This window comes from Sinohyriopsis cumingii, chromosome 2, assembly GCF_028554795.1.
Source record: "Sinohyriopsis cumingii isolate HCF-2022 chromosome 2, ASM2855479v2, whole genome shotgun sequence".
Taxonomy (NCBI): Eukaryota; Metazoa; Mollusca; class Bivalvia; order Unionida; family Unionidae; genus Sinohyriopsis; species Sinohyriopsis cumingii.
In genome coordinates, this window is record NC_142962.1 from 14,566,372 (window position 1) to 14,638,460 (window position 72,089).

Below are 72,089 nucleotides of genomic sequence, written 5' to 3' on the forward strand. Positions count from 1 at the left end.
GAAAATCAGCTGGCAAGACCGTGTTCCACACAGCGAGATCCTGCAGCGTGCAAGTACCCCCAGCATGTACTCCCTGCTAATTAAACGCCGCCTTCGATGGCTGGGTCACGTCCGACGCATGGAGGATGGAAGGCTGCCAAAGGACATCTTATATGGACAGCTGGCCACTGGCATGAGAAGAGTCGGACGCCCCTCACTCCGTTTCAAAGATGTGTGCAAGAGGGACATGAAGGCATGCAACATTTCACCCGATGGCTGGGAAGAGCTGGCTGAGGACCGAGGCACCTGGAGACTGATGGTAAACAATGGCATATCAGTCGCTGATGCGAGGAGAGGCCAGTTGGCGGCAGAGAAACGTAAGAGAAAGAAGAACGCAACAACAACCACAGTAACGCAGACTTCCCAGTATGTCTGCACCAACTGCAGTAGGGACTGTCACTCACGTATAGGCCTGCACAGCCACAGCAGACGTTGCTAACAGAGACAGACAACACCCCAAGGGCGCTATTCGCATGGTCTTTCGAGACTGAGTCGCCAATGATGATGATTTATGACCCAGAGGCCTTACCAAATTTTTCAAATTCCTTCTCTAGGTCTTTAAAGGAATTTTGGTCTTTAATAAAGTTCGTACAATCTTCTGCATGCTGTAGCATTTTTATTTCGTCTTTTACATTTGGAACTGTAATATTAAGTCTTATTCTTATACTTAGAATTTCAATTGCTGTTACGTATAATAGCATAGATAGCATTCCACATAGTCTGGAGTTATGTTTTCAACAATCTCGTGATTTAAAAGTGATATTTTAAAAATAACATACGAAAGTGATTAAATATGTTGAATTGGAAATAACACCGTAATATTTAGCATTTCTCACAATTATTCACTCGTTGGTCCAGGAAAAACGCTTTATCCACATGTAATAGCTTCACTACTTGCGATGAATGTGTGATTTTATAACTATTGAAACATTTATCACTTCCAGTTCATTGCCTCTTCAAATCAACACAATTCCATTGCCTGAAATGACAAATGAACGAAATCGACTCTAAAGAAAGTTTTGCCATTCTTGATAATGGGGTACTTTTGAATTCCATTTCACTCTGATGATATGTTACCACAGAAATGTATTCTGACTCAACAGGATTGGTGTCGTTAGTAAACTTTATCATGGAAGAATTGAGAAAGTGTAAAGAACGCATGTCAAATAGGATGCAAGCAGAGAACATTATAAGCAGCAGAGGGGGCGAATCGGACATTTTGTCCAATCGTTATTTGGCTTAATTAATACTTTCTGCACTCAACGATCTAGTGTCGTCAGCGCCTGGTAAAAAAAAAACGACGACGTCGTTGGGGGATCGTCCAATCGTCATTTGGTTTAATTAACACCTTCTGCGCGCCGATCCCCAGCGTCGTCAGCGTCCGGTAAGCACATCGACGACCGCGTCGATGTCATCGCCCCCCCTGCTGCTAAGTGGTTATTTACAATGAGGGTCTTTATGATCTTACAAACAGAGTGATCACTAACTCCTCCTCCTTTAGATCAATTAGGTTATTTGACTGATCGGTGAGTTTAAAATTAATTCTCGTTAAAAACCGATCATGGCATCGCATATAGACCGGATTAATCGGATTCTCAACGATTAAATATCCCGGAGGGGCTGTTGGTGAAAATGAATAAAGGATATATCCCTGTTGAGCTTGATTTGATTGATTGGTATCCACCTGGTAACTCCCTTCGATAGCATCACACACTAGATTAATTGCTATCACCGATGCGATATTTACGTTGTATGGAGCAATATGCCTACCATCATCTCCGTTATCGTGTCTGAGGATATGAGTTGATGAACTGATAAAATCATTAAGAGACTTTCTTAGTTCTGGCGCGTTGTATCCTGGAAACTTGAAATCAGGTAAATCGGCTTCTGTGATATTATACTCGGTTAGGAATTTTTGTTTATTATCATCGCTGCTATCGGATATTACTTTAACGATTCGTTCATTGATATATTCCATGTCTGATATAAGTTGATTTAACACCTCAACGTGTTTTTGTGCTTTTGTCTCTCGTAGCTGTTCTAGTTGTAATTGGTAATAATGATTAATTTCGGCAAACATATCAGTGATATTCTTTAAACTAATTACGAATGTGGTGTGCAATTTAGGAGTTTCCCCATGCTGAAAATACCATTGCATGTTATTCCTGTCTTGAAATGCAAATATACTGGGTAATAACGCGTTTTTCATATTATACAATTTATTTTGATAATTGGGATTAATCTCATGATACGATTGCTTGTCCGCGGGGGTTTTATGAGGTGGATTCTCAGGCCATCCTAGTATGGTTCTTATTGAACTGTTATAAATATCAACCATATACCCCGGTGTGCTTATTTCAATCGTCGACGATAACGTCGGTTCATGCACCGTAATAGCGATTTTTGATTCCTTTCCTGTGATCGATTTTATCCTGCGTTGAAATTCTTTATTGATTTGTTCTATTTGGTATGACCCAGTTGGTATTGTAACCTCCTCCCAGTCTGGGGTCCCATCGGGTTTATTTGTCCGTGCAAAAACTAGCGAGTTATTAGGTTGTTGTCCGTTAAATGCGTCCGCTCGAATATTAGGCCAACTGTGATATACTCGCAATTTTGCCAGCGCTATTTCCTTCACTGGAACCGGCGATGGGAAGTTCACACTAAATTCGGGTTTCGTTGACGTTATCGATATCATATTTGTTTGTACCGGAGTGGTATTCTCCGCGATCCGCTGAAGTAATTGAAACCCTTCGGGGTTCAGCGACATTATTATTATTCGTTGTCTTTAGTGTCTAATTTCAACAACCAGAGCCCATTGAAGTGGTTCCGGCTTCCAGTTGAAAATCCTCGATTTTTGACATCGCGGAGCTATACAACTGGACCATCGTGGAGAATTCAACATCGGATACGAACAAATTATCAATTGACAACGAGATCAACCCGGATAATTTCGAGTACGCGTCGGATACTATTTGATGTTTTACTGTATACTCGTTGAGTTTTTTCTGAAAACACGATGATATCTTCCTAGTGATTGCGTTGGCGACTCCAGCAATTGTTGTCATCGCGGAGACGGCGATTGGAACAACGATCGGGGCTATCGTGGTCACCGTGGATAAAACGACGCCGGTACCGCCACTATACCCGACACCGAGTACACGACCGCGTCGATGGCGGTTATTTTTCGGCGGTATTTTTTTATTTTTGCACGGTATTGTTCGGAAAGCGTTTCCAAGTTCGCGGAAAATTCTTTTGCGGTATCGAATCGATATTGATGTGACGTCGGTGATACCTCTGATTCAATTTCCTTGGTGGTCATTTTTATTTTAAAAGAGCTAGTGTTTTTAATTACTTAGATTCGCTACAAATTCCACATACCATGTAATGTTTGCCCCGGTTAGATTTCTATCAACGGCATAAATTGTAAACAGTTCAGTTGCGTTCTTGTCTATAATTGTTGATATTGTATTGTTAAACCCGGATGAACTCGACGATAATATATTAAACTGCATCATTGAAACCAGTGTCAGTCGATAAATGCCCTTAACAGTTGCGGTGATATTTACTGTATTCTGTGTAGGAGTCCAATCGAATGATCCATGCCGAATTGTGTATACTGTGTTGATGATGTTCTCATGAGGGGTTTTTATTTTTTCGAGTTGCTCTGCTACTCTCGGTAGCCCGTCTTTAATCGCTTCAACATCAGTTCTGATTATTCCTACTTCCCGCCAATGCGCGTCTATATTATTCTTGTTCGCTGCAACATTAGTTTTGATTGTTTCTATTTCCCGTGTATTCTCGGTTATACTTTTTTTGTTCGCTGCAACATCAAGTTTGATTGTTCCTATTTCATATGTATGTACGTCTATACCCTTTTTGTTCGCTGCAACATCAGTTTTAATTAATCCTATTCCCCGCCAATACGCGTCTACATTTTTTTTGTTCGCTTCAATATCGGTTTTGATTGTTTCTATTTCCTGTGTATGCGCGTCCGCACCCTTTTTGTTCGCTTCAATATCAGTTTTGATTGTTCCTATTTCCTGTGTATGCGCGTCCATATTATTTATGATCGTTGTAACATCAGTTTTGATTGTTTCTATTTTCCGTCCATGCGAGTCTACATTATTTATGATCGTTGCAACATTAGCGCCAATTATTTCTATTTCCCGTTCATGCGCGTCTACACTCCTTTTGTTTGTTGCAACATCAGTTTTGATTGTTTTTATTTCCTGTCCATACGCAGTGATATCATTTATAGTTATTGTAATCTCATCCGGCTTGGTATTTTTTTTACCAAAGAATTTATCAAAGTTGTCATCGATCCTGTTAACATTTTTTCGCAACGGGGGTAAATTGGCCGACAGCGCCATAAGTTCCGAAATAGCATTTTTTATTATTACAAGATTTGGTTCGTCTGCCGTCGGGGGTCCCCGAAAAAAACTATCGACAATGTGTTGCACATCGGCGAAATGCGTTAGCGTCGACCTGAACAGTTCTTCATGCAAGTTAAATTCACCACGTAAACCTTTTAACGAATTCGACATGGTTATATAATTGTCGCCAAGTGTACTTATTTTTCCATTTATCGTCAAGATGGATTCACCCGGTTTGAGTCGTCCGTCGCTGGTATACAACGCGATAGTGTCTTCGGCGGCATCACGCTGTCGTATTAAAACGTCATCCAGCGACACATTACTGGATTTCAATTTACCCTGGCGGTCTTGAAATACAACTATTTCACCTGGGTCAACACTGGTTAAGTTCAACGTATCAGCGATTTCATCCTCAATTAGTTTTTTTATGTCATCGGTGGCGGGCGTTTCCGTGGGCTTTTTCAGCGCCGAAACCGGTCGCCCCCAGATATCAATCATCGTTATTGTAAATGTTATTCTCTAAAATCCGTTGAGCTTCTACGACCCCACTAGTGTATTCGTTTACAACCACATGAGGTGGTTTTCGCGATGATGAAATCGCCGCAAGTACGTTTAATACCTCACGGCCACATATCGGTGGGTCGCTTAATCGCTGTGTTGGCAGCGTGGAATAAAAAACCCGGGCTGAACACGCCCGGGCTGAACACGCCCGGATATACCGCATGAACTCTTTCGGCGGGGCTAACCCGTATGAATCAAAATAGACGATCGCACGCGGATCAATCGCGTACGCAACCCAATGAGTTCCCGCTCCGGAGGACCCATCGAGGTTAATTATACCGGTTTCAATATTTCTTGGTGCCGCCGGTAATTGATCCCTCATAAAAACACCTCTGAAGTTTTTTATCGCTAGCGCGTTTGCGGCGTCTATTAAATCAAAATTAGACATGGGAGTCATTAAACGGTTCCCGGTAGTCTCAGACCCTTTCCCGAATACCATGAATACGGGGTTCCCGGTAGTCTTAGACCCTTTCCGGCTACGGGTCGTTTTTTTTTGTAGCCTTTCCCGGTTGCCTTCTTCAATGCCATTCCCGCCGCGGTACCAACGGCTCCTAACGCAGCCGCCTTAGCCACTGCTGGGGCCGCCGCGGCAATCAATGCCGGAATCGCAGCTAACAGCGGAAATATCCCACCGGTCTTTTCCATGTTTTTAATTGCTGCGGCTGAAAAATCTATTTGAACACCCTTTTTATTCTTCATCGCATCATTGAAATGTTTTATTTGACGCGCCGTCAACGATATCTTATGATTACCACCCGCCATCTGCGACGGCTTCAGCGTTATTGTGGTTCCGCATTGTTTAGCCGACTTTGATCGTAATTTCCTGACTTGACCATCAGTCAACTCTACACTGACGACACTATACGACATTTTATTGTAAACGCGTTTTGTGCTTTCAATTACATGTTTTCCACTGGCGCATCAACGATTCTCATTCGTCCACCAACACCTTCTAGCAGCATTGATTTATCGCTGAGAATGACAGCAACCGCTCTATAATTGGCACCAGCCGGGGCTATACGAGCTCGGAAGTGTATATCAACGACGGATTGTCTCGTTAAATCAAGATGTTCCAGCGAAAAGTAATAAATCGGATACAGGTTTTTAAAATCAAGTTGTGATATTTGCAAACCAGTGTCGACGTTTTGATCACGACCCATGTATGACAGCAATCGATGATACACACGTGCGACATGGTTGTCACCGTAATTAAGCTGTATATCCTCGGATGGTTCCTGTTGTCCGTTTATTCTCAGCGAAACCTCCATGACTCCTAATCGATCAAATATCATATGGCTGCGTTCTTGACTGCCCAATCGTTCCCTATTCTGTAGCGCTATGAATATATGACGCGGGGCTGAAACACCCTGTTTTGATGCCAAGTGCCATGTAAACGTATCGGCGACGTTATCCTCTTTAGCATCAGTTGTTACCGCTAGCCAACTCAACAACGATTTCCCTCCCTGTTCCATAAATGATAACAATCGTGCTTCCGTGGTAACTGATGGAGTCAACACCGGCATCCACAATGCCATTTTAGTTAAAACGACTTTACCGGCAGCGACGCCAGCAGCACGCCATATTGCATTGTTATCATCGCCCCTTCGCGTCAGCGCGATTGTATGCTTGGCCCCATAGATGACTTTTCTAACATTTCTGCAGAATCCAAATATGTGATGGAGTGGAATCGCGCATGAAAACTGTCGGCGTGGTCTTTGCAACATCCCTACTCGTGTTGCGAATCCCATATTGTAATTATCGTTAAGACTTTTTATAATATTGAAATTAGCGCCTGGTCTTGCTCTGCGGTCTGGATTGGCTGCTTCAGCCTGTGGGTCAGTTGCGGTATCTCTTTCCACCAGCACGTTAACGTACTGAAGATGGTCAGCGTTATCGGTGGAGTCCTTCGCAAACATCATAGATGGGCCCGCCGATCTTGTATAATCATCCGAGTATCTCGCTAACCCAATTATCGTTGTTGCAACATCAGCCTCGCGTTCTATTGATTCAATTTCTCGCACGTCAATAAGATATCTGGCGCTCTCAAATAACGCCATGATACCGTTGTTGACGAAGCCAACTCGAACACGATGGTCATCTGCGTATGGTGCATTATCGGCGGCATTTGTCACGAGTTCTCCCTCAATTTCGATAAACGCTTCACACGGCAAAAAATATTTACTGGTATCTTGGACTTGAAGTTCAATTCGCGATCGTAGGTCAGGTTGCGCTGCATAATAAGAATAATATTGATAATCACGGACAGAATCATCCCTGCGCACTGGGGCGTCCATATCAAACGCGGGATCAGCGGTACGCGCAAACATTTTATTATTTATCATGTTGATGTTTTCAATTGCGATTTTTTCGTCGTAGACCACTTCCCGCTATCGCGTTCATGAGCGCGTTGGTTGCCGCATCGGCGGATGGCGAAGTCGCCAACGACTCTAGTTTTTCTTCCACGGCGTTATTTATTACTTTACTGACATTTGCAGGCATCACTGTCGTTGATGGCATTACCGGTGGTTTTTGTTTTTTTCTCCTCACCAACGACATTAGTTTGTCCCGCGCGGCTGAAAGCGCCTTTCCGGCAACATCTCCAATAGCACTAATTCCCTTATCACGAATAACATCAATAGCCTTCATTCCTAATTGTTTGGCTAACGGCGCTACTTTTGGAGCCATTCTTGTAAATAACCCCGCAATGGTGCTACCGAGACCGTCTCCGTACCACGCGCGGTAAACAGGCAATCGCGAGTTTACCACGTAGACGAGTACTGGTTTATCGTGGTTGTAGTGTATGATCATCCTTATTATAAAAACACCAGTTTTCCAATTAGTGATTGTGATCACCAGTGATTGTGATCACCAGTGATTGATCACCCCCCCCCCACCGAATCAAAAACCGGAATAAATTTTATCAAAATTTCCTTGGGTTTTTGCCCTCGATAAAAATCTGGTTTTTTTCTGGTTTTTTCTTGATTTTTAGTCATTTTTGGTCGTTTTTTGTTGCCTATAGTCGTTTTTTTCTCGATTTTTCAGAAAAACATCGATTTTCTCTAAATGATTTCCTTGGGTTTTTGCCCTCAAAAAATGGCCAAAAACAGTCAAAAAATGGCCAAAAACAGTCAAAAAATGGCCAAAAACAGTCAAAAAACGGTCAAAAATTAACAAAAACGATAATTTTATAATTTTATAATTTTATAATTTTTTTAATCATCCACGAGTTCATCTATGAGCGTTCGATATGCATTAATGTCCATGATACCGCCTGCAAATAACCGCTTGCAAATATCAGCGGCCTCATTGATTATTTCCGGAGAGTTATTTCCGGCTCGTTTTCCTCCGATTAGTACCTCTAGCCGTGATATATCACTGAGAACACTGCCAGGACAGGTAACGCCGTAGGATTCTTTACCAACAGGGTATCCTTTTCCCTTTTTTGGTGTTCTACTCTTAACTTTCTCGAGGAATTCATCGTAATCGGGATCACCACGATGTGGTAATGCATCTTTATGTTTACTCGCTAAATACACTATTCTTGCCCAGTTCTCCGTCGAGGTTATTTTTTTCTTGTAACCTTCATTGATATACTCATCTCGAATGCTCTTAGTTGATGTTGTAGCAACAAAATTAATTAATTCTTCATCGTCGTCGATGTCTCTAATTTGATCTATTGCGGACTTTTTAAGAACATTACGGGGTATATTCCCCTCTTTCTTTTTTCTTCCGGTGTTTCTTTTTCTGGTGTTTCTTCCGGTATTTCTTCTTCTGGTTCTTTCGCAGTAGCACCTAATTCTTCCTCGTCGGCCATTGTAACATAAGGTTCTTGTGGTTCGGTTATAGCGAGTGGTGGTGGCCTCCGTGTTGTAGCAGCCGCTATTTTCGCAGGAAGTGTTTCTAAAGACCTTTTTGTTTGTTTTGTCTCTGCCGCTATCTTTTCAAGCGCATCGAGGACGGGCACAGTTGCCGCCGTAACATCTTTGGTCGCTTTAGTTACCGGGGCAAAGAGTTGCTCGCTTCCAACAGTAAAATCGGTTTGTAGTTGCTGCCGCGTTTGAAGTTGTTCTCGGACCCTGTCTCGTAACGGTATGAACTTTTTAAGCGCTGCTAGCCGCTCTCTGGCTAGCCGAGTAGTAAGTGATTCGCCTACCATTATTGCAATTGCGAAGCAATTTCTAATTTCTCGCCGGAGTTTTCGTCTATAATCCTTCTAATGTTTTTGATCTTACTAGAAATCTCCCGGCGTCGTTCATAAACACGTCCGAGTTTTTTTCGTATTATTTCGACGGCAGTGAATAGTCCAATGAATGCATTTGCGTCATTGTGGTACAAGTTTTCATTGATCGTATGTTGTAATCGTTTTATAAAAAAGTACTCGCGGGCCAGGGTAAAACGCCCCCGTTTCGATTGTTCGTTAATAATCTCATAATCGGATAATATTTTTTCACTGTCGAGACCATCAGATAATTCAATTCCTTGATTTTTTAATTTTGAAATCTCGGCTAATATATTATTGATGTCTTCGATATTCATTATTCTTATAGAACATCTTGTTTTTAAATAAAAAAAAAATGAAACCCCGTGTATCAATCCCGAGGTGTTCAACAATACTGAATACTTTGTTTTCTTCCGGAATGGACAATTTATTGTCATGGCGACTTCGTCAGCGCCATAGGCGCCGGTGACTTCGTCACTCGCTGATATTTACATATGAAAATCGAATTCTATGCCCGGTCTTTTTTGAGATTGCTGTTTGATATACTCGTTCTGCTACTTTTCGTATTGAGGCGATACAAATGTCAAAGTATCTCCTGGCTTCATTCATCGACTGAAATATTTTTTCCTCGTGAGTTGTTGTATCAAATGACTTTACGGGTTTTGCTTTCTTTGGGTATTTACCGGTTTGGCCTTTTTTGGTATTTTGACTCTGCGAGACAGCTTGCAAGTTTATAAGAGAATTATCAGTCTTATTATTATTAATATGATCAATCACAAGTCCATTTTCGATTAATCCGTTGAATACCTCAAATACCGCCCTATGAACATGGTACTTCTTCTTTCCGGCACCAAACATCAGATACCCCTGATTACTTACGGTACCAACCGGCTTCTTCAGTTTGCGGTTTCTAACAATGCCGTCGCGAGATGCCTCGTAATTGACGAGCACAGGATGCGGCTGAAATTCTTGGTCCATTTATATAATAATACTATTTGTCTAATTTATTATTTGGTTTAATTATAAATCTTTCAACGTAGTCTTGGGGGGTTTTGATGACGAAGTCAGCGGTGGGGTCAATGACGGCGTTTTTAATTCGCTTGTCATAATAGCGTTTTAGTTCCCTGTATCGCTTTCCGCCACAATTAATACACAACTGCGATTTTCCTCTTACACCGACGTGGCAAACCAAGCACGTGAGGGGGCCAAGAGAACCATTACGAACGCTTTCTAAATGATATCCGCAGAATTCACCTCTACATGATTTATTGCTCGGGGTTGTCGACCCAATCATCAACCATTTGCAGTGATTCATTATACTATATTCTTTCATTTAAATACTTGTTTTAATTATATGGATGAGTTCGAGAGATTAGCAGTAATTAAGCCCCGGAAAAATATTAAGTTCAATCTCGATAGAGTCCTCAAGGACACACCAAAAGCGTTAATAAACGATAGAACCCTGTTGAATAAAATACGCGATTGTATTAATGAATTCAAGCGTGATGGTGCATCTCATAGTTGGTCAACATTTCGAATTGATGGTGTTGTTGATGCAACCATGAACGACAACCGCGCAGCAACGATAATATCACAACTTGACGGTAAAAGGTATTTCTTCAGAGTAAAATTCATTGTCCGGGTGGAATCAGGCGATTGGATCATACGTGATAAATTTGAACCAGTTCTCAGCGACAAGAAAACAGTCACTGTCAGCCGCGACTCCAAGCCGGGGTTGTTAACCGGAATTGACAGACCATACTATGAACGAGCGTATCCTGAAACAGCAGTTGTTTATGGAATATACCCGTTAAATAAGAAACCTGATATCGGAAAACTGAAACCGATGAAACAGTCAACGGGGATAAATTGTGTAGCAGAACGAATAATAGAGCATTTTACAAATGCATGTCGAGGAAACAAATTGACTGATTTACGACGTAGCAAAATCAACCAGTGGGAACTAACCGTAAAAGAGCGTGGAGCGACCATCAGCGACATAGCGAGATTAGAAACGTCGTTGAGATTTCCAATAACCGTTACAACGATAACCGGTGAAGTATTATACGAATCGAAGTATAAATCGAAGGGAGCCCCAATCAAAATTATTGATCATAACGAACACGCATGGACGCCCGCGATCACAATATTTCCACGGGATAGAACAGTAAAGTATATACCCGAAGAATTCTCCCGGGATGGTTTTCTCGCGGAGAGGAAACTATTTGATGCTATTGCCTACTTGTGTAAAAACGACCCTGTATCAGTGTGGTTACTTCGCAGCGCTGAAAACGATGCGGATACCTTTGATCAGTTTGTAAGACCAAACGGCGAATTATATCGCACTGAAGCATTTCACAACAGGATGAAAAAAACCGCCATGGAATTTGAAGAGCATGATGAACAACTGCTAACAAATTGTTTTACGATTCCATCGGTTGTAGCTCATGTTGCAGCAAGGAAAAATGCGTGGAGACCAACGCGCAAGGAATTTCTGCCGGATGTACAATCCAGTTGTTTGGAATACTATCACGGTGGACTATGGAACACTGAATACAGCCGCGACGCTATGATCTCGGTTGATATGGTTGCCTGTTATCCAGCGAGTTTTCTCGGGTATGGATCCGCCGCTGAGTACTTTAGACGATTTGGACACCCCAGTCATGAAATGACTCGTGTTGCTATTAATGGACCACTGCCTGATTTTGATTTAACCGGATTCGCTCGCATAGTATCATTTGAATTCGCGGCAGGACTCCATCGCTGTTGCTATATTTGGATCGGTAGACACATGGCTGAAAAGAAGTGGCTGCCAATAGCGCTGCTACGGTATATGATTGATTGTAGCATGCTAGTTTCGTTGATTGTCAGTGACGCGATTATATCATACCGGGCACAGACTGAAGTCTGGTTACCAGAACCGGAGCGTCTAGATAGCATAATTGACGAGTCCAGAAAAAACATTGATGCCGACGAGGAATATATCATCGAATGGTCCAGGAGGATATTCAACCAACGAAACCGCGAGGCAAAAGATCTCGGTAGAAGAATAATTGGTAAGTTCACACAAGGTGGAAAAAACTGCGATTACAAACGATCTTGCTCACGGCTGATTATAGATGACGCAGAATATGATTTCGTAATCAAGGACGCAGTGGCAAAAAATAGATACGTGAACTGCAAAACAGCTTTCTTGTCCAATGGAACAAAGTTGGGTACAGTTGTTTCCTACAGCGATGGAGACAGCCCGGCATATCCACATTTGAGGGCGTCTATGCTGGGTTATGCCGCTATCAATTTATTCTCGATGATAAATAGATTCCCCGATACCGCGGTTAGAGTAGCCGTTGATTCGTTTTATGTTGACGTAGCGTATAAGGAAAACGTAGCCGAGTTTACTAGTCCGGACGAGAGTTGGGGTACATGGAGAATTAAAAATGAAATACGACGCGATTATTCCCCGTCAGCAGATGTCACCGTTGAGAACAACTACTTACGCGGTGATAAATTGTCAGAATGGTCTAATGCACCATCGTGTTCTGATCCAATTTGTAGATATAAAACAGTTTATTTAAGCGGCTGTGGCGGGTCAGGAAAGACGACTCGGGCAATTGAATTATTTCGAACGCGGGCAAGTATAATCGTGCTTACACCGACCCATAGACTAGCGCGAGAGATAAAACAACGAAATGTTGACGCCGTTACTTATCACAGCTTTTTTCGATACAGCGGCGGTGAGTGGACTCCTGATCGAATGGGTGAAAAATTTATTCCTGGGGTTATCATTTGGGATGAGATATGTACTGTTTCGTTAGATGTTTTACAAATGTTTCTTGATTGGTTGCTGCGCGCGAATACAGCGGTAATCATGTGTGGCGACCATGGCCAACCACCACCATTTGTCGGCGAGGGCCCACATGATTGGTTAAAGGGTTTTGTGGACTATTATGAAGAAACCGATACTGATTACCGAGCACTTGATGAACAACTGCGCGGGGTTAAAAAATTAATCAGATTACAGCCGGATAGAATTCAGTGTGAAATAATCCGCGAGGTGATTCCGGAAACGCCGTTAAATGAATTCTGGGAAACATGGAGACCAAACGATTTGATTGTAGCAAGTAGAAAGATAGTCAGAGACACACTTCAGCGGAAGTTGTTTACGTTGCATAAGGAAAAGTTTCCAACGCGTCCAGTGCCGTTATGTTATAGACCCACGGATACACGGCGGCAGAACATTGAAGTTGAAATTCCAGGCCCGACAGCGTCAGGGACAAAAAAACAAATTCTTGTGCTGAATGATATTGTGCTCGTTGATATCAGCGTCGTCGAGGACGCGCTACGTGCTGATAAATCCCCGTGGACGCTAGGATACGCAACAACAATACATTCCTCGCAGGGACTAACCATCACGGACACAATTGTTTGGATGGTTGATAATCGCATCGAATGGTCAAATCTAGTCTATCTTGCAGTGTCCCGAGTACGGAGAATAAATCAGCTTCGAAGAATTGTTATTGACGAAGCCACCGACGAAGCCGGCGACAAAGTCACCATCGATGCAAGCGTCATTGATAGAAAACTCTCGGGTTACCGCCAACAGGATAAAAAAAAACAGCGGCGTTTTGATATTGATGCCGAATTAATAATTGCGTTACGACAACAACAGAATAATCACTGTGCGAGTTGTAATTGTATAATGAGTTGGCGTTATTCGGATAAAGACACTCGCCAATTTACCGTGGATAGGATCGATAACAGTCTCGGTCATGTCAAAAACAATGTGAGGTTGACCTGTCTTGAGTGCAATAGACGCAACGGCGCTAGTTAAGACCACGCGGGGGTAATTGAGTATCGTTAGGTATCACTTGTAGTTGCTCGCGTGTAAATCCGCGCTGAGGAGCAGTTGAATCCAGTCTGTAGATCGGTGGTCTACCAGTTGATCGTGTTATCGTTGATATGTTATGTGTGGTAACACTCCAAATAGGATCAGTAGCCCTTTTTTTACCGCCTTCAAGCTCTCCTGGTTCATATAGATATCTAACAGTGACATCGCCAAGAATCGGCTTGGAAACACTATCTATTTTTGATCTTCCGGGTATATACTCGTATTTAATCGCGTCGCTGGGCTTCATGTTGATTGCTCGGGTAATCTCGTTATTTAACGCTGCAATTACGCCTGGCAACCTTTTGACCCATTCACGAGATCGTTTTTCTTGGATGAATTCCTTCGCGTATTGATATCCAAATAACCGTTCAGCAAGAGTCCGATTGAATCGTTCAACAATTGCCTGATCACGATGTAGCGCGGTATGACCTCGTCGTATCGCGACGCTATGATGTTTCAGCGTTGATAAAACAGCGCCGCGAAATTCACTACCAGGATCAACTTGTAATAGATTTGGCCAGCGCAGAGGACCTCTTTGATAAATTCTTTCAAACGCAGCGGCTACTTCAGTTGCTGACTTTGTTTTTAACGGCTCCGCTTGTTTGTATCGACTCGCAACATCAACTACGGTTAGCGCGTATTTGTAACCGTTGTCATGCGGCAAAAATAGTATATCAGCCTGATGAACTTCATTAGGTACGCTGACATCAAAGCGCGAAAAGTTGATTTGTTTAGGCGGTGGTAGATAGATTTGCCATATAGCCTGTTTGGACAACCAATTAGCCGCAGTGGCCTTTGTTACTTTTGCAGCGCTTGCAAGCTTACCAATTGCGGCCTTCCCCTTCCAGTATCCTCTCGGAGAATAATAGATGGATTCCATGTTGTTATTAATTACCAGCGCCCATCATTAATTTACCTTTCATAGCCGATTTTACCAACCATGAGGCCAATTTTTCTTTGAAGGATTTATCAAGAATAGCATTTAACGCGTGAATTAATTTTACGTCCGCGATATGACGCTGTTGCAGATCGCTACTTTTGTAGTAAGCAACATCATGAGCATGACACGCCTTATCGATAGCGTTTATTGGATACTCACCGGGTTTGGGCTGATTTTGATCATCGAGTCTGATATCTAATCGTGTTCCGGGGCCACAGTAGCTATATCCTGGGAGGTGCTTTTCTCCTGGATACTTTGCCCACGGTGTTCCGGGGAGTTTTGATAACTTGGCTGCAATATCACCTCCTCGCTTTTTTTTAAAACATCCCCGGGTTTAATAGAAATAAATCTAAATTTCTTTGTACCGCATTGTGCACACTTACCAGTAAGGGCCGATCTGTTATTTCTTGTTGTAGCGGTTGTCATATCATTTGTGCCAGTACGTACTCTACACTTCACACAATATAGATCCATAATTTATGTATAGAGATATGAATATAATTGATTTTTCGGCGACTAAAACAAGAGAACCAGTTAAGCATGTTGCAGCGTTACCAAACTCGATCCGGATGATTATCATCGGACCATCTGGATCCGGCAAGACGCAATTGTTACTCAATTTAATAATGAGATGGATGAAGTGGGATAAGTTGTATTTGGTTGCTCCTAGCGTAGATGATCAACGATGCTACGAGGTGTTGAAAGATTTCAACGAGAATGCATCAGCGATCGCTAAAAAAAATGTTATTGAGTTTATTACAGATATCAATGATGCACCAGGTATTGATGATATTGATGGCGACGTTAACAATCTAGTCGTGTACGATGATGTTATGTTAGACAATCAAAAAAACCCAGCTAGGATATTTTCCAGAGGCAGGCATAAAAACACTGACGTGATATATGTCACTCAACGGTATACTCAGATTCCAAAAGTAATCAGAGACAACTGTAATATTCTTGCTGTATTCAACGGCGTTGATACACACACGCTACGAAATATTTGGCAGACATGGTGCGGCGGTGACATGGACTTCAATGTTTTTCGAAACTTTTTTAGTCATGCTCAGTCGACCCCACATGGATTCGTAACGATAAATTTACATGATCCTCGGACACGATATCGTATCGGACTTGACCAAATATTCGGTTAGTTGTAAATAATTTTCATTGTAAATAACCACTTAGCAGCAGGGGGGGCGATGACATCGACGCGGTCGTCGATGTGCTTACCGGACGCTGACGACGCTGGGAATCGGCGCGCAGAAGGTGTTAATTAAACCAAATGACGATTGGACGATCCCCCAACGACGTCGTCGTTTTTTTTTTTACCAGGCGCTGACGACACTAGATCGTTGAGTGCAGAAAGTATTAATTAAGCCAAATAACGATTGGACAAAATGTCCGATTCGCCCCCTCTGCTGCTTTATAAGGACTCAGGTACGTGGAATTGAGATTTTAATGGAGGACTCTCTGCAGGATGTATCAGTGCCTGTCGAAGTGATTGAGCTACTTGGACAAGCTCGTAGTATCCTTGACAAAACCGATATCAATTATATGCCAGTCAGCGAAGACCACCGGTACAGGGCCTCGCAAGTCTATACTGGGCATAGGGGCAGACCTCTTTATGACATAAGAAAGGAACAACTACAATTTTTCATCGGTAATTTCTTAACTCAGCTGACACACTAACATGCTGTATATTATATTTACATGTTCCATTGTTATCCCCAACACATAAGCAGTGTTTACTGCTTCCAACTTCTTTATTTTTCTGATGTTCATGCACAATATTTGATAATGCTTCCGTATGCAAGCAAATCATAGAGGTGTCATTTTTAAGCGTTGATAGTTTTCAATATTGTAAGACATGACATTCTTTCTTGAGTATCATTATCTGTCCGTCTGGCTAAATGATTTCGTTATCCTGAATATTATAAGGTATCGGGATTTAAGCTGTTTATGCAACAACACTTAGGAAATGATAAATGGTAAACATCAGTTAGGTAATGCCACTGAGTATATTATTCGCACACCACCCGGTTTGTTTGTACCCCGTTACAAATTTTACAATAAAAAGGTATCAAGAACATAAAGATGCACGAAATTAAGTAATTTCATTCACTGATTTATAATTTCTAACTTACAGTTCATAATGGTTCCCTAACACTGCGGACCTATTGGCATTTCAAATCAAACAGACGCTCTCGATATAAACAAGCGACAGATTGCTCACTGACCTTTTCTGGTTTATAGAACAGTCCATTTCATTAAAAATGTCTATGTTTAATATTTCGTGACCAAATTGAGCAAATAAAAAGGACAACTCTTGTATACACATGTTAAAGACATGTAACACCAAAAATTTCCGGAATTACTGAAATTATCAAAGACGGTGAACTACATTACCCCTGTTGCTTAAAAACATAGACTTGCCTATGCAAATATGGCGACTATGTTACTTACAAAACTCCTGTTTGATTCGAAACGCCAACAAAATGACAGTGCATGGCACTCTTTGGTGACAATCAGGTTAAAAGTTATGAATTAAATGACTAAGTTTTGTGATTTTTTTTTAACATCGGTGTGTGTGTGTGTGTGTTGGCAGGTTTGCAAATAAATGGGAGCATGTACGAATATTTTAGTCCTTAAAGAACCATGTATTGAAATTTAATATATAATACTTTCAAAGACTTCAGATGCTATTCTACAATCGATACTTTTACCACCGTACATTATAAGAGAAATTGTGTTTTCTTCGGTTTGTTTGCATGATTCTTTATTCCACATGATATATATATATATATATATATATATATATATATATATATATATATATATATATATATATATATATATATATATATATGTATATATAGTCATGTAGTGCATTTTTTCAAAATTAATTGAATTATTTCATAACGCAAAACTTTCCTCAAGTAGAAAGTATAAAAAGATAGAATATTATTAGAAACATATATCCTATGCGTCTCAAAATAACCATTGCTTTTATTTTCGTTTTAATTAAATAATATTTTAATTACCAAATGCTGTAAAACATTATTTTTTAAAAAAAATCTGACAGTTTATATTCATATGGTGTTTGCATCACTTTATAAAACGTCACACGTGATTGGGCAATCTCAGCGTGCTTTGACCTCATGTCTTTTTATTGACGTCATCTGTTTTCATGCATCAGAATTACACGTGCAGTTTGAACATTATTATTTTCTTTTCCTGTATGAAACTTCATTCGTTGGGTATTTGGAATACAAGTTGAGTGGCTAAGACTTCAGCGTGTAAGAATAACTATGCTATATACCTTATGATGTGTGCACACGTTTGCCCAAGAACTCAGATGATTTTGAACCATCGTGATCTCGCTCGGGCTCAAAACGTCTTCCTGGTGCAAATTTTATATTATCATACAAATATAATTAAAATGTGTCTATAGTGATTGTTAATGCTTTTTATACGCTGAAATTTTGTGTTTTAGACATTACTAACCGATTTATATTCTCTCTATTATATCCACATAACATAAACCTTTATATGGAAAATCTTTCTCGTGCTTTGGAAAATTATGTGTAATCACGTCTGTATTAATTTTTCTCCAGAAAATTACTTCACATCGGGAGATATGGCAAGTTTGCTTGGGGTAAGCAGGAGAACTGTAGAGCGGAGACTAGCAAACTTCCGCTTGACTCATGGGATACGATTCAGTGATATAAGTGATAATGAGCTAATATCGATGGTGCATTCAATAATCAACAACTTTCCTCGTTCAGGTAAGAGTTCTTTTTCTTCAACTAAATGACTTCTCTGTGTACAGTAAAATAGTTGTAATTTATGTTCATTGATGTGTATATTGTTATATCAGTTTTGAAATTTTTATTGGGGATGGGGCTTTGCTTTTCCGCAACTGTTTTTAAAGATCAATTAACGACTCTAACTTTGTAGTGACTCCTGGTCATTTTTCCATACAGCGACTTTGCCCAAGATAGCCCAAGCGCCGACTTAAAGATATTTCGGCATGGGGCTCAAACTGTAGACAATAACTGACGTGTGTTAAAAACTCTCATTTTTATTTGCAACAAGAATGGTATTTAAACAGATGAAAACATGATCAGTGCTTTCATAAACTGTGCCGATATCATTTAACTGCCGGTGATTGTCATAGACTAACAAGTGCAGTTCGATTTGCATGTAAAACGAAATCTTTGTGGGAAAGCTTAAAGGCATTTAACTGTCTTGAAAGTATTGGTCCGAAGTTAATCAGATTCAACAAACAGGCGATCTTGCATACATTTATCCTATCAAATTTCAAATTCAGTCCAGTGGCCTCCTACTTCTGCAGCGACCTGAACACTACTAAGCTTGAAAAATACAACAACAAAAGCGTCGTATAGGTGTGAGTATGATTATTTACACAAGCATTTATCATTAACTCTTAAGGCAAAACTGACAACCCTGAAAGTGTGCAACTTAGGTCATGACTTCAGAGACTTTCAAATTCTGAATAAGTGTGCGCTTCCCAATGTTTGGATAATTTTATATGTTTTAAGAATATAATAAATATTTGTTTATAAATAAAATTTTAGGTAGTGAATTATGTTAATTGCCCCAACAATGAAAACCTCATTGTATGGCAAACAAATAGTTTATGTATGCAACTGTCATTCTGTGGAATGAGCTACCGAATTACCTAAGAGACCAATCGAAATTTAATTCATTTATCCCGGAATGGTACCGACTGTAAATGTTATATCTGCAAATAAATAAACAACGTTTTTTTTATGAATTCAATGCTTGTAGTCATGTTCTAAATACTTGTTTCTTTAGGTTTAAAAACAATCGAAGGTCATCTCATTTCACAAGGTATCCATGTACAAAGAGAGAGAATAAGGAGAGCAGTTAGAACTGTAGATCCGGTTGGACAACAATTGAGGCAGTTACGGTGTATACAGCGAAGGGTTTATTCAGTTCCGTCCCCTCTTGCCTTGTGGCATATGGATGGCAATCACAAACTGATACGGTAGTGTTCCACTCAGTTATATTACATGTGCTAAAAATTTAGTTGTGTGTAATCTCTAATTCTCAGTACCCAAAGTTTTGTTAATTTAATTTCCTAGGCTCCGAAATCCTAAAATTAAAAGACACATAATTTTACTCCAAATTTTCTATATCTTAGCATCTCCAAGATAAAACCTTTCAATTCTGAACACATTTTATTAGAAGGAAAAAAGTTACAGCATAAAAATTCAATCAGTTCTCTTAAATAGTTCGGACGTATAACATGAAAATTCAGCAAGGACATCATAACATCAGATCCATCAATGGCAGTTAGTTACTTGTTAATGTAAGTATTATTAACGATATTCAATACATGTTGATCTTGGACGTTGATGATGATTAGATAAGGGTAAATTTGGTGCTTATTTTTTCGATTTTTACAAGTCTATCATGTTGGAAATGACATATAGTAGTGGGTCAAGTTGATGAAATAACGCATATACAAATAATCTCTCAGACATGTTTTGTTCCTCATGTGTTCTTGTCGTGTTATATGATATTTATATTAATTGCTTAATGTGCCCAGATGATTTGATAATATATGCATCTAAAAGTAATGGCTTGCAAAATGCCGACGGAGACGGTGTCTAACGCTTTCACACTAACACAATTTGAGGTAATATTTCATGTAGTTGGTAAACTTATCAATAATTGGCAATTAAAATAAAATGAATTGTACTGAGGTTAGCAGAACATAATAATTGTTCTAATAAATGCTCTGGTAAGCTTGAATATTTTTGTCGAAGTAAAAAGTAGCCATCGCAGACAAATGCGAAGGTAGGGGGCTAAATTTATAAACTCTATTCTTCTACCTATTACAACTGACGATCATGAAATTTGACATTATCGACTCTGATTGATGTAAAGAGGTCAAATGACATGAATGTTTATGCCTAACTATTTATTAGGATTTTGACATTTTGTTTTGGACATTAAAACGTTTAGCAGCATCGAGTTAGGGGAGTATTTCCATCTCATATACAATGTTGAACACATAATACCGGGTACATCTACCCGAACACCCAAAGGACTCCCTTGCATACAAATGTGCACATGAAAACACAAAACAATGACACGACTATATAGTGCAAGATTCTAACAAGCTTAATCAGATATTTAGGATTTGAACATGTTTGGGAGATAAATATTAATAAGCTTGGAACAGAAACAGCTTCAAACATTGGTACAGTTGAAACTCGCGGTTGTCTTACAGCTATTATTCCAAGAGATGCTAAATATTACTCCATTTGTGTAAACAAATCAGAGCCCGAAAAACATTTGCCTGCATTGGTTATAAATATAAAGACAAGAGAGAAATATTATTTCATATTTTTGAGGAAACTGGGTTTGATATTCATATGGACATCAATAAGTTATTTGGTCATTTAGTATTCATGTTTAATTAAGATATGACACCAATAACTATGAATCTTACAAATATCTGAGCAATACAATGTTTAATAAGAATGAATCAAGAATGTGTTGACATTCAATTGCTTAGCAAACTTTATAGGAACACTTGGAGATTTTCTTCAGTTATAATGCATTTCTTAGCTACTTTCAAATATCTTAATAACGGGAGTTTACATTTAACACTTATGTATGTGGAGAGTAAGGTATGATGGACGACATTCGAGAGTGAGAGATCAAGCAATGTGTCAGTGATCTACTTTATATCAGATAATAATACGCGCGGTGTTATCATTGTTATATCCATCTCTTGCAGGAAAGCAATACATTTTCTTGTCTCATAAAACGTGGAAAGCGATATACATATATTCTGCAGATGGCGTTTTGTAATACACGGATGCATCGATGGTTTCACAAGACTTATTGTCTACCTAGCTTGCAACTGTGATAATCGAGCTTCAACAATTTTAAACCATTTCACTGAAGCCGTTTCCAAATGGGGCCTTCCTTCCCGAGTGAGAGGGGACATGGGTGTGGAAAACCGTGAAGTTGCTCAGTACATGCTCTCACACCCTCGTTGGGGCCTTAATAGGGAAAGTTTTTTAACTGGAAAAAGTGTCCATAATTCGAGGATAGAGAGGCTATGGCGTGATGTGTACAATGATGTGCTTTCTTTATTTTACGAGCTTTTCGTATCATTGGAAGTCAAAGGCTTTTTTGATCCAGATTCGGAGAAACACGTCTTCTGCTTGCATTATGTGTACAGAAATGTGATAAACGACAGACTATTCCAGTTTATGAATTCATGAAACAATCATAAATTGAGAACTGAGAACAACAAGACTCCCTGCCAGCTATTTATACTTGGACTGCAGCGTATATTTAACGAGAATCAAGTAATTGCTAACGAATACTTCGAAGAATTAGATCAGGTGAGAAGCCTGTCTCGTTTTAAGAAATGTGGCCTATTGGTAAAGAAAGAAACCAGAAAGACTGAAGAGATTTGAAACTGGGCACTATACAATCTGCACGTTCCTTAAAATACCTACCATTATTTTATCAATTTCTCTGTGTGTGTGCTTCTAATTAGCAGTGTATGTGATTACCAAAGTCATAACAAATGACTACAACTTTACAGTGTGCTACTTCGTTAAGTGGAAAGTACCTGTATTTTCGAAATATATTCTATCAAGCTCATAAAACATACCAAATTTACAATCATCGAAACATTACAATAACAATATAAAGCAAAATTCCATGCATGTCAATATAAATAGAATTTAATGGACATCTGATTGTAACGTTTCTGCTTTATATAACTTAACAGACAGTATTCGACAAAATTTTTAGAATTTCAGAAAACTGTTTGTCCAATATCGAGGAACAATTTCTTTTAGCACGGAAAACTTTCATGAGTTTACCATGCAGAGACCAAATTACAAATTTGTTTATTGCCGGTTCTGCAAGACAGTATATGCTATTCTCTTAGCCTAACATTTGTTGGTGATAATTGGAAGTTAGAACTGAGCCACCGTAGCTCATTCTCTTAAACGAATTCATTTCTTAAGAGCCAAACTTAATTGTGTCTTTGAATCATTTTTTTTAAACTATAAAAAATGAATGAATACATTGCAGACAAAATTATTATTAGTATTATTTTCTTCATTTAGGACGCTCTACCAGAGTATGGAATGGATCCAGATGCACCGTTACCTGAGCCAAGTGATGAATACAATATCGACGTGCCATCAATAGAGCTACTTAATGAAGAACAGTTGCATTCTTTCAATGCCAAAATGCGTGGAATTCACGTAGCTGACCTTTCTGACATTGAACCATATTTGCATGCTTTAGATTCTGTAGATAAGGTTTTGGAAGTTCGAAGTCGATAATTCATGTACTCTACTACATTTCCAGTGATTACATGGGGCGATTTTACTTTCTGCAATTGCTCAAAGCAGTATCTTGTCATCAGTGACAACTTTCTTTTATTCCTCCATTTGTAATTAAATTCATCTTAACTCCCTATTTGTAAGATTACAAATGTATTAATAACATAATCTTTGTTCCTTATTAAATAAATAGACTGTGATCCAATACAGCTCTATGTTTAAAATAATAAATGAATAACTTGCGCAAGACTTCGTCAACTGAAATCTGAGTATCAAATCTACTCCTAATAGGTATGTCCGACTGTACTAAAATCTAATTAATAGTGTTGATAGTTTTTGTATTATACAAATCCAATAAGCGGTAATAGAACATGCTTTTGATTTAATTCAACTGAAATCTCCGCAGAGTATGCATCTTACCTGTATTTATTCGTATTTATACAAATTCTGTCAGTATTATCAAGCATTTTTCTGTGTAATTCAGAGATAGCACTTTCCGTTCTGTTTGGTGAATATTTGTTATCCTCCATGATTGATTATATGTACCCTGAATTTTGTCTAAGTTAATTTCAATCAATGAAAATGTCACTTACGCCGAGTGGAGGCAGTACTTTAATAAATAAACGCAAATTAAATAATTTATTTATCAACTGAAAGTTGTGTTCTAGTTCTATCTTTTAGTTTCTTTTAAGTGTAATCATCATAAATGCAATGTGTCCTCTTGTAACTAAACGTAAAATGCGTCAATCTTTCTTAGCAGATATGTCCGCGCGCGTTTCTCCGAGAACATAATTAAGTGCCGACCGTGTTTTGATAACTGACTTGTGGAAGTATTTGTTTTATTGTTGCATTGAACGAAAAGCTGGCCTCCTTTGTATTATCACGTTAATTATGTCTTTTGAATCAAATAAAGGAGGTGGAATAAAAGAAAAGTTAAAAGGCACAACAATCTTATAAACTTAAAATCTAGTGATCCCGGTCGTATGTCGTGTGAACTCGCTTCATTTGAATAATCGAACACTGTTATAAATGTTATCGTGTGTGTAACATAAACTACCTTAAATTAACAGACTCTTTCATAACTGTTATCAAAGATAGCACTGCAGCCAAGCTAAATGAATACTTCGTAAAATAAAGAGCTTGTTTTCACAGATACGGACCATTGTGGGCAAGCGAGTTTCAGAGAATTGTTGAACTGGTACTTAGAGATATCCTCAGGGATGATAAGGAGTTTCATTAATACTTCCAATGAAATCACGACATCAATACTGTACTAACTGAACAATACAAAAAATGAGTTTCGACATAGAAGATCGTTTCACGAAATAAATGTCGCGTTTTTTGTTTTTGTTTTTTAAAAAAGGATTCTTGTTTGGGGGTATATCAACATTTAGTCTAGTTCCCTGCTCTGTGGACTCCCGATTTGGTAGGATACTATTAAACACCACTATGGGAATTAGACTCATCAAGAAAATAAAAAGCATTGACGTGTTACACAGATTTTTCGCGTACATGTGATGATTGTTGAAACCAGTTGGAACCATCTTTTACAAGTTGGACATTTTAAAAATAAATGTTATGTATACAAAATAGCGAACAACTTCATTAGAAAAAGCGCGTTATTAAAAATTGTTATCGACGTGATTGCAAAATGAGGATTCAGTCAGTAAACAGCCCAATTCCCTAACGCCTCCCCCCTCCCTCGGTTTTCTCGATATCAAAGCGAATTATCAATTTTTGGAGGTACCTCGGTAACTCGCGCCCTCGCTTATAATGCGGTCTATGTTTGTGGACCCTGTTGTGTACGAGTTATAGTGGGAGAGGTATATATATATATATATATATATATATATATATATATATATATATATATATATATATATTGCTATGCCCGTCTCACATTAAATTATACCTATATTGTTACGTATATATTGTTTTTTCCTTTTTGGTGCATTACTTAAGATTGCAATGAAGGTACATTAATATGTGTTGACTCATTTCAAAATCAATCTTAATAATGAACCTGTTTACAAGTTTGGGGTAATTTCACATTTGATGATTAAGCCTGATGAGTTCTGTCGCAGTGAGAAGTATTGTGAAACATGTGAAATGCGAGGTGTTGATAGATAGATCTATTTCGAATAGGAAATTAATGCAACGTAGAGCCTTAAAGTGTATACAAGGTATAGGAGTTGAACAATGAATTCATTCCGATTTTTCTATGTTCTTATTTAATGTTATTCTGCAGATATATTTAATGTTTTATTTAGATATAATTTGAGAGTTGGATTACTCATCAAAATTACAAAGAGCTCATTGACTTTTCACTAAAATGTTATTCTGTGATTATTGTTATTATTGTGAATTCATTCAAAAGAGTTCTAGACAATGCCATTGTTATACATTAATAATGTTAGCACATCAGCACATTCAGGATATGGAATTCATTTGAAACACCCTATTCTTTTGGACTTGGAGTATAACGTTTAGTATTTGTAACGATTCCCTCTTAGTAAGAGGGGTGGTTAATTGGATTTGGCTGGAGTTATCTAGAGGATGACCTCCCTCGATATTATAGCCCGGCGGGAGTGAAAGAAGAATATAATTTCAACAGAGAACCGAGCGAGAATACCTGGAAGAAATAAAACAATACGAGCCCTCTTTGACAAGAAAATAACACATTTAATTAGAACAAATTAATAACGTCAATTCCAATTCAAGTTAGATTATATCAATAGAATTTAACTGGCGCATCCAATTTGTATTTATTTCATCATCATGACAAAAGGTGAAAAGAGCGCAATGTCCACGACTGATCTGCATCACCATTTTCCTATCTTGACCGTATATCCACGTCTTCTAGTTCATCCTCGCTAAGCTGTGTGCTTTGGCCATTCATAGACTTACTGGTCCTTTTATTCTGACTTCGTCATTGTTTTCCTCAGACTTCTGTCTTCAGACTGTCCAGTCTCTATCCCATAAAGATGTTCCTTAAAGGACAAAATTACCCAAAATTTCTGTATACCCCACTCTCTAGACGTACATAAAATTCCCTCACGTTACTCAGAGCATGTTGGCTATCCACACACTGTATAAATTCTGACTTAGTAAGGTAGGACAGTGACCTTGCTTCCAGTGGCAGGTCTTAAATTACCACGCGAGCGTCTATCGAATATTGCCGTATTCTTTTACATATGCAACTACATATTCGATTGATATTGCATGAAATTCACAAATTGTAACTCGCAGCAATCCTTAACCTACAAGATTATTCAAACATTACAAAATCAGATATAATTAGGTAAGTATCGTCCTAACAAACAAAGGAAGTTATTGCAAATAATCCTTTGAAATCCTACATATATGAACATTTGGATCGTATGCAATCAATTCTACCAATGAACTAATAACTGTAAAATTAAAAGGTAAATTGCAAACAATTCTAGCACAAACACTTTCCATGAAAATGAATAAAAATTAAATCGCATAACATCTCTAGCATCAACACTTTCCATGAAATTGAATAAAATAAATTGCACAAAAACTCTAGCATCAACACAGTTCCATGAAATTGAATAAACGATACATATATGGAAACCTAATCATAGAAAACACATTTGTATAAAACAAACAATCAAATAATAGAATATTACTTGAAACTAAAATTGCGTACCTTGTTGATGTTCTCTTTCAAAACATACGCTTCCGAGCATTAAAACCTGTCTTTCTTTTACAAGACGGTCTCCTGGTCCTTTTCTTGTTTAACAAGGAGAGCAATATTCTCTTTAGGCCTCCTCCGAAGAATAGACTCCTCTTTCAGGAAATTTCAGACTTATGAATTTTGACTAAGGTCGTCACTTTAATGTCTGATTGCTTCTAAAGTGTACGCCTTAATTTATTCTGCCCAATCGTAGGCAGCGGTCCCTAATTTTTCCCAAAGAAATAATTCCTTTCATCAGGTTTAGACAGGTCGGAATCTGTGAACGACGGTGCGTAACTATTTCCCTTTGAAAAATGATAAGTGGACATAGGTTCCTACCAAGCGGTTAGGGTTGGTAGCTCAAATGTTTACTTTGTAAGGGCCGTGTTAAGATAGCCCGGTCAATTTCACTTAGCTGGAATGCTGCCCCTTTGAAGTTTACACTGACATGGGCGGAGATGAACGAAGAAAGGTCGACGTGATCCCTCACAAGCACTTTTCTGGCTTAAACGCGATAAAATGTTAATGACCAATACATTTAACTTTAAAGTTCACTGCAATTCAAATTTCAACACTTCACAGTGTTATTTTCGATTTAATTCATAATACTATAAATTCCTCTTAAAGTTTCATTTCATAACTTATAGAACTAAATTATTTGTAAACTGTACAAAACTTGACGGTGTTGCTACATTCGGCTCATTACTTTCAGACCACAGAATCGTAACAATGTTTTATTTTGAAATTTTACAATAGTCTTATATGTATCTCATTTCCGCTGTTTACACTTTCTTGAGACGGTACCTTATCGAAACCTGCTTTGGACGGTATGGTCAAAACACAATTCTACAAAATACTATTGATAAATACATGTAAGTAACGAAATATCTGTTATATTTCTTTAATAACATTAATAAATTTGATTTGACATGATGTTCTTATTTCTTAGTAAGCCAAATTTTAGATTTTCATATTTTCATTGCCAGGATTTCATATAAGTAGGCAATACATATTATTCGATCGTACCATGATAATCAGTGGCGTAACTACCTCAGTAGCAGGTACAGTCGTGCTGTGGGGCCCGGAAGTGTTACGGTACGGTCCAACCAGAATGAAAATCATTTAAAGTGACAGTAAGGGGGGGGGGGGCGGTGCAAAAAGTTGTATGTGTGGTCCGTGGTGAGATAGCTACGACACTGATGATAATGTAACAATATTATTCATTTGCCAAAAAAAGTGATAAGAAAATCTTATTTCTAGGTGTGCATGAAATTGTGATTCATTGTGAAAGTCTTATTTTTATGAAGTTTGTGCTATCCTAATGAATTAAAATCATTATCGCTTTATATAGATGACATTGATAATATGCAAATAATAGACAAGACTGCACCCACCCACATACATACACACCACAAATATATATATATATATATATATATATATATATATATATATATATATATATATATATATATATATATATATATGGCTAACGCCCAGTGATATATTATCAAGTCATAGTCATCATCTCTGTGAAGTTTATGATAAAACAAATATTCAATGCTAGTAAAATCAGACAAATAAATTGCTTTTTTTCCCATTTCCTATCTCCAAGCAGATTTTGACTGAGGTGAAAAATGTCAGATTACATTTTTCCGAAGTATTCGTTCAGAAATGCATAGTCAAAAAAGGAAAATAATGAGGTATCATCTGGTAAATGTCCCAAAGGTAAATAAAGGACATTTATGCAAGTAGAACTTCTAGGAAGCATACTTCCATCATCAAAAAATTTAATCTTGGGTGGCATGTAGTATCCTAAAACTGGTATCTCTGCAGATGCAGTCACAAACTGTAATATTTTCTCCAGTGTAACTTTGGCTTTCTCCGTTCCTCTTCTACCACCTACAAAAAGCAATATATATATATATATATATATATATATATATATATATATATATATATATGGTCTTAAACCAAGTGACAGAACAACGCGAAAACCAGCAAGTTTTGTAAAATTTAACAACTAATTTACTTCCCTAGAATACGAAATGAAAATTTAAAAAAGAAAACTTGCAGTATAGTGAAATGGATGCCAAATAGTCATAAATGTTTTATCAGAAGGCCAAAGATATAGACTAATCGGAGTGAATTACAGTGTAATTCCAGTTTTGAATGTGCTGATGTGCCAATAGCCGCTCGCTGATACTGAATGCCGTTCACAGTGCGGTGAATACAAAAATAGGGGATGGTGGTTGCGTGCTGAAGAGTGATTCTTCTAGCATTCTGTTCAGGAGTAGGTTTCATACAATAAACATAACAGCAAGTTTGTTATTTAATAAAATTAAAATGTTGTTTTCATGTGTTAATGCCGAATATATTTCATGTGAAACAAAAAGCAATATATTTTATATTTGAACATGTGAAGCTCGCTGAAATGGAAATGTCACGTTTTTTATACTACTTAATGAAATATAACCGGTATTAACATAGAAAAGGATATATATATATATATATATATATATATATATATATGTGTGTGTGTGTGTGTGTGCGTGTGTGTGTGTGTGTGTGTGTGTGTGTGTGTTAATCGTTTATGCAAACCTAGCTAGCCGCCACAGAGAAGGACTGAACAAATTGTTTTACAGTAAGTCGTAGAAATGTGACTGTAAAAGAAGAAAATGTCCACCTCTCTTTAGAGGCTATATAAACCTATCGCATCGAACGTTTCTCAAAATGTGTATATATTGGAGTCCTAGTAATCATGCTAATCTAACACAACATAGGTACAACGGACTGAACACAGATACAATTTAGATAGTATGGAGTAATTCAGGAGTAAACATGTAATATCATTATATTAATAATAATCTTTAAGAAACTAGTTCAATTATAACCATGGCGCAAACGAAAAACATTTACCACATATTTCATTTTGATAAATGTATATCTATAATCTAAGAAATCAGAACTACCTCTTTCTTGTTATCTTTACAGATGTTATATATTTACCTGAAACTTCTTTAAGGTATGCTATGAATTTTTGATATGTCCCATCCTCCTTTAATCTTCTGTTGGATCCGATATCTGAGAATACTGGTTTTAGGACATGTATCAATTTTCTCTGTGTCAAAGTTGACCTTGCAGAAGGCCTGAATAGATATTTAATACACGGCTTTCGGCGCATTAACTGAAAAGTAATATTTCAATACATAAAAAGGTTGTAATCGACCCAAACTGTTTCATTGGCAAGGTTGCAGTAACAAAATGGACTTTGTACCATAACGTCTATTTGCACATAAGACTTTATTATCAGCTTAATTCTTATCTAGTTATGCGCATCTTCAGTTTACCTCTCAAGAATTGGAAAATATGAGGGGTACTAAATTTATAAAGCTTGATGAGATTAGCTGATATTCACATAATCTAATACATGATAAACTTATGCTTTTAAAATAACCGTAACAATGTTTACAATCCTTATTTAATAAACAAGCTATATTGTATATTGTGGTCCCAAAATCACTGCCAAGATTTTTAGTGTATAATGATAACAGGTTACAATAGTTTTATAGGTCCGGGTTACAGCTGCGGGTTTGGGAAAGATTAGATACTCATTTGTGCTTACATCAACAAAACCAAGCCGATTTAAGCCATCTCTAAATTGTGCCTGGACTGGTGTTAAGTTTTGGGACAGGAGCGTTTCCAGTTCTTCTTCTGTTAAGAAACATGGTAGAGGCCCGTTCTGCATCAATGACAAACCTAAAAATATTGTTAACAACAATAGAATGGTTACCAAAGATGACGCGCGTGTGATATTAAATGAAAGATATATTTAAACCAAATGAATCATTTTTTTGTTTCACGCTTATTAACTCCAAAAACGAGGCAAAGCCTGTTAAGCAAGAAATGTGGGTCATCGCAATCACATCTTACTAGGTGTTCAAATATGCGTGACACATGAGTGCACGCCAAAAATAGCAATGTATTGACCATGGCTGCAACAATGTCGTGTAAACTGAAACTGACATAAATATTTTTGCTAAAACAGTTAGGATCGCTTTATATGTCAAGAGAGAGAGAGAGAGAGAGAGAGAGAGAGAGAGTATACTTTCGTTCAATAACAGAATGAAAGACCTATACCATTAATTTACACGACAAACGATTTGCTTTATCGATTGCTTATCAAATTGCAGACAAAAGCTATTTACAAAAATTAACATGAAAGCATATTGTGCTCTGCCTAATTTTCACATCGCAAATATGTTGTCCACTGAAAGCCGAATTATGACCAGCATAGTAAAAATTAAATCTACAGCAAGTAACGAAAATATAACACTTACCACAAACTAGTCCTGCACCAAAATAGTACTTCCTTTCAAGTCCACCGGAGTCATCTTTCAGTGTGTATGCGCCCTCCTCAGTCATTTCAAAAAGTCTACATTCTTCTTTTATTATCTCTTGCATCATATGAGTGAGGAACTCCTTCCTTGGTCCCCCTAGGTCGGAAGCCTCTTCTCCATAAAATGTCACCTCAAGGGGTACCAGAAGGTTGGGCGCTTCCAAGATCTCCTCCATTCCTGTTGCAAACATATTCATCCGCGATACATGGATGGGTTGGGTTTCACCCTCCAGCGGTTCTGTTAATGATGTTTGGTCTAATTGTCTTCCAGTCATTACAGATTTTTGAAAATAGCGCAAGACAGCTGCTGGGTCATGAATGTCCTTGCTGTGGCAACAAAAAAGAGGAAGTCAAGGTGCTTAAATTACTGAATTCAGGTGGAATTTTGTAAACTAAGAAGGCGTCAATATATACTGAAACAAGAGAAAAGAAAAGCAACGGAGTCTAAGAATCTTAAAATTTGTCAGTTGTATCTAACTTTCCTAATTCAAAGGGCAAACACTCATTCATGTGCATGTGGCAGTGAGAAATAAAGATATCCACTGTAAACATATAATTGAAGCCAAGCTATATACATGAATTAATATATTTTACTTGGATAACAAAGCAGAAGATATCCAACAAGATTAACTAGTTAACATATATATTAGCAATCGGTGCTTATCGGTGTGCGTGTGTTTGTGTTAAACCAGTCTTTAATATTAAGAAAATAGTTACCTTTTTGCAGATGGAAAGATAAACAGGTCACTTGGCACAAAAATACGTAGTCCAGCATGTAAAATGAACTAATTAGAGTTAGCTGCCTCTTATTATGCATTATTATGACTCATCTAGACAAAATAATTTCCACTATCTCATATAAAGTAGTGTATCGATGAAAAGGCACAGATTGGCCTCAAGAAGGAAAGTTTGTTTTTCATATACTTTGATCAAAGACTATTGATCGATTTTATTCTAAGCATGAATGCATACAGCAACCATACAACATGGCATCTCATAATTGGATCTTTCCGAAAAATATTTTTTTAAAACATCTTACACTTCTTCCAAAATCACAGCCATGTTGTCAACTAAACAAGAAGACCTGTAATTTGTCATTACAGTATGATGCAGATCACCAATGTTGGGATGTCCGGTTACATCATTATGATGTTCAGTGTTTCTTGATCCAGCACCATGCTCTTCACGGGTACGGTGTATTGTTGCTACTATACCAGCATCCTCGCTAGTCCCTGAGTTGGGAAACATGGCCACGACATTATCCTGTTGTCTGATAGTTGGAACTGTGGGTACATTACTGTACATTGCACCAGTGTTGAGGGGTGGGTCACAGTACTGGTGTTGTTGTGTGTTGTTACAACACTAGGCTGCTCACTAACGTTAGCTGGATCATCGCTGAAAATATGTAAATATATTTACAACATTTGACAAATCAGATGATTATAGATCGATTCAGATTTATGTCGTCCTGTAAGTTTCATAAAAAGCATATGCATTCTACAAGACATATATTTTAGATAAGAACTGTACTGTAATAGTTGAAATATATGTAGGACACAATTGGAATGACTATGAAGTGGCATATTTATTAATCAAGGATGATTAAATTCCATCATCAGACTCTGTAACATGCAAGAAGATTGACAATGAAGCAAAACATCGCGTAAAAATCCACCAACAGGACATTTAGTTAGTTTACGTGGGTAGTGACCAGTGGACTGAGTAAACGGGACAATGTATAATGCACGATCAATCTGCACTGGAGCCTCACTTTCTTTTTCACTAAAGTGATGATCTATTGTGATGTTTAGTGGATTCCATACATTTATATGCAGTCTACTTCCAGTAAATCACTTATCAAGTTTGCAGGAACTGTACGAATGTAAATCATGTATCAGTTGTACATGCAACTATACTATACTTTACACAAATATGAATCATTTATCAAATGTACAGGGAGTTAGTTACACACTCTACACAAATATGTATCATTTGTCAAATGTAGAAGGAGTTAGTTACACACTCTTCACAAATATGAATCATTTATCAAATGTAGAGGGAGTTAGTTACACACCCTACACAAATATGAATCATTTAAGGCAAATAATTAAATATTGAAGGATGGACAGCAGACCGTCACACAAATTGTCTAGTCCTGAGTCAAGTAGATCTAAAACCTAGGTTCAAAGACATACAACTTACTTGAAAATTTCAATGAAATCTGCATCTTCTCCTGATTTCTGAAAATCATAAAAAGTATGTGGGTACGTTTTTAGCAATAACACTCTCAATCCCCATCATTACGTAAATACTCTGCACACATGATACCATCGCATAAATTTAGAGATCTAAACGACAGGCACTTTCTAACCAAACGAAATGCATACCCTTTGATTCTGTCTAAGTATCAGTAAAGTTTGTAAAAAAAATACTCTCAACAGAAAAGCAAAGCAAAACTTCATTTACACGGCACTTCATCTTCATCTTCGCTAGCCAAGCTTCCGATATGATAATCCTATCTACACCTTGGCGGATCGAACATATATACTGGTGCTTTGTCCTAGCGACATCTATTGGATTTCCTGAACTGCCTCCCATCGTACACAATGCCAAGTAACCAATTGCGTGGTGCATTCTACATTGGCCGAAAATAATGGAGGCAATTGACCTAAAAGGACACTTTGGATGTTTAACCTCGAAAGTATGACTATGTACAAGAGTGAAGCCATTACAGGTGTATTTGAGAGAAAGGAAATTGTGCAAACACGGACTGGGACTAGAAAAATGCTTACTTATCAGTCCATTCTAGCTGTGTGCTCCCCTTGTCCCAATCATGTAGGAACAGTGTTCACATTTGAACAACTTAATTTTGATTGGATGCGGTGGCTTGCCGTTGCATCCAGTGAAATTCATTGACATGAAACAGAAATATCTGCCCGATACGCCAAGGCGGTGATATTTTATCATATCGGAACCATGCCTTGCGAAGATGACAGCCCTTAGAAATTGCACTTTTGTCTAATATACATGAATTGTATATAAACGGAGGTAACATACTGTTGGATTTATGTTAAAGCTTTTACATGAGCAAAATACCTGATACAATTAATTGATAGTCAGACTACCTTACCTGACAAGTTTGCATGTGTTCTCTCAGGTCCTTTATAGGTACCATGCTTGAACAAGACAAACACTTTTCTTGCTCTTCAAAGGAGTCTTCTATGTCAATTATAACGATACTCTTTTGAATCGGCCTGATGTATATGCGACCTGTACCGAACTCCCTAATGTCTTCTGCACTGCATCTTCCGTGACTTACTGTGGTTAAAACTTTTTTGGAGTTGCTTTTTAGCGTTAACAGCTCAAAACCACCACACTGATATAAAGCCGGAAAAGAGCTGGAAAACAGATAATGAATATTACATTTTTTTATTTTCGAGTACGGATAACAGTTTTATATCAATGTTCACTTTTAAACTCAATTTTAAGACAATTATGTAATGTGTTTGTTTGGCGTTAGGATTTCAGGAATAAAGATATGGTTAAATTTATTTAGAAGGTTGGTTCAGGCTGGAAATATTGAATGGATGATGTTGAGTACTGAGAGGAATCGTCATCGAGTCTTATATTTCATTAATTTCTTGAATATCATTCAATTAATTTTACTCCGATAATATTGTTTTGTGAACGTATCTAAAATTTGGTTTATACTTTTACTTGATTTTGACAAGTAAACCGTATGACATAGCTTGTTCAACCAAATCTTACTTGTCCGCATAAACGTTAAGAAAACACCTGGTCTTACAAGTACAGTATTAAAACTAATCGCAAAAAGGGATACAGTTAAGTCTATAAATAAAATAGATAATATCTATTGAATCTGTACATTTCAAATTTTACATAGTGTTTCTGAACTTTTATTTTGTGGAATATTCTATTTAAAAATGCAATAGGAGCTTAACGCATAATTTATGGTCCAACAAATATTAGCTTCCACCACTCCCACTAACACATAAGCTTGATGGTTTAGCAATAAGTACTTAATTGTTTGATTTACCAAGAAACAATATTCTAAGTAAACATTAGAGAAAACCATTTCCAGCTGGAATATTCTTTTCATGTTGAGACTTGGAACAAATTGAAGATGGGAATTTGTACATGTTCGCATTGTTGAGAGGAAGTTAAGTTCTATGACTCAACAAATCTGTATATTATGAAATAGAAATGCACACAGAGATACAATTTGAAAGAGACATTTGCATCAAGAAAAACAGTAGATATAGCTCACATCAACAAGCGATGGTGTATCTTCTCTATTATGACTTCAACTGTAACTAAATGAGCAACCTAGAGGCGGAAACCGAGTTGCACAGTGCCTACCTACTGTTGCTTTTTTTACAGTTCATTCTCTACAGATTTAGAACGTAACATGCAAGCGTTTATTCGCATGCACTTCACTCGTTTCCTTCATTCCAAAAATTTGCCGATCTCCTTTTATTACTTTTTCTAAAACATAATTGCCTTAGTATGGCCTGTCTCACTTGGTCATGCAAAGCATCAGCAGGAATAATAACTTTCTTTTCCCCAAGGCCATTTTTACGTTGGATTCTCCTTTCTTCCAGAGATGGAATAATAGTAGAAGTATTGGAACTCAGACAAACAAAAGATCGAGTCATAGTGCGACCTAAAATAGAAATATGTATCACCGCAGTTTACTTGTTTTGGTGACTAGAATCAGGACATAAAAATGAGCAATATTTCCTAGAACTTTATATAAGTTTATGTTGCATGAGTGAAGCAGCTAGGTGTGTGTTTGTGAGACATGGATGCACACACGTTCCTGTTGAACAAAAATTCAAGTAAGAAATAAATATGCATGTATTAATAAATCATACTTAGGTTTCATATTCTCTGTTGCAATTGTGTGTGAAAAAATCTGATAAATTCCATTTTGTAAATTTTAAATGTAGGCATTTCATCAAAATTGAACAATGTAAATTTGTGAATCGTCAAACACACTAACGAAAAGACATAACAGAACAAAAACAACAACAACATAAGAGGGGAGAAACAAACACATATTAACATTTGTGCATCGTAAGACAGACACACATCACGCAGACAGTCAATACAATAGTTGGGGTACTTAGTTTATATTCAAAATAATACTAGTACAGAATATTTAAAAAGAAACAAACACTGTGCATTGTTCTAGTGGTTAACTTGAATAGTGAAGTGATGTGGTGCTGGTTTCACATCAAGACAATAAAGGATATATATATATATATATATATATATATATATATATATATATATATATATATATGGGATAACCTATCTGTGTGAAAGTATTTGTGTGTCTGTGTGTACACCTTCAATCTGATGCATTGTATGAAATGTATTTTTCCATTCATAAGTGTTGTCTTGGGTGCTTAACATGGCAAAAAAACAAAGCAAAACAGAAATAAAGCAACTATATAAAATAGTGATATATAGTAATAATGAAAGGTACCTTTTCTTCTCCCATCAATCCTGACCAAATTGTTATCAGTCCTACCAGTTCTTGACCTATATGGATTTAATCTCTGTGCAAAACAAAACGAACAAGTGACAAGTCTAAATGTACAGAAAAAAAGATGATGTGGGTTTTTCTCATATAACAAAAGATGATGCCTAGGTCATTATATTTTGGGGGAAATCAATAACATTTCATGGTGATATTCGTTTACTCTTCTATTGAAAGAAGACCTATTTGATACACTAGGCTTCTACGAGGTATATTAGTGGACAAAAAATGTCTTAGAACGGAACGCACAGAACAGTGACGTTAAAACTGATTCTTAACTTTGAGCATGCGCAAATTTTAGTTACAACAAAAATGGCGGCTTCCATGACGGTACTTATGTTTATAAGTTGTTGTTGTTGTTGTTGTGGGGTTTAACGCCATTTTTCAGCACGATAGGCTATACATGGCGGCCAGTATTAATGGTGGAGGAAGAACCCGGAAAACCCCGGAAAGAACCACCGACCCACGAGAAGCTACTGGCAAGCTTTCTCACATGCCCACATTGGCTGAATCTTAGACGCGAACCGCCGCAGACAGAGGTGAGATGGCAGTGATCCGTAACGAAGAGCGCTTTAGACCACTCGGCCACTCGGGGCCCCATGTTTATAAGTAAATTCTAGACATGTTTACATTGTTGCTTAGTTCATTATTTAAGAACACATAAGTGGGGCAGAGTCCCCAGTGATCTATTCAAACGTTAGTGATTATGTTATTTTAAGTGGAACCTTCAGATGAAAAGCTCAAGTTTATTTACAACTGTAAACGTTTTCAACGTATCGAACCCAAATCTGCAATTCTCGCTTATGTATTAGGCTTCTTTGCCAGTGTAAAAATGTTACTTGTTAACCCATTTAAAGTTGCTGCACAGTTCTAAAACGTAAGACGCATCACATAATTTTGTTTTGGTGTTGCCGAACCATAAATATGTCAAGTGTCATACTTCATTATCCAGTGTCTCACCAATTGTACGCTGATGACACGCAAATATACAAATCTAGCCACAAAACTGAAGTTGATGCTAACATCCAAGGTGTAGAGAGGTGCATTTCTCATGTGAAATCATGGATGACATGTAACAAGCTGCAGATGAATGATGATAAAACTGAGGCCATTCTGATCACAACACAAAGATTTTCTCATTCACATTCTTTACCTCAAACAATAAATATCAGCAACACCAACATTAAATTCACACAATCAGTACGAAACCTAGGTGTTACTCTGGACGGTACTCTCACATGTCATGAACATATGCAAGGCTACATATCTTGAGCTGAGACGCATCAGCTCAATTCGCAAATATCTTTCAGTTGATGCCACTAAAACACTTGTGTGTTCATTAGTACTTTCAAGACTGGACTATTGTAACTCAATTCTATCTGGTTTATCTCAATATCTACTCCAGAAACTTCAAAAAGTTCAAAACACAGCTGCTCAGATCATACTTAGAGTACCATGATCAGAGCACACCTCTCCGCTGCTCTGTACCCTACACTGGCTATCCATTCGTTCCAGAATCAAACACAAAATTTGTTCTCTGTGCTACGTTTCACTGTCAGACTCTAGTCCAATATACCTATCTGACCTCACCCATGTGTACACACCAGCAAGTTACTTACGCTCCTCTTCTGACAATCGTATGCTCATTATTCCAAGTATGAAAACAAAGTCATACGGACAGCATTCTTTTGCATACCAGGACCCATGCAATGTGGAATGAATTGCCCACTGAACTTAGACACAAAGACACAGTGATTACATTCAAGAGGGCTCTCAAAACTCACTTATTTCGACTGCAAGAACAAACTTAAAGACCTAATAATGTTTCCTAACTTAAATATTCTCAGCATTTTTTAAAATTTTTTTTCTAATTTCATGGTGTTTGTTTTTGTAATCATTATATGTTTTTCATCTTACTAGTGTTGTCTAATATTGTAAAGCTCTTAGAGCTTCTAAAGATTAGGCATTATACAAAGTCCTCATTATTATTATAAATATCGTGTGATAAGTCTTACATTGTTAGACTACTGCACAGTGAATTTCACACACATTTTTAATGCATCACACCTTTTGCAGGAAATTAAAGAAGAAAGTAAGAAGAAGCGATTGAGGAGACAGTGGGATCTGTTGGTGAAAAGGGTATTTATTTCTTTGCACAGTCGCTGCCTTTTTTTATTGTATTTTCATTTATAGTAAAAGTCGTACTGGTCATGTAGGTGTTCAACACCAAACATTTCAGTAGTGAGTGTAATTTTTTCATAAATTGTATTAAAGTACATTTAAATGACAGTTATTCACTATATTTGGATCCTGTTACAACCATATTCCTTTGAAAGGTCATTATTTAACACCCTGAGAAGTACATATGGTAATATCAATGTTCAAGTACGTCACCATATGTGGACAAGATCAAACTAAAGGTGTAATCAGTTTATATCCTAACTGAATGCCATATGCTTTGATGTCACAGTGAAAGCTATGCCTGTTGATCAGCAAATGCATAATACCCTATATTGTGATGATTTGACTCAATATTCTCTTTTCTTGTACCAGTTTATAAAAGTCCACAGCGACTGATAATTGTCATCAGGAATTTTCTTAAGTGCATAATTAATAATTAGGATTGAATAGATTTTGTTTAAAGAAAATTAGTGTTAAATTTTACTACAAAAATTTATGTATAATTTAAGATGATTAAGTGCACATACATAACTTGTATGACTTTTATTAAAACACAAGCACAATAAAATTGGCTTTATAATTAGACAGGATTTGAAACCTTTGAGCAGTGACAGTTCAGGACGACGGGTAAAAACTAGTTTTTGTTGTTCGATTTTGCTTTTAACTAGGCAGAAATCAGTTTTCGATTTTTTCAGGTCATCTGCCATGGGGTCATATAATAAGTTGACATTCAATGGATAAAACTCCAAGTTTTTTGTTTTGAACTTTAGAAAGAATCATATTCAAATTTTTATTTTAATGTGACACCTGACAATCAGTATTAGTGCAGTTAAAATTTCATCTGCTATATAAAATATTTACTTCATTGACATTCTAACCATTTGCCTTATTTAATAAGGTTTAAAGAATTACTAGGTGAACAGCTTAGTTTCATTTACTACCTGTAAATGTTACATTAGAAACAATGTAATGACAAACATAACATTATATTGGTTTCCTGTTGCACTTGTTTTAAGATTAGGGTAGGCTGGTCATTTTTTCCCCTCAATATTATATATATATATATATTAAATGTTATTTTTGGGATTTTTTTTTTCCATGGCGGGGAAAGTGTTAGGTTTGGTAAGAAACACTGGTGATCGACTTACCGGAAACACATTTTTCGTTTGGCACTGTACATTCTGGACTCATTGTTTTTGTTAGTTTTTTTAATTTGTGAGTTGCAAGCAAACTTAAATATATTTTAAAAAAAATATTAAACTAAGTACTCAAGATAAAACTCTTTAATCCACTGCATCTCATCAACAAAACCCTTCCTATGCACCCCGTCCACATATATTATCCAGTTTTTGTGAATATGAACAAAGTACACTGTTGTTTCATCAATGTTTTTGATCCAATTGTCGGTTTTTTCTCTTCCGTCCTTCACGAACTAATCAAACGATTTTATATTCTCCAAATCTATATACATTATGGTATGGGTGCATAAATTACATAACCAGAGTTCGTGGACATAGTTTGTCTTTAATAAATCATTGATGAATAATACATTTTAACAGTACAAGGTAAGTTTCTTTACTTTTCTTAACGAATAAGCATTTTGTGTATCTATTTTATTGTAACATGTGGTGAGTGGGGCAGGCAAAAATTTCAACACAAATTTATTTTGTTTCTTAATTCTGGGGATATATGACCTAGTTAAATAAAGTTCTGAGACAGGAAAAAAATAATCTATTTTATCGTGTCCAAGGATATATGGCAAATACATCAGCAAGGAAGTACTTTAAGCTTTAAGCTTTTGTGGCATATAATCTCGAGAGCATTTTGTGTGTGTGATTTAGAATTTTAACGTAGCTTTGACAATTTTCCAGTCATATTGTTACGATATCTGCAGTGTGGCATTTTAATGTGATGTCTAGCATTGGGGCATCATGAGGCAGACATGTAGCATGAAGTCCCACCCAGTCACATTATCCTGAAACTAGGTCAACTAGTCCTAACACTAACCACTTAATGTTGAGTGCCTAGTGAGGCAGCTGTTAGTACCATTTGTATAAGTCTTATAGGACACAACTGGGGTTCGAACCCATGACCTCACCAATCCGGGGCAGATGCTCTAACCACTTGGCCACTGGAGCTGTCTGAGCATTTTGTAGACTTTTGAAAGTGGATTTATGTAATTCCTTGTAAGTGTTTCAGAACATGAATGGTAATAATAAATGATGCCAATGAAATTGAAACAAGAAATGCTTTTACCTGATCTATTTTTTATTTTTTCATTACCTAGGCTGATGCATGGTTCAAAGAGTCTGAACAGCCACCAGATTTTGCCATGATGGTTTTGCGAGGAGATCGAGTGGAATGGAAAGGTGATTTTATTTCATGCTTTTCATAGGCATCCCTCCTTAATAAGCCATTTCTGTCAGAAAAATTCACTATTAATAAACACCTTTATTTAATAAAACTGCTTCTATTTATACTTGTTTGGCTTCTCTTAAGTGAATTGCTTTCATGTCCCATGAGGGTTTACATAAAGTAGACACCAAGAATGTGTGTCATTACCTTAAATCAAATATAGGTGCAGCAAGCAATCGTTTAATCTCCATATGCTCAATTGTTGTTTTTGTGCATATAAACACAATCCATCATGCAATTTAAAAAAAAAAAAATTGCACTGGTTGCCATGTTCTGACTATTTTCCTATTTTCCTAATACCATATACAGCAAGCATTGGAACTGAAAATAGTCCTATACCCAGTATATATTTCTTGATTGTGAGGTTAAGAATAATTTAACACTTTTCCATAACATCAACTCCAGTTCTGTTTTCATATTTGACTAAAATGTGCATAGGTTCCAATTACATATGTAGCTCCATTTATCATTGGTAAAATCTGTAAAGTTTTACAAAAAGATAGATACAGAACAACTGATGACATTTTTTTACCCCAGTAAAAATAATTGTAGACATCATAACTATTGCACCAGATGGTAGATAAAACTACAATAACTGAGAAAAAGGTAAAACCTATGTAAATCTTCCAACAAAGAATTGTACAAAACATTATCACACCTTCAAGGTGTCCAGTGAAAGCTGAAACTTGGGAAAGACTAATGATTGGCAGTATCGTAGAGAGACTATTCCTATGGTAAATTTGTCTGTTTATTTGGATTGTCATGAAATTATCATTTGAAAATGGTCCTAATGAATGATATCCCATTTTATTTTAATTTTGGCACATGTATCATCCATTTTGCCTACTTTATCAAATGTAGTGTACCATTTCTTGCTTTTTTTATCAATCTAACTGTAACTGTTGAATTTGCATATCACTTTTATAAACCATTCATTAAATAATTTTGTTATAATAAATTGTCAAAAAGTTATTTTATATAAGCAGACCTGCCAAGCATACTGAAAAAATCAAGAAAAATCTGATTTATGGATCTCCTGAATCCCCGATTTTTAACATGAAATCCTGATTTTTAAACTCCCCGAAAAAGAAAAAAAACTTATTTGTTTATACAAAAACATCATTTTCCTGGGTTTTTTCCTGACTTTCTTGGTCTGGTATGTTTCTTAGTACTTTACGATATCTGGCTTGATTTCGGTTTTTATCCGCCAATGCAAAGAGATTTTCTCACAAAGAGATGGTTCTCTTTATCTGATCCCATCAGCAAATCGCAGCAGCATAATGGATATGTTTCTCAGCAAGGAGTGAAAAAAAGATGGAAAGGAAGTAACAGGTAAGAAAAAAAAGAAATATAAACATATAGGAGTATTTGGGAGAAGCAGTTTGTTTTCATTCGTCCATCGACTTGGAGGGCCTATCATACATTCTGCCACTGAAGATCTGCTCTTTCCACATTCAATTCTGCATCAGAAATGTACATTTGGTAAAGCTAAAATTATCAGTGCAGATCATCAGTATTGATTCTTCCATTCAGTTGGAGAAAAAGGCCAGGTCCTCAAATGATACTACAGATTGTTTAGACACATCTGCAATGCTCGCATGAATTAGTAAGTCATCCTTTAGTGGGTTGCTCTCATGAAAAAAAGGATGAATCTGGCCAACTGTTCTTTTCAACCCTTGGGGCAGTACTGCTATCAATACTTTCAACACCGCACAGCTGCAGCAATGCTGAGGGAGGATTCTCAATGGCCACAAAACAACAGAACAGCCAAAGAGCCAGCCTGTCAGCATCAACACTGAAAGCTATTCTTGTTAGCAAATTTGTCACCCAAAGACAAAAAAATGATAAACTTTTGCAGAAATGCAAATCTGCAACATACAATAGACTGAAATGACACAAGTAAACATCTTTATCATGAAATGTACACCTTACTATTTTACCCCCTCCTTTTTTACCCTGTCTCCTGATTTTTAATGGTGATTTGGAGGCAAAATCCTGATTTAAGTTTTTCAGTGTTGGCAGGTCTGATAAAGGACATTAAATTTTATTAGGCTTTGATTTAAAATACAAGTTGCGAGGCATTGTTTTAAATTTAGAAATGATGCTAAAAGTACTTCAATACAAAATCTAGTTTGAGATTTATATAATCTTTATTTTTTTTTTAAATTGATGATAAATTTTATTTCAGCACCTGATCACATGAGTGCATTTGTTGATAGCCAAACCGTATTGGACAAATTCAAGGAGGTTGCTCTGGGTCGGCTGTACATGCCCAGTCAACGAAATGGTTAGTAATCATACATATTTTTACCATGCACAGTTACTTTAAAGATATAAGAAAATTATGAAAATGATGTTTTATATGTTGGTTGTAATTTAGTTTTCTTCAAAATAATTTTAGAAAGTTGATTGCTCTGCGCTAGCCATTTAATCCTTGATAGAGATATAACTATTTTTGTAATCGGTTGGTTGAGAGTTTCATATTTTTTTTAATGTTAAAGGTTATTGTCAAAGCCGAGTACAAAGATTGATGCTGAACAAGTTTAACAGTGCTTAAACTTTCCTTTTGTTATGTCATGTTAATAGTATTTCATACCGTAAGAATTGTCTGGTACAGCGCTTATCAAACGTTTTAAATATATGTTTATAGATGTTGAAAGAGAAACTGAGGAGGAGCCTCTTGCATTGCCATATGCAGAGACGTCAATGTACACTTTGGATATGCTTGTGTTCTTAATACCAGCAATACTTAGAAGAAATGGAATTTATGGTGAGTATCAGGATATGTATTTCAACATCCTGGAATACATTTGTGTGGTGATCAAAGAATAGAGGGAAAGCCCAGATGTGCACAACATAGATGTGTTTTATGTGTGCAATTGGTCCTCTTTTTGGCCATAAGAAAGTATTTTTTCTGTCATTCAGAAGTTATTAATGACATATATGCATACCATTAGTTGGTGAGATATTGACATTTTTGGAGGGGATATGGTGATAAAAATTGATTATAATCAACCCTGCAGTGCTCAAAGAATAAAAAAATTGGACACAGACCCAAGGCTTGTGACTTTAAAAGATCACAAGTCCTGACCAACATTCCACAAGCCTGAACTCCAATTTCCATATACCCAATATTTCCCCTTATTTTAATATTATTTATTACACAAAATTGCAATTCGTAGGGGGTTTGAAGGTAATACCGGTGTATTTAGTGTTCCCCACTACACTCACTAGAGACTGGATTGTCCTGGTGTTCAAACTTCTCTTTTGGTGTCTCAGACAGTCAGGGTCAGAATCAAGTTGACATATGTCAATATATTGTTTAAAGTACGTGCAAAGAATTCATTGTCACTCTCCTGGCTTAATTGTGTTTTTGCTTTTTTTAATAGCATGTTTCACAAGTTAAAACTCCATCTATGAATTCTTAAATTTATTTTTGTTTGGCTTTGTTGATACTATTGATAACAAATTTCTTTTTAAACCAACTTCACATATGAATCACACTTGAATACTATTCTGACAGTTGAAATGATCATGCTATTCATTTTATATATGCATTAAAATCTGGCTTTAAATGTTACCACTATTCACAAACATATCAAGAACCTGTAATACTTATGGCTTAAACATTTTCATTTAAAGCAATGATACACATTACCTTTTTTTATATTACATGCATCTAGCATCTCAGTGATTTACCTATTGCGTTGTTCCATGTCCTGAGCAATGAGCATACCTATGCAGACCGCACAGTGGTCTCACCCAGTGCAGTGTTAAAACACATCTCACAAGCTATTGTCAGCCAGTTAAGTAATATATGAAATGGTGGTGTATAACCTGACCTCTTAGCCTTTTAATTACCGCTTTTAAACTGCCCAAAGGATAGTTTTACATCAGCTCCAATTATGACTGTTTACTGTTTTTATATGCTACTTGTAATGGGCATCTACTGAGAGTTGTAGTTTTTTCTCCATATTTTATTTCCAAAGACTTCTGAAAATTGTTTTCTTGAAACACATCAGTGTTGGGGGGTTTGGGACTACAAATCATGTTTTTAGCATGACATGTCATGTAACAATTTGATTAAAATCAGATTTAGACTCCACATAGGACAGCAGCAGTCTGATTTTAATCTTTGTGGCAGGTATGTCAGCATCTTGAAAATACATTTCTGCATTTCATCATTTAAGTCAAATTTTTCTTTGAAAATTTGATTACAACTCAAATATGCACCTCTTTTATAACACTGGACAGGCCTGATCTGACATAAGAGGGGCCCCAGGCATCTGACTATGAGATTTTTTAGCACTGCCTTTAAAACAAGTCATCATGGTGATTTTTATGTACATGAAAGTTTATGTTAATTGAGTACCCACAAACAAAATACATGTATTATGATTTGTACAAAATTTATGTTTTATGGTAATGTTTTTGTCTTAAATTTTTACAGGAAAAGCAGCATATAGGCCAGAAAATCAACCTTCATGGTGGCCAAGAGATGTCCGCTTTTCCTCTCCAAACAGCGATACCCAGGGTAATCCTGATTTTCCTATCGCATTGCCACCATTGCTTTGTTCAAGAATTTCTTCATTTATTTGCCTTTCTCAATTGTACCTATCAGTCAAGCACATGTTAAAGATAGATTTCAATGTTTTAAATTTCATTGTAGATGTATCATCCTCTTACTTTAGAGATTTCCTATTGTTCTGTAGGTGAGAGCAATTTGTTTTGCATCACCATATCATTAAAGCCTAAAAAAAAATTTGTTTTAAGAGAAAAAGATGCAATAAACATTTTTTTATTTAAATGTGTCCATTGTCATATTGCAAACATGGGTATCAAACCATGACTACCTTCTTGAATTTCCAGAATTTTTCCAGAATTGGTTGAAAAATGCATTTTATTTTGCCTACATGCAAGAAAAAAAGTTCTGTTCCTTTATCAATGGTTGTAGCTGGCATTCTGTAATGGTATTGTCTGTAATTGATCTATTACAGTTATCGTGCTTCGTGTTTACACTATGCATATACATTGTGTCAGTATGTTGTTATAGTGTATTTCAAATAAACATGTTGCTGTTTCTAGAGAATAAGCGACTTAGTGTTGGAGAGATGCGAATGGTTCTGAATTCATTTTTAGAACAATGCAGAAATGAATACACTATGTTTGTATACTTTTTTTCTTTTATTTCTTGTTCCTTAGTATTAGTTGATTTTGAATGCCAACACAAGCATGATTAACAAGCCATAGTCTGAATTAGACTCATTCTTTTGTAATTGAAATATTTTTCTGTTGTATTAATTATTTCATTTATTGATTTTGTTTTTGTTTTATTGATAAATTTATTATATAGTGATAAATTTTAAATTTTTACAAGAGAAAGGCAATGTTTCAATTTTTATTAAAATTCACTTAACCATTCATATCCAAGCAGTATTTATCTATTCAGAAGTATGTATAATGTCATAATTTTCTAAAGCCAACGATTGACAGCTATTATCCAATTGAATTTTGTCTTCACATTGAATAGACCCATTAAATATAGAAACGTAATTTTTTCAAGTCAGTATGCATTGCAAAAGTTGTCATTATCTTGTTGTTTTTTTTTTTTGTTTTTCGTTAAATGGTTGCCACCTCATGGACTGGTTATAAACAAATATCTTTATAATTAATAGCTCAAAGTTGAAATAGTTACAGCTATTGAAATTTTTCGTCCCAAGCAGCTTGGAGATTTTTAATACTGGGTGGTTCCAGTCAGTTAATTTGCCTAAAGATGGCGAGTTTTTATAATAATTGTCTAAAGTTTATATTTTATCCTGTTATGGAAAGATATGTGTTCAAGTCCATGATAAATAGTGCTTGTCTCCTGTTTCAAGTTCAGAAGGGACTTTTCACAATTAAGTGAGTAAATTGTGACCAAATTACTTCTCTGGAGACAGTACTTACCAAGTAGTTATGATAAGAAAGTTTAATTTAACATTGTATGTATGTACAAATAAAGTTTCAGTAGTTTCTGATTCATAATAACAAATAATAATCAATAAATACTGCTTGTCATGTATAGCATATCATATGCTGAAAAATGGCATTAAACCCACAACAATAGTAATTCAACTTAACTGTACAGACTCTTCATTGAATTTTTATATTATATTGAGAAAGCAATGTCAAAAGTGTATCTATATAATCTATTATAGAGATGTTCATGTCTCCTTAGCTCGCACAATATCAGATTTAAAAATGACATCATGAATGAATGCATGTTAATTGCAACGACATAAGATTGCATGTGCATGATAACACTTAAGAATTTTCATCATATTGGTATATATGTGTCTACCTAGTTGTGTTGATTAGTGGACATATCCTGAGGTCTCAGTCCTCAGTGGGTTAATGTAACTTTAAATTTAGAAAATTAAGAAAGCCAGTTGAGACTTATTCCTCCATTTTGCTAATGGATTAATAAGTATGTAGGAAAAAACATAGCTGCATGATATTTGATGTTTGCAAGCAAGAAATTTTTACAAGATTCAAAGAAATTATATTTATTTTAGTGGAAATGTAGATTCAAAGCATGATCAATTGGCTGTGTCATATGGCCAATTGCAGTATCAAGGCTAGGGCAGTATTTAATTGTTAACCTTGTATATCATTTCTGTTTTAAATATTAATTTTAAGAGTTGCCTGGTACTCAGAATAGCAAAGTCTTCAAGTGTATTATTTGCATTTACTGTTAATACTTGCAGGAACAAGCTTATTTCAAAGTACTGTTTGAATGTTGGCATGCCAATACTTCAGTTCTTAGATTTACTAATGTGTTGCAGCATGTTTAAATAGATAGACGATGAACAATAAAAATAATAAAGATGTTGGCAGCTTAAAATATAATATACACGAGAGTACAAAGTGTAAGAAAGAAGGTCAATTAAATCCAGCATCAGGATGATGGTTTCATAAAGAATTTCTAATTAAAAGTTTGGTGTGATATGCAGGTGTTAATATAATAGGAACAGCTGAATATATATGACATAATTTCATATATATATATATATTGTGTCTCTATCATAAAAAGTATTATATATACTAGTGGTAGGTGAAGCGTTTTCCCATGTAACTTACTGGACTCTGTATGTATGTTATGAATTTATTAAAGCTTAAGTTACTTCACATTTATATTACTAACACCACCATTAAGAAAAATAGAAAGACCATTACACAACTTTATCGGAAAATAATTATTTACATAAAAATTTCAATCAAAAGCATTTATTGAAAGCATTCCATGAATTTGAATGTGTGTTGCTTGTTACTGTGGTAATATCAGACAGGTTAGTGATGACCTGTCTGCTTTAGCCATTTTCTCTAAAGTTTACAACATATTTAAATGACATGTAGGGTATCACACCTTCCAGCCCTTACAATTTTGCCGTTAGTCTTATGAAAATTACCCATAAAATGCAGATTTAGGTTATAAAACCAAAAACTGTGGGAAATGATCAATGGCAAAAATTCTGGAACATTTGTTCATCTGTGTTTGATTTGGATCTGGGTTTCATATTTGAATTAGTTAAATTATTCAGCGAACCTGACTAACTTTACAGATGCTTTAAGCTGTGTTGCCATGATCAAACTGTTTATTTTCGATTTAAACCAAAAAAGAGATGAATGTTTAAGATAAAAGGGGAAATAAGCCTCTTGAAAGGTGTTAATTATCGACACCGAAGAATAAAAAGGATTATTCAGATTATTGTTAATAAAAAGCTGGAATGGACACAATTACGTTGATTGGACATCACATGCCAATTTGAGTATCACTTGTGGCAAGAGATGTGATTGCCGTCATCACGTGAAATGGAAAAAGATAAGAATTAGGTCAAGTTGAGAGATAGCCACAAGCCATTGAGCTGCATAGGGTTTGGAACTTGAGTATGTGCAACTGTACTAGTAGCAACTAATCTCTGTTTACTTTACAAACTTTTCAGTTGAACATAATGTTTATTTTCGCTGCATGATTCGAATACTTAACTTTTAATTACGTTTTTGAGCTTTACAATAACAGCTTTTGATACTGTTTTACACCGTACTGAAAACTGGTCAAACTTAAGGAAAAATCTACTGCCTTACTGAGACAGACTTGTCAGGGCTGGCAGGTCGGGGGTATTGACTTTTATTGTATTTTTTTATATATTAAAGTAATCAATAATTACTTCCGGTTATGGCTCATAATTTGTCAGAGTTTAAGAATGTATTATTTTGTTTAAATAGTAGATTTACAATCAGCTATTCTTTTATTTATAGTGTTCATGAATGATAATGAGGCTGCCACGTGTCAGGGTGACATGGTGGAAGAGGATGGAGAGATGGAGCATCCAGCTCTCTCTCCCATCATATCCACCTGGAGAAAGATCCAGTTGAGCAGTTACCTGTCAGGGCCACCAGGATGAAGAAGCTGATGTTGTGAATTCTCAGGTGGAATATGTCATTCAGCTACCATCATATGCTCTGTCCTAGTATCTGACAATGGAATTGTCAAACTTTAGTAACTGTGTGCATACAGAATTCAGGATGTTTAATGAGAATATGTCAGTTACATAAACTAATATTGATATCAATTTTCATTTTTACTGTATCTTTTCAGATAGTGTCTAATGCACATTTGCTATTTCCTTTATAAAACTGATATTTTTTGAACAATACAAGACTTTAAGATGTTTTCAATATTTGTGGACTGAATGTTATGAATCTTGATATGTACTGATTGGTTGTGATCAGTGTGGAGACTTCTGGATTCATTACCAGTGCATGAGAACCAATGATTCTTATAAAGCTGTTTCTGCAAGCAGATATGTTTGTGTATTTTGTCAGATTTAATTTAACAGACTTAACAATTTAATTTTTTGTTGAGTGTATTGTGGTATAAGCTGTCAGTGGCAACATCACATAGCAAACAATACCCAGATGTCATAGAGTAAACTGTGTGATTTGGCAGCTGACATTTTTTTATGCCAGTGAAAAATCAAAACGAGTGCTTCGTGCTTTTAAGCCTGTTTCTTAATCAGTTTATTACAAGCAGTAAAGCACTGTTATTGACTGCCAACTAAGATTTAATTTCATTGTGTGCAAGACTGTTTATTTCCAAGTTATTCATAATAGTTGATGAAGTGAATACACGTTATGCTTTACTGTGAAAACAGATAAATGCTCTTGCTATAAGAAGTAAAGCTTGGTTGCTGACTTCGTTGTTCTCATAATAAACTGACAACAAACCGTGGCCTAGTGGTTAAAGCTTCCACCTTGGAAGCGGGAGTTTGTGGGTTCGAACCCCAGCCGAGTCATACCAAAGACTTACACAAATGGTACTAACAGCTGCCTTGCTAGGCATTCACCATTAAGAGGTTAGTGTTAGGACTGGTCAGCCTGGTCCGAGGATAATGTGACTGAGTGAGACATTATGCTACATGTCCGCGGCATGATGCCCCGGTGCTAGACATCACTATAAACTGCCATACTGCAGACATCTTAGTGATATGACTGAAATATTGTTAAAGCTGCATCACACACACACTCATAATGGACTCCTTGTCGGACATTTTCATTGGTTAGTTGAAAACCAGCTGTCACTGAAAAGATACTCATATCGACCTGATTGTCATGTACACAGTGTCAGGTTTCATAACATGGATATGGGGTATAAGCTTTCTTTATTAAATCAATAGCAAATGTGTACCGTATATACTCACGTATAAGCCGAATAATTTACGAATAAATAAAGGCCTGGAAGAAAGGGGGGGTCGGCTTATCCAAGGGCCAATGTGTAAACTTTACAGTTTTTATGTCCTTTTTTTTTACTAATATAATGGCTGTAAATCTTGGAACATGAAACAATAATTTATTCTGTGTCCTAAGACATATGCATGTAGAAAAATTGTAACTTTCGGTGACCCGACAATTATTAAACTGTTTTAAAGTACTATGCTTGATTTTGTTATTATTTTGCATGTGCATATTTTCTGATTTCTCAAACACAAAGTTGAATAAAAGTAAACAAAAGACTTTATAATTTGCAGGCCGGTTGAGTTTACCAGGAAGACCATGCTGAACTATAATGTACAATATTTACACAGTGCAAAGTGTGCATAGCCTCACTTAAATCCTTGCTTATTCCCAAACATAGATGCAGATTTCGCTTTATTCATTGTTTCGACCAAATTGCATTCTTCCAGATAACATTTCAGCTAGTCCTTAATAGCTGTTTCATTTATGTTGAATCACATGCTCACAAGTTACTAATTTTCAATTATATAAGCGATCCTACAAATTGAGGTAATATTTTTTAAAACGTACGCACATTTATTTGTACAAGGCACAGAACCATCATCATTTATATGTTCATGAATAGTGGTAATAATAAAGCCTAAAATGCACATAGAGATCAACTAAGATCAACATCAATCAATTTTAGTTTTGTGTTTTAGCTGAACAAACATTACTTTCCACACAGTGGAAAGCTTGATGTTTTGGCATCTCCTATGTTGATAGTCTGTGAATTTGTCTTTCATTTTGTGACAGCAGTACAGGCCACTTAATCATTAAAACCCTGAAACTGGCTTGTGATAAAAAGGATTTTTGACCAGTAACTATACCAGTTTAACATTGGTATATACAGTATTAAAATGCCAGGTTTTCACTTGTGTAAGTTTCTTTCGTGGGAAGGAGCTTTAGCATATGGAGTTGCAGCATTGTTAGTAATCATTATTGCAGTTGAAATTAATTGTGGACTATTTTATTGTTTTGGTTTATCTTTTTTTCTCGTTTATTTTTTTATTTTTGTATTATTGTAGAGGTAAAAATAATCATTAATTTGTGAATAATGTTTAAACTTAACATTCTATTTAGTGAAGAAGCGAATGCTTTATACTAAAATAATTATTTCGTTATAACAATAATTCACAGGCGATACAACAGAACACATAGGACTTTTCTTGTTTAGAAGAAATGAAAATCAAAGACATGTAATAATCAGGAGTTCTGTACAAAAATCAGAAGATATTATAAAAAGGGGAGGTAGGCGTTGAGCGACCCCAAAAATCAAGGTTTTTTTCCCTCCCGGCATGAAAGTTGAGAGGTATGGTGTAAGGTCGCTTATATCAAAGCAAAGTACAACTCAGCTTTTATGGTATTAGCATAATTTTCGAAGCATTATTTATGCAGCTTTATAACAAAACAAAATATTAAATAAATTTCATTTCAAACAAGATTTTACAATTTCTTTTCATCATGCGCAATAACCTCGAGATAAGTATACATGTAATTTTTTCAATACAAGTTTGCCAAAATAAATGCATTTAGAACTTACCTCATACATCTTGAGATGCCTCGGTGTTCTAAATCGGCTTATATGAAGGACATGCACTTTTTGGTGTTTATATATGTTCAGTTTGGGGTCGGCTTATATGCAAGTATATACAGTATATCATTTTTGAATCAATTTGTAGTCTTGGTGTTGTATAAATTTTAAGTGTAATATTATAGTAATAAAGATGTAGCCCAGTTAGTATCCATGTTACACTGATATCTATCATTGTGATTTTTTTATACAGACAAAATGTAGAATTTATTTTCTGGAAATATGACATTTGCAACAGTTGTATTTATATGCTTCAGAAGTATTATAGTAACAAGTATGGTGCTTAAAAATTTTCACTTTATATTTTTGTTTTTCTATTTAGTATAGTGTCTACATGAAGACTTGATGCAAATAAACTTCAGATTTTTTTTTTTCACGAACCTGTTTCATGTTGTGTTACTTGTTCCAGAAAAGAAAATAAGAAGTAATAAAATGCAGTAAAGGCATAATTCTTTCTTCTTTGTTTTTTCTCTGCCACAAATGTGGTATACTTACAGAAATCTGCTTTCTTCTATATTGTGTTATTTATTGGCAGCTTCACTCTCAGCTTCAGCAACAACTGTTCTGATGCATGCATCAGCAGATAGTTTCATTCACTCGACGTTGTTTCCAAGCAATGATTAATATCCTTATCATTATAATCAGATTACAGACTGGAAAAGTAGATAATGAACTCCTTTTCATTCTTAAGTAAACAATTTTTGCATCTACAGTTTTTCACTTTGCATTGATAATGAAGAATACAGCACAAAACTAATTCCAGACTTGATTTGGTTGCTCTGTTTAACCAAACACCATTGATGTATCGTAAGTACATGTTCTCACTGAACCCATTACACAGTAGGCAGAAAACACATGTAAATCACAGCCAATGAAGGTTGACTACCTTGAAGCAAAAATATATTATTTAGTTGTATGCCCAAAATGTGCCAGATGTAAACAATAAAGCATTGTATCAAGAGTGCACATAAAATCCTTGCATGTTCCTCAAACCACATGACTGCTACAACCTATTGTCTGTTTTACATTTCTCCAAGTTTGTTTTTGCTACTCCTACTAAACTACATTGATTGACATGACACATATTCACTCAGTGATCCAGTTGGTCCTAAATGAAAATGGTGCTACTCTGACATTCACAATAGCAATCTTGACGTTCATCCGGAAATGAGAGGTTAACATGGCTTATTTTCAGCAGAAGACTTAATATGATGTCTCATTGGTCATAAATGGTCATGGTTATGATCTGTTCAGTATGGACGCCACATTGAAAATCCTGTTAATACTACTTTCCCCTTGTATACTGGTCATATTGATCTTGTGCTTTTACAAAAATACTTTTTATGATGTGTAGTTGATACTAAATGAAAATAGTGTCAATCTGACACCCAGTATGGCAAACATCTTGAAAATCTTATCATTACTCAGAAAATGATGCAAAATTGACATATAGTACATCTACCAAAACAGTTAATTTAAAAATCGTGTTATCACTAAAGAATACCAGAGATGGTTTCAACAATGGACACTCAAAAGGAAGAAATAGTCCCTTCAATGGAATAATGTGTAAGATAAGTACAAGCATGGATCACAGACTCGAGAATTTTGAACAGATTGCTTATGCAAATAATTACACCAAGATTTCTAATGATGCCTAATTGATCCAAAACAAAAACGGTGCCAATACATCAAATTTGGTTGTCATGACAGCTATTTTAAACAAATCTTGTTTTGGCTACTCCTGAACTTACGGTTGTCTCGACATTATGTTTTCAACAGAAGACCTATTATGGCAAGTTGTTTCTAAAAGAAAATGGTCCTACATCGTTTTGTGTCTAGGTCATAGGCACTTTACTTACCTCGGCACCATCTAACCGTCGTCATGTTTTTTCCCATAATACACACAAGTACGAGCCTCAAAATACCCATTCGTTGCAGAATAAAACGTGCTTCCAGTTATTCATGACAATATCTACTCTGTGTTTGTTGGTGTGTGCGTGTGTGTTTGATACAACCTTCCAATCAAGTAATCCGAAGAATTAAGAAGAAGAAAAAATCATACAATAGATACCTTACTGGAAATGAAGGTCCTCTTTGTTTTCTGATTTTTATGCCATGTAATATGAGAATCTAAGAAAATCGGCAACCCAAAGAATGACTTCACATAACAAGTGTAACAGTAGCGTTATGTGTTACATTAGATTATGATCTCTGCTATTTAATCACTAAAAATGGCAGGAATTTTATTACTGACAACAACTTCATTTAATTTTATCACGTATGCATCGAGACTTGTAAATTGACTGCTTTTTCTGAAGCAAAATATAGCGAATGGTGCTATGATGTTTTCATGCAATCTCTAATAATGAAGTTCCTGTTCACTCAATATACATTTTTTCACTGCAATGCATTGTTCCTGTAATGACGGCGATCAGTTGGAAGAAGGTATGTCTCTTAATCCGTTGGTCGTAGAATCGATACCGGCCGAGGACAGCCCGGGTAGGCTGCCTTGCTGTGTCATTGTAAAAGGAGATTAGCGAATGATGTGATAAAATGCCGTAAATACCCAAAATATCCAAATTTGTTTCATTAAAACCAAAATAAAAAGAAATATACAAATTCGTAACATTATTACGTTTTCTGTACTTAAATTTATAAACAATTGTACTCAATAAATAGGCAGTACACACAGATACGCAAGCCAGGAATAAAAGAAAACGTTTGAAAACCATGCCGACTGTTATTACCTCTAATTGTATCTGACAGTTTTAGGGTTACTTTAAGTAAAAGAAACAATTACTCCTACGGGAAAATGCATATCAATGAAGAAAAATACCAAGCATAACCTCATATTACTTTTTTTTTTAATTACCTTATTCATAAGTTAAATGCGAACGTCCCTTCTAAACAGATACTATAGATTATTAGTATATACGTGAGTTGCAGTTTGTGTGTAATGTCTCATTCCTGGGAATATATATTTTGTGACAAAGCTGGGACATACAGCTCCTTCGTTACGTACATTAGCTGAATCATACACTGTTACACGCATTTTAATCTGCTGATATTATAAACTATTTGACCAATTTGTATGTCCATCTCTAAACAAATTAGCAGAACATATTCCTTTAGATAGCCATGCTTTTTCGCGCGCTCATCTAGAGTTGAAATGTTTTGTGTGTTTCTTTCCAAACGGAGTGAATATTCTACCGTTGTTCCTGGTGAAATCAACCTTTTCCTTTTGGAAAACACTTGTACATTTTATGTAAAGAGTTCTGTTCGTACAAACTGATACCCAATTCACTAAATATAAATTCTTTTTCATAGCGTCAAATGCTCGTGTTTTCCAAAATGACTTTCTTTAGATCAACATAACAAACTTATCAACCATGATTTGAACTTTTTATGTTTCTTTTAGAGTTCCGAAAGTGTCATAAATTATACGAAACATACATGTCACCAGTCGTATATAGACCTTCTGAAGGATCATGAAATTTAATATTATTCCAAATCTACTCCGAATAAACGTGGATTTAAGAGTGGATGTAATTTTGTAGGAGAAAGGATAATGGTAATTTGTCAATACTTATTTGGTCTAGTCTTTTTTTTTAACTGTCAAAAAACGCCTAACCTACCGAATTTTCCCCATTGTCGTATTCAAGATCCCTAACCTACTTAACGTTGTTTACCCCGGACAGATATTAACGAACGTCTTAGGAATATAATTTACTCAAATACTATGTTGACAAGGTAATTTCGTCCTATTGCAGAAAGCAATCCCTTTAAATTTAATATAACGCTTGTTATATGAAAGAGGTCGCAAGTCACTCGTCAGTCACATGCATTGTGGTTTAAGAAATTATTTCCAAGGTCATGACCTCTCTAATATAACAGATATATTAATCATAGCACATACAAATAGCCAAATATAATTTGCGAGTAAAACTTTTAATTATGAAGAAAAATGAGTACATGATTAAGAATACGTGATTGTTTATCTTAAATTCGATACTTTATATGTTTTTAATTTTCTAACCATTTTCCTGGAATGACTGATGACACTGTTTCATTTTTTTAAATTATCGATAGGTTTCAATATAGTTCTTTGATTTGAGTAGAGCTTAATTTCAGCAGTAGAAAGATAAGGATATTTTGTATTTGGACCGAAAGGCGTAATATGCGGTAATAAATGGATTAGAATATACTTTGATGGTATACTGAAGAGCCAGTTTTATTCGTCTGAGAGAAAGTGATGATTGATTTGCCTCAGTATAGACGTTTTATCAAGTGGAAGTTCTAAGTAATGCAACATAAAGTCGGATTCCCCGACTGAATATCATCAGATCATGCGTCAACATCAGCATCGCAAGATTGCCGCTGTTAATAGTACACAATAGAACCATAAGCAAGTGGCGATGTTATTACTGAGTAACTGATTCTTGTCAGCTCTCGAATCGGTCACAATTGGCACAAAACCCAAGGCTTTTCCTACATTTGTCCTTCATATACCCAATATGCCCAAACTTTGATCAGCATCAGAAACACATCGCAAGAAAAACTCGTCTTCTCCACAGCAGAGGTAAGAGATCTGTCAAGAGTTCTGGATCAAAGTTTATTTTTAATTGGCACAAGCTGCAGCTTTTACTATTAAAATGTTTTCTTATTGAATGTGTCAAATTTTCAGCTCACTCCATTCAATGCATATTTGTATATGCCTTAATTGCCTCTGCAACTCAGGATGATCAAAAGTTGTTGATATATAATGAACAATTCTTTACTGGTCTCCAAGTTGAAATCTTTTGAGACCAAAGTATATATTCGGTTTCTAATGATTATCTGTTTAAAGACATGCACTATTTTAGCTTTGTATCAAGATAAGATTAGGTGTTATCTCCCATTATATATATATATATATATATATATATATATATATATATATATATATATATATATATATATATATATATATATATATTATAAAATAAACAACACAAACACATAGAATGTGTGACCAGTTTTGCTTTATTGCTTCATCACACTGAATTCAATATCATTGCTTATGTCATTAAATATATTCTGTTTCTAAGTGATCAATGATATAGACAATTATAACATAAACAAGATGACATAATATATTACATTTTTAACCTAATTATTTTATTCTTGAATGAATAATTGACATGGAAATATGCATATACAGTACAAATAGACGGTATTTCAATGCATAAAACTGGATCGTAAAGATACATATATTTCTGTTAATAACTATCTCAAACATTTATGAATAAATAGAGTGAAACAATTTTATTAATATTTTTATTATGTATAATGCACAATTTTAAAAAAATATATATCTCGACATTATTCAAGAATGTTCAATATTTCATCAGAACTCTAATTATATAATAAAAAATTATGGCATGCATAATACTTATAATCAATTAATAAATATTTTATAGATAATTAATCATAATATAATGAGAATTTTAAAATGCCTGTTCATTTTTAAAGAATTAGTAAACTTATTTGTATGATTTTTGTGGATACTTTTACTAGTTAAATTATTCTGTAAATTAGAAAAATATACAAATATTCTTAACTAATTGTAAACATGGGACATAAAATTATCATAAAAAGTTTGATTCATGAATGTGGTATAGTGTTTTGAACTTTAGATCTTTTGGATATACCATATTAAGACGGTGAATCCAATAGGTTTTCTTTAGCGGATGTTCTATCTCAGCATCAGCTACAACAGGTTGAAAGAAGAAATCTTGTAAAGTAAGGGAACTCTTGTTCAAATGTGTGGCAACATGAGATGATAATGATTGACTGATATAATTTTTTTATGTCCTATCTATGTTGATTTATATGTTTAGATATTTGTTGTTATATACATATATTAAACATACATACACAAACACACAGAGTCAAACCTGTACTACTAACGAATACGTGTTTTGTAGTCACTGGGTAACAACAGCGATTCAAATTTCATCCCAGCAAATATATAAATGTCTTGTATTTAAAGGTCTTTGCCTTCCACTGAGGTATGTCAGGAGTTTTCTGAACAAATAATGGTTTTACACTGCCTTAGGCGATAACTTTCTTTGTTTCACAAGCTATTGAATGATTTGACTGTCTGTCTGTCTGACTGTCTCTCTCTATATATGTAATATAATCTAGGTTATAAGGCCTGTTGTCATATAGGGACCGTGAGACAAACATATCGAAGAAAAAGTGTGTCCATCCAGAGACTATAATTAAAAGTAAAGCTGCTAAGTCAAAACATTCCAAAAGAGCTTGATGCATCCCATTTCTACCACACTAGTTTAGGTGTGAATGTTGATATAAAACCTAATTCCATCAACAGCAATAGGCAGTGCTGCAAAGGTTACCAGGCATGTTGACTTTCCAGATTGCATGATAAAGTTGAAACTGTGACAAGAATAATACAGGTATTACCTGTATCATGATATGTCCTGTACACCCACCCACATCCATATCAAGTCAGGTCTGACTTACTGTTTACATGCATGAAATGGAGATTATTGATTGATATGATGCATGCAAACATGGATGATTGTGTTGAATAACAAGGATAGAAGAGTGTTCTTTATGTATTAGAACATGCTGGCATGACTCTGTCTTAAATACATTCCTTTATTTGTTCAGTCAGTGAGTCATTTCACTTTAGAATTTTTTGTTATAGATTTATTTTGCTTTTTAATTTCTTTACATTGTCTTTATATTCTGAGAAAACTGTTTCGACCTCTCCATAGGTCTCATCAGGTGGTAGTAAATAACAAAAGTGCACATAACATGCATTGTGTTACCTACGGATTTCCCCACGACAGTTTTCCATTCTGTATCATGTTTTTCATGATTTCTTTGAGCACAGTCATTTTACACATGGACTAAGATCTTCATTTCTGTCTGCAGTGTCCACTGGCTCCTGATAAACACGCGTACAGGAGTCATCACCCTTGGAATCCAGCAGTACTTTGCAGTAGTCCGACTTCCTTTTGCCTTGCTGAGTTTTGTACCGCAGATGAGCCTGCATCGTATCTACTCGTCTTGTCAGAATATGTTGCCTGGTTTGTGGCTGCTTTTCATACAACTCATGGAAAGTACAGTTTTATCCACTGTTTCCATTGTTCTGAGAGTCTTTGGTGAAAGTATACTCCCAGGTAATTTACTTTGGTTTTCAATGGTTTTCCCAGTCTGTTATTGAGTCTATGTCTTGTTGAATGCACTCTTGCCTCAAAGTTTATTGAATAGTTCACATTTTTAGGTAATTTAACACTGACTGATCAGTTCACAGCCTCAAATTTCTGTGTCATTGTGTTCAGTTGCAATTGTTCTACAACAACACATTCCATTTTCAGGACTTCTAGTAGGATATTCTTATCATTTTCTATCATGTTCAGATGAATCACTTGATGAGGGCCCAGGTATGCTGATCGTATCGATCAATTGTTAGAACTTCCTCCCCACAGACCATTGAATAATGCTGACATTTCCTGCAGTACCCAGAATAACAGCACAGAGTGGCATCCAGTACTTGGGGGAGTTGACATTTAATATTTCTAACATCACCACCATAATTGTCTTCCATCATTCATCTGAAGATCAAACTGCAGAGTACTGAGGTCGAGTACTTATCTTGGCTGAGAATTTGCTATCTCTTTAACATTTTCACAGGCAATTCCAACAGTTTGAGATAAACTTTGACCCGGTTTCTTTTCACATTCAAGGCTATATGGAATTGCATCTTGCATCAAAAGCAACCTTCATTTGTGTAGGATCCTGGACACCATGCATGACATTAACTTGTCTGACTAGTTTCAGCTTGTCTGCCATAAAAAGTTTGTATTTAACTCTACAGTAGCTTGCCTACAATGTTGGAGGTCCTTTGCATATATGTTCTCCTATGTGGTGGAATGGCAATGGCCACAAGCAAATATCTAGCTCTGGTGTTGCTCACTGGTGTATCTTGTAGTCCAGCTTGAAGCATCATATTGGAAACATCAGGATTTGGCCCAGGTTTATTGTTTTTATCTCCTTGTACAGCTTATACCCTGCTGACTTAAAGTTGCAGTTCTTAAACATCATTATATGCTTCCAAGCAAGTCTCTGCTTTCTTTCATCAACAATTTGGAACTTGGGTCTCTCAGATATGCTGTCTGGATTGCCATGTCCATGAATGATTTGGTTAAACTTTTCAACATTTTTTCCCCCTACAGATCATATGTGCCCCATTATACTGATTCATTTCCATCTATTTAAGGTCCAGTTTTGTTGTGGATGATGGCCATAGAATTCTAGAAGACCCAAACCATTACTGTCTGGTGCCACAACTGAATAAAGATCCTCATTTGTCAGCTTTGTCCCTGCTATTCTTCTGGTCACTTAACTGATGCAGTACCTGAATTTGGCAGAGTATTATCAATCAGATATGCAACCACTTTATGTGGAATATTTCCAGGTTTAAAATAAAGTCTTCTTTCTCTTGTTGTACACTTTCATGGTTTCAGTTACAATAACTGCATGTAAAGTACAAGTATCCTTTCTCTCACTTGTATAGCTAGGAAGAGGCATGATACCTTGATTTTCAAAGAACTCCACCAACTCTTCAATACTATTGGAAGATTAACATCTGTGAGCTCTTCCCCTTCATAAATGGAAATGACATCACTTCCTTGATCAGCACCCCTAACTAGTGTATTTCGATGATAAGAGATTTCAGGTGTTGCCTATTACTGACAGGCTCAAGTTTAATTACTTCACACCTGATAAGGAAAACCATTGATGTTCATGATAAAGGAATGGAGACATTTTGTCAAAGAACAAAAATTTTCAACTTTAGGTTTTAAATTCTCTAGAAAATATAATTTGAATTAAAGTTGCCATACAAAAATATGTATCAGTTTCTAAAATTGAATTTTTTAGTAAAGTTTAACAGACAAATTTAATTTCTAGCAATTTCCAAATATTTGTTATTACTCAAAACTAATTACAGTTTATTTCCAGTGTTTATCTTGATTAATAAAATCACTTTTAAACTTTTAAGTTTTATACATTTTTTGAGTCTGCCATTTTCCACTTCCTTGTGTTTCTGTTACAATGGAGTCAAATAAAAACCTATGTTATGTTCATGGATCAAATTCTTTAAGCTTTGCAGCATTATTTCAGACACATTTTATTACAGATGGAAGTTTTTTTTACATTCAGCTAAAATTTTCTTACCCTATTAGGAATCAGGTCACAATTAGTACTTCCAGTTCAGTGCCTACGAATGTAGTCCTAGTCTATTTTTGGAGCATTTTGTCCTCATTTTGTTGGTGTTACAAGAGTTAAATTTAGTCATTCTTGGCATGGATTAAAACGTATTCGTTTAGTCTTCAGAATATGAGCTTAGGGAATGGTTGTCTGTGTGGATTTTGTCTGTGTTTGTCAACAGTGTATAGTGAGTAATAAGGAATCGGTGATGATCCAGAAGTGAAATCTGTGTTCCATTGCACATTAGTTTGTTTACAATCCAGCCTCTCAAAGAAATTCTGGTGAACTTATCACAAGAACTTCACTGTGAAGTCATCTTAATTTTTTATTTGTACTGATTGGTTCCCTGTGGAAATTTCAGTAATGATAACAAAATCCATTGGCTCCAGCTTGGAACAGTGGTACAAATACAGCTATGGATTCCGATCATATAAACATTCATTATGCTAGGTCATTGCCCACATGGTCAAACCACATATGTAAAGAGGATACACAGTTTGCATGGTGATTAGTCTTGTGTTTGAACCCCAGGTACAGCTTAACAATAAACATGATCAGATGAGATCAATTGGATACAACCAATGCAGGTGTAATCTTCATATCTAATGTTTGTGATGGACAGCCAGGCAAAAGATAACTTAAAATCTGAAGACAAAAATCTGTAACAAACAAAAGGCCAAATTTTAGGGGTGTATTATCTCTATAAATATGAGATGTTTAAAGTCTGAGCTATGCCTCAAATTCCCAAGACCACAAATACATAGTACAGTAAATATTGAGATAATGTGAGAAGTTAAAGGCACTGAAAACTTGTCATTGTCAGCTGACGATTTTGCAAGTAAAAACACTATGCTACCCCATGCCATTTCAACTGGCTAGAACTTTATAAGTAACTTGAAATTCTGTACTGAAAATGTGCATACACAGATGTACATATGGAGAAAATGTCATGATAATCAGAGATTACAACCTGGGGATCTTTGGGTAATTTTTCATGGAATAACCATCCTGCTTGATGCCAACAATAACTGCAATCTTTAGGGTCATCTGTTTTTTGAAAGTATCTCTTGATTTTGGCCCCACAAGTAAAATTTACAGTGTTTCATGAAATTATTTTGTGTCATGTAAGACAGGGATCCCTTTAACCTCTGCAATCTTGAGTTGGACTGTTTGACCACTTGGGAATTTAATTTACAATACTGTGGATATGCCTTCAACTCGTAACTCAGACCACATGCTGTAAATATAGAGAAAAACAAATCCTTAAATTAAGTAAACTCCAGAATATAAAATATAGAATGGACCCCAAAATTAAGATTACAGTCTCTGTTTTCATAACAAAACAATAGTAAAACTTCAGAAAAAAGATAAACAGAATTTTCCACAAAATCAAGAGTAGTTTGAGTGTGTGTGTGTGATTTGGGTATTTAACATAGCTTTAACAATATTTGTCAGAATGCTATGATGTTGATAGTGTATCAGTTTATAGTGATGTCTGCCACTGGTGCATCATACCACAGACATAGCATGACGTCCCACCCAGTCACATTATCCTGACACCAGGCCAACCAGTCCTAACACTAACCTCTTACTGCTGAGTGCTAAGTGAGACAGCTGCTGGTACCAAGTCTTTGGTATGAAGTGTAGTTTGCAATGTACAGATAAAAATAATGCTATAACAGGATGGATAGCACAGAATGTTGTACAGGAATTCAATAAACAAAACTTCATTTAAATACATGTACCTGTATCATTTCTAAAATGCAAACTGTCCACTCGGAATGATGTGTCCTTGAAAAATACTGGATCCCTATTAAGGCTGTAAACATGGAGAGAGCAGGCATTATCGTAAACTACCAGTTTTGGAGCTGAAACAAAAATCACACTCATATACTATTTCTGAATGATACCTTCAAAATTATCATTGCTAATTTGTATATAAAGTATATGAATCTCAAGCATTTCTTTCTTAACTGCTTACCTATGAATGGTAGAAAAAAGGCCGAATATTATAACCTTTGACAATGATCCACATTACATGGTATAAAAATTCAAGGAACTTATCCACAACACCATCTATATTCCCAAATGGCAAAATTTGTTTAATTCTATAATTAATATTGTCAACAAAGAAAAGATTATTGAATGGTTGTTGTTAAAGGTATTATTAAGATATAGCCATCAGCTGAATAATGACTGAAAATATATATTTATATCTTGTCACATGCTCAAAGAAGAAACAAAAGATCTAAGTTTATAACAGCCAATCACACAACTAACCTTTCCGAAATCTGGTCCTCAGGAGGGTGAATGGAACATCTGGTGATTCATGCACTTTCATTACCTGGAACCCGTAGCAAATTCCTATAAATTAAAATAAGACACTTAAATATTTTCTTGACAAAATCATGGGGTAACAGTACATAAACAAACTAAAACATGTACATGCAAGTGATTTAGTTTAAAAATATTTATTAATACAATAACAATTCTGAAGAAATGTCGGCTAAAAACAATTAATGATTAATTGAAAGTGATAGATAAACTTGGTAGCCTTTTGAGCAAATAAGAACTCATTAAACTGGAGTTTGGTGATACCAGTGTGCAGTTAATTTAATGCCATTAACACATTAACCCCTGGAGCTTTTTGTCATTTTTGCCTGAAAATCGAGTAGGAAACACATTTTGAAAGCTATTTCTGAACAGACTCGAAAACACCAAATCCCCGGCCATCTTTCAATAACATACTACCTAGTTGTGTTAAAAACATCGTTATTTGTTGGCTATTTGACTCGCACATGAGCAGAGGAGTAAAAGTTGGAATTTCTTTTTATTTTTATTTTTTTGCTAAACGGAGCCATTATTTTTATATGGAGACCACTCTTTATTCCAAATGCCCATCTTATCGTACCTTTTACAAAAGCTCATCTGTCTGTTTGCAGTTCATACCAGTTTGCCTTAGATCTGATACCAAAAAGTCTAAAATCCAGACACAAAATCGGATTCCGACCACAGGCAAATTTTGGGTTAAAAAAATCTGGGTCTAAAAAATGAGGTTTTTCTATCTGTATTGTGTAGTGCAACTAGATATTCCAGATTATTTAGTATCATTGTAGAGCTACATCTGTCTACCTTTCTATGATACCACCCACTTTAGTGTATCATGCATGACCATGACGCTACAGAGCTCGGCAGTAGGCTACTACCTCCTGCCCCGTAAAGTCGTCGCTAGGGGTTAATGTGTTAAGACAATCTTTGGGTAAAATATACTCTGTTACATGATTCAATTTGTTTTTCTGACAATATCTTACTTATGCTTACCATGTGGGCAAAACAGTGTAAACACTCCTGGCAGCAGATGCGGAATGTCCCTTGGCAAATTTGGAGCAAATGTCCTTCAGTTTAGACCCTTTCTTATCTGCAACAAATGTTCCTCTCTTTCTAATCTGTGGAAGCTGAGGAAAAAATGCCAGATCATCGATATCTTCTTCAACTGGTAATTCTGATGGGCATGTTTTTTTAACGAATGGATCAAGAACTTTTTGTTTAAGATAGGGAAGGATGTTTTGTAGAGTGTCAAATGAAAATTTCTCCTTCAAATTTGAAAGAAGGTTGAAAAATACTGGTATTTCTTTCTGAATTCTAGAAAGGGTGGTGTCATCTTCAAAGATAGAAACATGTTTTGCCAAAGAACAATTCAGAAAATCAAATAAATCTTCTGATGGAGCTAAAAAACTACACAAAGGGTTTGAGGAAGCCAAAGCTTTGATCAGCTCCCTCCAATATCCTTTAGCTACAATTCTGTCTCCTCTATTGATGCAGTCTTCTAGCATAACTGTTACGAAAGACAACAATTCACAACTTTGATTTTCTTCTTGAACAGTTTGAAGGAGTTTCCCTTTCTGCTCTAAACTTATTCCCCTTGATGTAAAGTCAAGCAGGAAAGATCTCACTATCCTTGAAAAAAGTGTCCGCTCCTTGGCTCTGTTAAAAAAGAAACGGTAATATATTGGCGCCATTTCTGTGACAAAATGAAAGTGAGGGCACAGAACATGATACAAAAAAGGAATGAACATTTGTCACTCAGGAATTAGAATCACCAATGATAGCATCAGATTTAAAATATATTTTAGTAAAACAAAACTTACTTTGCTATTAGAGTTGAAGTACTTAATGATTCTCAACCACATAATGTCTTATTGACTTATATACTGACACATGCACAATTAGAATCAAGCTTTATTTGTCTTGTATAGTGATAATTGTGAACTTGCAGTGCAAATCAATATTGCTATTGAAACAATAGTGTTCATGAAACCATACAAATCTGCATATATAAATAATTATAAGAAATGATACTCATTCGTTTGGCTAAAGTGGAGAAAGTGACCGACTAAAAATCATATGTAGGATAATATTTGTTACATTATTTATTATAATCTTGGTATGTTATAATATATAGATGACACTATCAATCAATACTGGGTTGCAACAAACCATGCCAATAATTTACTCTGACAATTGCCACAAATAACGTGTTAATTATTTTCAAACGATTATTTGTGGAGACACTGTTAAGCAATGATAAGTGAATGAGTGCTCAAATGCTGCAATCTTTGACATCAACTCACACTGAGCTATTATATTTCCTAATGACCTCAAATGGCATTTTGCCAGGCCTAATATAACACACTTCACCAATAACAATGCAAGATATTTTTCAAAGATAGGGTAAAAGCCAATATGTCCCTTCCAAATTTCTGGCAGATGGATAAACATCAATAAATGGAAACATACTCTCATATTATTACCTGTGTGCATCTCTAGCATCATATGGTTTGTCCACAGTGTTAACTGAAGACAGTATATTTTGCCAAGACATAAGTTCCTTTCGGAATGACACTGACGTTGCATCCATTACTACAGTGTCTGGATCTGGGCCACAGTGTGGGCATACAAAGGCACTGGAATAATCTATTTCAAGCAGACCCAAAAAGCTGTACCATGCTGATTTAAAATCACCATAACTGAGTTTTCCCTGAATGTCATGTCCAGCATCTGTGTGCATCTTACACAAGACTGTGTATTCTGTGAAAATTGTTGACCTGTGCAAAATAAAATTATAAACATATATTCCAGTATTCAATTAAAAAGGAATGATGAAAATAGTTTTTGATATCATTATTTATAAGGAGAGAGCAAAGGACAAGATATTAGCACATAGTTTTACTTTCATCCAGTTTGCAATTACTCAATTGTGATATTAAAAATAATCCATGTGGATCTTTGCTAGCCAAAGTTCCAGGTGTATTTGAGTGAAAGGCATTTGTGCAAACATGGACCAGCACTGGAAAATTGCTTATTTATCAGCCATGCAAGCTGTGTTCTCCCCTTGTCTTGGTCATGTAGGAACGGTGTTAAAATTTTAACAACTTAATTTTGATTGGATACAGTGGCTTGCTGCCATATCCAATGAAATTTACAGACCCGCAGCACAGAAATATCTGCACGATATGCCAAGTTGTAGATGGGCTGTCATATAGGAACCTTGGCTAGCTCAAATGAATCCAAGTGTTACAACTATAATATTGTACAAATTTAAATGTATTTGTGTGTGTGTGTGTGATTTGGATTTTTACTGTAGCTTTAACAATTTTTCAGTCATATCGCTACAATGTCTGCAGTGTGGCAGTTTATAGTGCTGTCTAGCACTGGGCATCATGCTGCAGACATGTAGCATTAGGTCCCACGCAGTCACATCATCCTGACCAGTCATAATACTAACCTCCTAATGCAGAGCCAAGTGAGGCAGCTGTTAGTACCATTTTTGTATGTCTTTGGTATGACTCGGACAGGGATCAATAATACGACCTACAGCATCCGAGGTAGCCACTCTAATGACTAGGCCATCGAAGCAGTACTGCATTGTTGTAATAACTGAAAATATTACTACAGAATATTGAGACAATTGTAAGTAAAAGGCAAATCCCCACCCCCAAGAATAATATTTAAACTGGATGCTTCAAAAAAAATTTCTTCTTCATCTGCTTCAAAAATGAACATGGAATCAATACAATGTTTTGGCCAAAAGCATGATCTGTATATATAATTATATGTATATGCAAACAATTGAAGATTATATCAAACATGACCAAGAAAACAGGTAGTTAATAACAATGATAATATCTTAAGCACACACATGCAGTTCAATAAAGGAAATGATTAAGAGGGCTTTCATAAACTTTAATACAGTAACATCAGCTATTTAACAAAGCTGCTGTGGCTGAAAAAGAAGAACCTAATTACAAGGGATAAAAACCCCAATAAAGCAAATATTTTAATTAATACTCAGAGAATATGATATGCTTACTTTCCAGTTAAGAAGTAATACATGAATCTTCTAAGGACTTCATGACATATGACGTATCTATCCATATTTAGCACACACTACTCCAGGCCATCCAAATGGAACGTTTTCTCACATTCCATGCATGTTTTGGAGAAGACTGAAAATTAAATATCACATAACTCTGTTACATTTCAATAAATACATGAGTCATTAGAGACATGTAAAATGTTCATGTATTATTTACAGTGGTACTGGATAATATAACAGGCTTAAGGATTATATCAGTAGGTAATGATAACATATTCTCAATGTTTACTCTTAATGAAGTGTACCTGTTATCTTTCCATATATCTGTACTTAACATTTCATATTATATTACAAACTTTCTCTGAAAATTTGAACTGCTGCACATGACACACTATTCATTTTCTCATGAAAAAGTCGTAATAATTTAATTTGTGTGTATAAGAAAGCATTTTTCATCAAAACAGATAAAAACCATTCTACCAGTTTTGAGTAACAAGCTAATTATTCAGTTTTATAGTATGATGTAATGAAAGCAGTTAATTTAAGCAACAGGATTACATTTATGATTGGGTTAATTTAGGCACTGTCAAGAAGGAAAAAAACGGGGGCTAATCAAAAGGAATGAGCAAAACAAAGGGTGAGGTGGGGAATTTGGTAATAGTTTTGTCCTCTCAGTGTGCCATAAAAATTGAATTCAATAAGAAAGTGGAACAAAAGTAACTGATTCTGTTTATTTCAATGGTGCAAAAATAGAAAAAACGATTGTCTCTCTTTAGCTCATCTTTTAAAGCATTTGGGACCTTTCTTCATATGTAGCCTTAAAATACCATAACCAGACTGCATTTGTACCTACAGTCAATCACTCATATGCCCAGAAGAACCTTTTGAGATAGCACAAAATGTTTGAGCTTAACTGTCCCATGAAAGTAAAATTAAATTTCCAGTTAAAATTACTTTTAAAATTACTTTTAGCACTTAATATCTGCTGGACACCAAATATGTTGGCCTGTATGTAGCTGCTGGTTTCCTGCAGTCTACCAGAGCAAACATCACACAGCTGGTTATCATAAACCAAGACGACATATTCACCATCGTATATGAATCTCTCTGTGAATGGTTTCTTATACTTGGCTTGCATTAGGATGGAGGAATGAAATGGTATTTTCCTCTTTGACAAACATTTGGGCTCATATGATGATGGACGTGTGCTCCCACTTGTCTGATAGAGTTCTTCATGATGGGAAGAAAATTTCTGAAGGTGTATGCACTTGACCTTCATGGTGGTTCCACAGGTCAAGCATTTAGTTTCTTTAGAGACATCAATTACACCATGACAATGTTCTATAACAATACAGAACAGCCCCTTCCTCACTTCTATTATTTTCTATGAAAAAATAATATATATATATATATATATATATATATATATATATATATATATATATATATATATGTATATAATATATAATATATATATATATATATATATTTTAGAATTCATTGCATTTGAATATTCAACAATTTTGGTTCACATAATTTTTCAGTCTTTTTTTATAAAAAAATATTTGGTACCTACTTATCTGCACTGAGGACAGGAAAATATTGTTATCACAGAAGGTTTACTGAATAATTCAATGTTTGTAACAGACACACAATCAAGGAAATTTGTTATTCAACTGAAAATAAAAGTATCATGTAAATATACAAGTTATAAAAGAAACCAAGCCATTATTTTCGGATCTCTAAGTTAAAGAAATTATGTTCAATTTACAAAGAAAGGAAATCATTACTGTATGAACTGATTTTTAAAAACAATAATGTTGTCTTAAAGTCCTGAAGATCAACATAGCCAATTACCCATATTTTATTGTGACATGTCTTTTGCATTATCTACTGATATTTACTTCATATTGGCTAGATGAGTTTATTGTTCAAAACATAACTTCCTGTCATTTACTTTTCAAAGATATTTTCAAATCTTACTAAAAGAAACACAATTATAGACAACAATTTTAAGTGATGCATACCTTTTTATGATGAGGGAAATTTAGGTATTAGATTTGAATGTAATCCATACTCTTTAAGGTGGGGTTGGGCAGGTTATTTAATACCTAACAAAATTTCAACTTACATCTGCGTATGTATCACACTCATTTGTATCTTCTTCATTATCATCTGAAAAATGTGAAGTGACTTAAAAGCAAATACATACTCTGAACAATGCAATCATTTTCATATTTTTCTACATATTACCAGACAGTCCATGATGCAATAATTGGGCATGGTGACAAACAGACATTTTAACCGGAAATGTAATATTCATAAAACTGAAAATACTACAGTGAAGAATTTGTAAACGAAAACTCAAAAGTAAATATAGCAAATAGTCTTGATAATGGGTTAACTTATATTACAAGATTTACTAAATATCTAAATAAAACAATAACATTAGGCTGAAAAATGAACCATTTATTACAAATTCATGCAGTTGGTAATTATCGAATAAATGTCAATTTTGTCAGCTTTAAATTTTGGCTATTTACTTATTATTCACATCTGAATGTGTAATTGTCGTGAGTTTCGTTGATGTAATGTTAATGTTGTACATGTGTATCGCTACTAACAGAAAACAATTTAAAAGCTTCACTGTTTTACAGAAATCAGATTACCAGAAGTTATTATATCAGTCAGTTATTAATACTAATGCCTCAGATGAAATGCAAATACATGTGCAACACTAAAATAAACACAAAGTAAGGATGGACTGTCAATTTTGGTCATGACATGACTTATTTATAATATCATTCTCTTTGTACCCTTACAACTTAGGTTTCACAGTAATTTGCAATACTGATTGGCACTTGGAATATTATTTATATACCTGTTGAAAGAGTTGGAAAAATCTGGTTCACTGCATCGAAGGGGTCTAAAATGGTTGTCAATGTGCTTACGTGGATGCATCCAGGCACTCTCCTCATAAAATCTGAAATAAAAAACGTGTCCTTACACAAGTGAACATAATTTGTTATAATAATCCAAGCCACTGAGCTGCTGAATAATTAATAAGGGATGAAACAATTTAACCATGATCACTGAAGAGGGCATAATAATAGGAAAAAAAAACTGTCTGTAATCACATAAATAGGTAATTATAATATTAGATTAAATTTTTATATTTCAGAAACAACAAATAGTGTTGGACAAATAAAACTTTGCATGTAAAGTATGAGTCATCGTACATGGGATAAAACTTACTATTAAGAAAGAACAAATGCAGAAACACCACTTACATAACCAAACTGTAGTGGTACATAATTGTTCCAAGTCATGAACAATGACATCAGTAATGCACAAAGAATTGATTTATA

General features: G+C 35.6%; 3 protein-coding genes across 3 annotated transcripts; 2 read left to right on the top strand and 1 right to left on the bottom strand.

Annotated features, from left to right (window-relative positions):
- Positions 1 to 16,481: 16,481 nt before the first annotated feature.
- Positions 16,482 to 24,051, top strand: LOC149804368 (uncharacterized). The gene is made up of 4 exons (XM_089932260.1): positions 16,482 to 16,683; positions 18,638 to 18,808; positions 19,863 to 20,055; positions 23,174 to 24,051. Exons 1-4 carry the CDS (start codon positions 16,482 to 16,484, stop codon positions 23,256 to 23,258), a joined length of 651 nt encoding a protein of 216 aa, XP_089788386.1. The 3' UTR covers positions 23,259 to 24,051.
- Positions 24,052 to 28,539: 4,488 nt separating this feature from the next.
- On the bottom strand, positions 28,540 to 34,888 carry LOC149804369 (uncharacterized). Its single transcript, XM_089932602.1, has 7 exons — positions 34,625 to 34,888; positions 33,697 to 33,734; positions 32,534 to 32,889; positions 31,436 to 31,821; positions 30,721 to 30,854; positions 30,105 to 30,282; positions 28,540 to 28,997 (listed from the first exon to the last, which is right to left on the bottom strand). The coding sequence occupies exons 3-7, from the start codon at positions 32,797 to 32,799 to the stop codon at positions 28,741 to 28,743; spliced, it is 1,221 nt and encodes a 406-aa protein (XP_089788728.1). The 5' UTR covers positions 32,800 to 32,889; positions 33,697 to 33,734; positions 34,625 to 34,888; the 3' UTR covers positions 28,540 to 28,740.
- A 2,486-nt stretch (positions 34,889 to 37,374) lies between these two features.
- Positions 37,375 to 51,629, top strand: LOC149804370 (uncharacterized). The gene is made up of 7 exons (XM_089939491.1): positions 37,375 to 37,390; positions 39,137 to 39,199; positions 41,529 to 41,610; positions 43,845 to 43,943; positions 44,307 to 44,426; positions 46,107 to 46,190; positions 49,955 to 51,629. The coding sequence occupies exons 1-7, from the start codon at positions 37,385 to 37,387 to the stop codon at positions 50,098 to 50,100; spliced, it is 600 nt and encodes a 199-aa protein (XP_089795617.1). The 5' UTR covers positions 37,375 to 37,384; the 3' UTR covers positions 50,101 to 51,629.
- The last annotated feature ends 20,460 nt before the right edge of the window (positions 51,630 to 72,089 follow it).

Bases quoted from the DNA above. Each gene is read 5' to 3' on its own strand.
- LOC149804368 (XM_089932260.1), top strand. From the start codon at position 16,482: ATGGAGGACTCTCTGCAGGATGTATCAGTGCCTGTCGAAGTGATTGAG. The intron at 16,684-18,637 runs GTAATTTCTTAA...ATTTTTCTCCAG, and splicing joins ACAACTACAATTTTTCATCG to AAAATTACTTCACATCGGGA. The intron at 18,809-19,862 runs GTAAGAGTTCTT...TTGTTTCTTTAG, and splicing joins CAACAACTTTCCTCGTTCAG to GTTTAAAAACAATCGAAGGT.
- LOC149804369 (XM_089932602.1), bottom strand. From the start codon at position 32,799: ATGTACAGTAATGTACCCACAGTTCCAACTATCAGACAACAGGATAAT. The intron at 30,283-30,720 runs GTAAGCACAAAT...ATTACTTTTCAG, and splicing joins ATCGGCTTGGTTTTGTTGAT to TTAATGCGCCGAAAGCCGTG. The intron at 28,998-30,104 runs GTAAATATATAA...TGCTTTTTGTAG, and splicing joins ATACCTTAAAGAAGTTTCAG to GTGGTAGAAGAGGAACGGAG.
- LOC149804370 (XM_089939491.1), top strand. The intron at 43,944-44,306 runs GTTAGTAATCAT...ATATGTTTATAG, and splicing joins CATGCCCAGTCAACGAAATG to ATGTTGAAAGAGAAACTGAG. The intron at 46,191-49,954 runs GTAATCCTGATT...TTTTATTTATAG, and splicing joins TCCAAACAGCGATACCCAGG to TGTTCATGAATGATAATGAG.